This window comes from Trichomycterus rosablanca, chromosome 4, assembly GCF_030014385.1.
Source record: "Trichomycterus rosablanca isolate fTriRos1 chromosome 4, fTriRos1.hap1, whole genome shotgun sequence".
NCBI lineage: Eukaryota > Metazoa > Chordata > Actinopteri > Siluriformes > Trichomycteridae > Trichomycterus > Trichomycterus rosablanca.
In genome coordinates, this window is record NC_085991.1 from 17522697 (window position 1) to 17594785 (window position 72089).

General features: G+C 40.5%; 1 protein-coding gene and 9 non-coding genes across 11 annotated transcripts; 8 read left to right on the forward strand and 2 right to left on the reverse strand.

Moving 5' to 3' along the window:
• Positions 1-7929: 7929 nt before the first annotated feature.
• Positions 7930-8001, forward strand: trnap-cgg (transfer RNA proline (anticodon CGG)). The gene has a single exon. It is a non-coding gene; the product is annotated as a tRNA-Pro (tRNA).
• A 1097-nt stretch (positions 8002-9098) lies between these two features.
• On the forward strand, positions 9099-9171 carry trnap-ugg (transfer RNA proline (anticodon UGG)). Its single transcript has one exon. It is a non-coding gene; the product is annotated as a tRNA-Pro (tRNA).
• A 7112-nt stretch (positions 9172-16283) lies between these two features.
• Positions 16284-16355, forward strand: trnap-ugg (transfer RNA proline (anticodon UGG)). Its single transcript has one exon. It is a non-coding gene; the product is annotated as a tRNA-Pro (tRNA).
• Positions 16356-22152: 5797 nt separating this feature from the next.
• LOC134311429 (uncharacterized) lies at positions 22153-23112 on the reverse strand. 2 transcript variants are annotated; one of them, XM_062993070.1, is made up of 3 exons: positions 22756-23112; positions 22519-22677; positions 22153-22433 (listed from the first exon to the last, which is right to left on the reverse strand). In XM_062993070.1, the coding sequence occupies exons 1-3, from the start codon at positions 22994-22996 to the stop codon at positions 22213-22215; spliced, it is 621 nt and encodes a 206-aa protein (XP_062849140.1). In that variant the 5' UTR covers positions 22997-23112; the 3' UTR covers positions 22153-22212. The 2 variants fall into 2 exon arrangements, with proteins under 2 accessions (XP_062849140.1, XP_062849139.1); XM_062993069.1 differs by having other exon boundaries at positions 22519-22680.
• A 13574-nt stretch (positions 23113-36686) lies between these two features.
• On the forward strand, positions 36687-36759 carry trnar-acg (transfer RNA arginine (anticodon ACG)). The gene has a single exon. It is a non-coding gene; the product is annotated as a tRNA-Arg (tRNA).
• A 134-nt stretch (positions 36760-36893) lies between these two features.
• On the forward strand, positions 36894-36965 carry trnae-uuc (transfer RNA glutamic acid (anticodon UUC)). The gene has a single exon. It is a non-coding gene; the product is annotated as a tRNA-Glu (tRNA).
• Positions 36966-37291: 326 nt separating this feature from the next.
• trnaq-uug (transfer RNA glutamine (anticodon UUG)) lies at positions 37292-37364 on the forward strand. The gene has a single exon. It is a non-coding gene; the product is annotated as a tRNA-Gln (tRNA).
• Positions 37365-38086: 722 nt separating this feature from the next.
• trnae-uuc (transfer RNA glutamic acid (anticodon UUC)) lies at positions 38087-38158 on the forward strand. The gene has a single exon. It is a non-coding gene; the product is annotated as a tRNA-Glu (tRNA).
• A 1175-nt stretch (positions 38159-39333) lies between these two features.
• On the reverse strand, positions 39334-39415 carry trnas-acu (transfer RNA serine (anticodon ACU)). Its single transcript has one exon. It is a non-coding gene; the product is annotated as a tRNA-Ser (tRNA).
• Positions 39416-64686: 25271 nt separating this feature from the next.
• Positions 64687-64758, forward strand: trnap-cgg (transfer RNA proline (anticodon CGG)). The gene has a single exon. It is a non-coding gene; the product is annotated as a tRNA-Pro (tRNA).
• The last annotated feature ends 7331 nt before the right edge of the window (positions 64759-72089 follow it).

A 72089-nucleotide genomic window follows, 5' to 3' on the forward strand; every position in this document is an offset into this window, starting at 1 on the left:
TTATGTGGGGCGTTCGGGTTTAGAAGAGAAGCAATACAAATAGCAAAACACAAATTATTTGAGACATTTGTTGGACAGAAAAGGTTCAATCTGTTCTTTTCAATCACCTGATTGTGTGCTAGGTCACGAACTTTACGACAAACACCATTTTTACACATGGCTATCGAGACAATCAAAACCAAACCATCATCTGTTCTAATACTATTGTTACTCTGCATAACCCTTTCAATAGCATCTGAAAATCTATCTACACTGTAACCATCTCTTGAAGACAACACCGTATTAACATCAGATGTTAAACTACCACCTCTTAGAGTAATGTCAATAACACCACCCTCACCAGCCAACACCCTGGAGAACGACACAATTTCTGATAGCGTATTGTGTATGTATGATGTGTATGACGCCATGTCTGTGGTTGGCGCATCACGTAAACTCAATGACCTGTGTAGTACAACGCTGTTAAACCGCCCCCTAGGCACCACCATATAATCGCCCACAACGCCGCCATCTCGTGCCAACTTTGCGATATCGCCTTCCGCTAAGCCAAAGTTGGGTGCTAATGGATTGAGTGGCGGGTGTCCACAAGCCGGCACACCGCCCCCTGTCTGTTCTATGTTTATGTGCTGTGTGTTATTTTGCAGATTATTTTCTAGTTCGGCTATAGACAAATTATTCTCGTTGTTTAGACAAACAGCCTGCTCATTGTGAAACATTTGTTGGAAAGCCTTAAAAATTGGATCATTACACGTTAAATCTATCGTTTGCTCACAACTACTATCCAATCTACAGCGTTTTGTTCATATTTCTTGCGATGTTTGGCTATTGTTTGTTAACCACGTATCCATTGTAGTTTGTAAAAAACCGGACGTGTCGACACCATTAATATTTACACTGTTTTGTGAATTATTTTGCATAACACTTTTGAGCTCTAACACTGCTGTTGTATACTTGTGGTTTACATTTACATTTACATTTTCAGCATTTAGCAGACGCTCTTATCCAGAGCGAGCTTCTATAGTGAACATTTCATTTCTCAAGTTTAGGTAAACAACAGTCAAAGAACACAAATCTGCTAAAACCTGTTAAAAGGCTTTTTTTTTTTTTAATGGAAAAGAATGGAACAAAATGTTAGTACATAAGTACAAGTCAGCCTAAGTGTTTAGTAAAAAGGTGGGTTTTTAATCGTTTTTTAAAGACAGCAAGAGACTCAGATGTTCGGACAGACAGAGGAAGTTCATTCCACCACTTCGGCGCTAGAACAGAGAACAGCCTTGATGCTTGTCTTCCTTTAGTCCTGGATTGGGGCTCAAGTCGAGCGAGACTAGAGGCTCGGAGGTTGCGTGGTACAGAGCGGGGTTTGATTAGGCCACAAAGGTAGCTTGGGGCTGGTCCATTTTTGGCTTTGTAGGCGAGCGTCAGTGTTTTAAACTGAATGCGTGCAGCTACAGGAAGCCAGTGAAGAGAACGTAGCAGTGGGGTGATGTGGCAGTGTTTGGGTTGGTTAAAAACCAGACGTGCAGCTGCATTTTGAATGAGCTGTAAGGGTTTAATCGTGGACATGGGAGCTCTAGCCAGAAGGGAGTTGCAGTAGTCCAACCGTAAGATTACAAGTGCTTGCACCAGAATCTGGGTAGCTTCCCTGGAGAGAAATGGACGAATCTTCCTGATGTTGTACAGGAGGAACCGACACGCTCTGGTCATGTTGGCTATATGAGGAGAGAATGTCAGCTAGTTATCAAGGACAACACCAAGACTTCTTACCTTATCAGATGGTCTGATCTGGGAGTCATCCAGAGAAATGACTAGGTCCTGGGTTGGAGACTGATCTCCAGGAATGAGCAACATCTCTGTCTTGCTGGGATTAAGTTTTAGATGATGAGCCGACATCCATTGTGAGATATCTTGCAGACATGCTGAGATGCGAGCTGAGACTTGCGTGTCTGAAGGAGGAAATGACAGAACGAGCTGAGTGTCATCTGCATATGAGTGGTAGGAGAAGCCATGGGAGGCTATGACCTTGCCCAGAGAGCGGGTGTAGATAGAGAAAAGAAGTGGGCCAAGTACAGAGCCCTGAGGAACACCAGTTGAGAGAGTGCATGGGGTAGATATGGATCCCCTCCATGACACTTGGTAGGAGCGCCCTTCCAGGTAGGAGGCCATCCATTGCCATGCTGAACCTGTTACTCCAAGGTTGGAGAGAGTGGACAAGAGAATGCTGTGATTCACTGTGTTGAAGGCTGCAGAGAGGTCAAGAAGAATAAGGACAGATGACAGTTTGGCTGCTTTGGCTGCATGAAGCTTCTCAGTAACCGCTACAAGAGCTGTTTCCGTAGAATGTGCTGCCTTGAAGCCAGACTGGTACGGATCGTGGAGGTCATTCTGAGTGAGAAAGGCAGATAGTTGGTTATAGACAGCACGTTTAAGAATTTTGGATAGAAAAGAGAGGAGTGAGACAGGTCTGTAGTTGTTGATGTCTGTAGTGTCTACTGTAGGTTTATTAAGAAGGGGAATGACCTGAGCCTTCTTAAAAGCAGTAGGGACAACACCTGATGTCAGGGAGTTGTTGATGATGGGTGTGATGAAGGGGATTAGGTCCTGTGAGATGTCTTTGAGGATGGTATGTGGTATAGGGTCAAGTGCGCATGTAGTGGGATTGCTGGATGAGAGGAGCTGTGTAACATCATCCATGGTGAGTGGGGTGAAGCTGGTGAGTGTGTTGGTGGGTTGAGGGTCAGTTGAAAGTGGGTCAGTCGGAGAGAAGGATTGATTGATTTTGTCGATCTTGTCCTGAAAGAATGTTGAAAAGTCAGTAGCAGTGAGAGAGGCAGAAGGGGGAGGAGAAGGAGGGTTTAGAAGAGAGGAAAAGATAGCATAAAGCTTACATGGGTCAGCAGCAGATTGTTCAAGCTTGGCTTTGTAAAAAGATGTTTTTGCAGCAGTCATGTCAGATGAGAACCTGGACAGCAGATCGTGGTAGGAGTGGAGATCAACACTGAGCTTAGATTTCCTCCACTTTCTCTCAGCTGCCCTTAATTCTCTTCTGTTGCTGCGCAGTGCATCTGAAAGCCAAGGAGCAGGGTGAGAAGGTTTTCCTCGTTTGAGGGACAGAGCTGATCGAGGGATGTTGAAAGAGAAGAGAGTAGAGTATTAGTTGTGGAGTTGAGTGGAAGGGTAGCAAGCATGTAAGGGTTAGGTAGTGAAGTTAGGATGGTGGAGATCAGCAGGGAGGAAGATAAAGAGTGAAGATTGGGGCATGTTGTAAGGGTGAAAGTGTGGTTGGAGGTAGGAAGAGTTGGGAGACAGAGAGAGAAGGACACAAAGTGATGGTCAGAGAGGTGGAGTGGGGTGACCGTGAGGTCCAGAACAGAAGCTGGACGGCTGAAGAACAGGTCCAGAAGATTGCCTCCTTTGTGTGTCGGAGGGCTGTGGTTAAAGACATGCGTGGTTTAGACATGCGGCTTGTTCATTGTGAGACATTTGTTGGAAAATTTAAAAAATGGGGTCATTGCTTGTGTCGTCTGACCCCCAAAACCTTTTAGATGCCATTTTGTTTATACCAAAATAATAATAATAATACGTAATTGTTTGAGCTTGTACTGATGAGCTGATTTATTTAAAACCTTTAAACAACAACAACAGTTAAAACACATCTACAACAATAACAACAACAATAACAAACAACAACAATCATTTAGATCCAGATGGCCATGCTATGGGAATTAACGATGATAATTTTAGTTGTAAAAATCTGTTTAAATTGTACAGCGTGTTATATACATTACTGTTGTGCGATTCCTGTTCCTTACGTAATTTTTGGTTTTCTACAAATAATTTAGATATACTTTGTTGCATTTTTCCAATTACATGACCTAAATTAGAAATAGTTGATTTTAAGTCTGCATTTTCTTTTCGAAAAGTATTGTCTGTCTTGTGTTTTAGTGCAGCTTGTCTGCGTTGTTCGATTGCTATTTTAGACACCTTCTATACCAGACTTGACTCATCAAACTTCGTAGAATTGATAGCGCTAACCTGGTGTTGTCTCTCGTGTATTTGGTTAGGTTTTAATTAGTCCTCGGATGTGTCTCTTGCTTCATGCTGAACATCAGGAAACACGTTCCGCACGGTAGTTGAATTAAATTCCATAAAACTGTTTTCGTTCCACGTTTTCAACAGTCCATCAGTCCATTCAGTGTTGTTCTGGTCTGTGTCAACGCAGGGGCCGTACAACAACAGAGGTATGTCGTTCAAATCTAAAAACAACATTTTACATATTAACATACTTTACACACAAATATTAAGTTGCAAAACTACGTATAGTAATTCATTTGTATTTTCTTACCATCTAGTTCGCCGCCGCCTTGTAAACTAAGGCGTTTCCTGCTTCAATGTTGTCCATCCTCATCAGCGATAACGAAACAAACGCGTTTTTCACAAGGCTCCGATTCACTGGTGATCCGTTGTGGGTTTTGGTCCCTCTGTGACCCCTCAGGACTGCTAGTCGAACAGGGGTTAAAGTTGTTTGGCGCGTATCCGTGGTTACCGCTCACCGGGGGGTGTTAACAACCCCGTAGGCTCGACCAAACGCGTCAGACCTACTACAGTACATATAATTAGTATTACACATTAAAATACAATCAACTTACAGCAATAGTCATAACTCACCAAGCGGATGTACAGAACTGGATGTGTCAGCCGTTTCTGTAGAAATGTATGAGATATTATGTTGAATAACAAATAAACATCAACAACAATTAAATGTTGCAAATACAAAAAAACATACCTTCAAACAGTTGAGATAATCCTTCAATGCTTCTAATGGCTTGGATTGTTTCAAGCTCAGATGTGCCTATACAACAAAAAACCCTGTTAAGTGAGAAAAACATTATAACCCCGAAATTCTTACAACAGAAATAACAGCAGAAATAAGTAGAAGTCTGTACCAGCCACATACTTACCAAGAATGTCGGAGTCCATTGCAGCTTTCCAAATGGTGTCCTGGTGTCTGGTGTCTTGGTCGGCCTTTTGTACACTAACTAGCATATGCCTGGCTATACATACTGTTTTACCTAAAACACACCTCTTAAAATTTACATATTTAAATATTTTATACCTGATTGATCAGTTTGTGTGACGTAAGGTGTCATAAATCTTGAGAGACGTGTTTGTGACCCCCCCCACCGCTTGTTGGGGGGTGATGTGTGGATACACGTCTGGAAACCCCTTTGTAGTAAAGACGCTCCATACCTGTCTGCCGTCCTAACTATTGTTATAACCCTTAAACATTAACATATAGTCACACTGTTTCTAATTAACATTTTGATGTAGAGACATAGTGGAAGCCTAACCAGATAACCGTGAGGTGTGGGTGTATGTGAGGAAAAACTAAGTTTCTAATTTATTTGTTTTATTATGCATTTATTTTAAAATATAATTTTATATTTAGACAGCATTAATCATTGTTGTTGGCTTTAAGACACTAACTTAAATCGCTATTGTGTCTGAGTAATGGTGGAGTGATGCCGTGGTGTAAGTGAATGTGTTTGATGTTTCTTTTAACAGACAAAATAAGGTATGCTGTGATACTCTTTATTCAACCCTTCAAACATTATAAGCCAGAGAATCAAATTAGGTTTGTTTTAAATCCTTAAAGTATTCGCTATGCCTACTACCAACGCATTGACATATCTTTTTCTCATTGGTGCAAAACCGATTTGGCTTCACGAACACTAGGCCTAACAACGGTGTTGCTGTAAAATATCTAAAAAGTGTCTGATTTACACAAGCACATGTAGACATTTTAAAGCTTTTTGTCTTAGAAAACCAACTGTGTATGAATGCTTAAACACTATATACAGACATTGTCACAGCATTGGGACACCATAATACCTTTTTGGTATTAGAAACCTAGCTAAACAATGAGGTGTGGGGTGCGTGTGAAGAAAAACTAAGTTTCTCGTTTATTTGTTTATTATACATTTTATTTTAAAATATAATTTTATATTTAACCAGCATTAACCAATGATGTTGGCTTTAAGACACTAACTTAAATCGCTTTTGTGTCTGAGTGGTAGTGGTGCGATGCAGAGGTGTGAGAGAATGTGTTTGATGTTTCTTTTAACAGACAAAACAAAAGGTATGCTGTGATACTCTTTATTCAAGCCTACAAACGTCATAAGCCAGAGAATCAAATTAGGTTTGTTTTAACTCCCTAAAGTATTCGCTATGCCTACTACCAACGCATTGACATATCTTTTTCTCATTGGTGCAAAACCGATTTGGCTTCACGAACACTAGGCCTAACAACGGTGTTGCTGTAAAATATCTAAAAAGTGTCTGATTTACACAAGCAGTAGACATTTGAAAGCTTTTTGTCTTAGAAAACCAACTGTGTGTGAATGCTTAAACACTATATACAGACATTGTCATAGCATTGGGACACCATAATACCTTTTGGTGTTAGAAAACCATTGCTAAACCATGAGGTGTGTGGGGTGGGGTGGTGTGTGTGTGTGTGTTTTTGGGGGGGTGTGGGGCTGGATTGTGGTGGGTGGGTAGGATGGGGCGGGATGGGGTGGGAGAGGTGGGACGGGTGGGTGTTCCATACCTGTGTCAGTCAACATGACCTGTGAATCAAACTAGCCTGTCACACACAGAGTGGGGCTCTGTAACATAATTGTGTTATTTACAATAAATAAATAGTGACTAACATCATATTTGGACATGACTAGGTGCATTCATGCCTCTAAATATTCGTGAAGCAGACTTTATAATTTATAAAGTGATTTTTATTGTGTTTAAACAGTGTTTTTTATATGTGGCAGTAGTAGATGATTTTTAAAAATGCTAACAGTTTAGGTAGATCAGTGTGTTTTAATTTCTGAATGGCTGTTGCCGATGAGTTGTAGATCAATGGCACATGTTAATGATGTCGTCAAGAGTGAGTGGCAATAAACGGCACTGTGTTGGAACTTTGCTTTACACACAAACAATGGCCTTATTTAAACTTAGAACCTGGAGCCTCTTTTTTATATTCAGCAACCAGAATAATGAACTCTGGTCTGAATGTGGAGAACTGACGATACCACAGCAGCTCATCAACTCCAGCTCCACTGTAATTACAGGATAAAGTAACAGAGTTTCCCTCCAAGACATTTTCAGTGGTAGAAACTGGTGTAATAGTCTGTGCAGAAGTATAAACTTAAAAAAAAAAAAAAAAAATTTTATTAAAAAACATTAGATTATTAACAATACATTATATGTAATAGTATTTCTCACCTAAAATAATGGAAAGAAGGCAAACAAAACCAAGCAATGCCATGACTGAACTGCAGACTAGTGCAGCTTAAAGCCTGTTATCATTCTTACACATGTTTGAATCACTTCCTTTCTTCAGCTTCTCTTTCCAACAGTGCAGCTCTGTTACAGTGTTTAGTAAAATGTAGATGGAGTCTGTCATCATGTGTTTACTTTCCTTCCTACATCTGTGTGCAGAAAAAAACAATTTTCGATCCCTTCTTTAATCCCCTGCTCTTTCACCAAAGAATGTTGACTTATCAAAATGTCTCTTCAAAATGTATCACAGTGTGCAATTAGAAATCAAAGGTGGCATTAAATTGGTAAACATGTAAAGCCTGTCTAATTGCATGGGGTTACAAAGGTACTTTATGAAAACAGCACAAAGCTTTCAAATGCTTCCTAGTCCTGACAGTCGACTAATTAAAAGAAATGTTTACTATTTGGAGCCTTTAAATATTTTTCATGTTGTAACTCTTTAAAAAGAGGTTATAACCAGTCTATGTACTGATACTGGAGGTTTTGATAGTTTTGTAATGCAAGCACTGACCACACTTACCAGCTCAACCAGACAACATAGTTCTGAAGGTCAGTCACGCAGATCAAAGTAACACAAAGACTCTTGTTCCCGCTGGCTCGTTGGTCTAGGGGTATGATTCTCGCTTCGGGTGCGAGAGGTCCCGGGTTCAAATCCCGGACGAGCCCTTGCTTAGTAAAGAAGCATAAAGTCAGTGGGACTGCACACAGCTCCTGTCAAATGCTTTTAAAAGTCTTTTAATTTGACAAAGAGAGCCTTTAATGACACCTCATGCTTAAACTGTTTTGTCATGAATACACTTCCCAGTGCAACCAGTCAACATGGTTTTGATGCTAAGCCACAGAGGTCAAAGAAATGCCCTGGCGTCCATCCACGCTGGCTTGTTGTTCTAGGGGTATGATTCTCGCTTAGGGTGCGAGCGGTCCTGGGTTCAAATCCTGGACGAGCCCTTGTTTACCCATGTTTAATTTATCAACTGCCTCTTCAGGTTCTAATCCCAGTGTGCAAATGGAAATGAAACGGGGTGATTAAATGGGAAGACTTGTACAGCTTTCTACATGGATGCCAGACCACATTATATAAATTCTAACCTTTAGCTTAAAATTTGTCCTCATACAATTAAAACAAACAAAAAACCTTTATAAAATCATGCTGCCAGAGTTATTTTAAAAGCCATCGAGAGGTTTTGTGAATCCATGTTTAAATGTAAAGCACTGTCATTGTGAAGGAAAGTCAAACAGTGCAGAGTATGAAGCCAACACGTCAAGGAAAATCTCATGTCAACGTCAATTTATTTCAATCTTTAGTATTAATAACCGATAACACAAAACATCATAACGTTTGTTTTAGGTAGAAAAAGAAATAAATATTACTAACTTTATTATTAGAATATTAAATGTGGATTTTTTTGCCACTGAACTAAATTGTTAGACAAGATCTGTTTTATTTTTCGATTTGTATTTAAAAAAGAAAAAAAAAAAACACAAATTGAACCAACTGATCAATGACATGTAAATTAAAGTTGATTTAATTAGTTTAAAATGTTGAGCTAAAGAATTGTAACTTTAGTTATTTGGTTACTGTAATATTTGGGTAAATGTAAAGGACTTTTAGTCATAGTAAGATGGTTTGTCCAGGATTTGTGATTCTTTGGTAAATTTTGGGAGGTGTATTGTTAAAATCCGAGTCTTTACAGTTGACTAATTAAAACCAGTTTGCCAAACTGTTGGCTTTAAATATGATCAAAATAACACAATGTTCCACTGGCTCGTTGGTCTAGGGGTATGATTCTCGCTTTGGGTGCGAGAGGTCCCGGGGTTCAAATCCTGGACGAGCCCTTGTTTAGTTGAATGTTTCGTTGAACTATGCAAAAAACTTATTGAGTGTCCCGTTAAAATCTAATGATCAATCAAAAATGACACATGCTGATGTAACAGTGTTAAAAGATGCTCATGTTTATGTGTAGAGTTTGTAAAATTCCCTCAAATGAGTTCAGTGTCATCTTTTGGTCATATGCTGCCAGCATATTTTTCTATTAAGCTAATTGAATGCTGGGAGATCCACAGCAGATAGAGTTAGCACTGCTGTGGGTAAGTTCGTCTAAGCAAATACTCTTAAATATAAACTTTTATTAAGCTAGTAACTATTCAGCTCTGTTGTATTTTGTTCATTAACAATATGTAGATGAACATTCATGAGCTGGTTGTGAATACAGGCTATTTTACACTCTTTTAATCGAAGTTTGTAAATCACACATGCTCAGTTACTGGTTGCTGAACTTGTTGCAGATAAAAAAAAAAAAAAACTTCATCCACCAACCAGTGTCTGTGATTGAGGACGGGACGAGACACAAAAGATCAGACAAGCACCACCAAGCATTAACTACATTTTAAATAAATACATCACATTACCACTCAACGTTAATAAGAATTAGCTGGGTTAAAAAGATTTGGGACCTTATATTATAAATGTGTAGGCTATGTTCTTTAGAGACTATGTGGTATTTTAGCTAACAAGCTAGCCACGCTAATTACTAACTATTAGCATTAGCCTGTCGTGTGCAAAAAAGCAGTTGTGACTTATGAAACCATATCTAAAATGTAATTAACTTAAATAACTTACCTCAGAAAAAGTTCTGATTCCAACAGCTAATCCAGAGTCTGGAAAGTTCTCCCGCTATGCTTTGTTGCACATGCACGCTGCAAAGCACAGACTGGAACCTGTGTACTTTAAGTGTACTTTACTCAAGCATATCTAGTTTGAACCTTTTCATACAAAACAAGTATGTTACTTAACCCTAGAACGCTAACGCCAGGTGTTGCTGCTGTCTGAGTTGCATGGGACTTTGGGTAGCTTCAGGGCACTCATTGATGTCATTAATGGTATGGTTGATTCCCTCCTCCCATCTATGGTTTTTTTTAAGAGGCATGCGTTCGGGTGATTTTCACCCGACGTTAGTGATAGAGAGTAACATATTTTATGGGTGGAATTTACCCGATGTTAGTGTTTGTGTGTTTAAATCAGGCGCTCTTTGCACTTTTCAAGGGAAACAACATTCAGGCCTGCCACATTCTCTGCCCCATTTCATCCACAGCTGTCATCCTGTTACAGGCATTTTTACTATGGCATGCTAACAAGTGAGTAACATGTAGCTAATGAAGAGGAGGCAGTATATGCAGGCTTTGGCAATGGCACTCATCAAGCCATGGGCAGAGCAGAGGCTCCCCTCTTCAAGCCTGTCCCGTCAGCTCAGAATCCTCATCTGCAGTGTTTGCAACATCCCTACACCTGGCACTACTGCTAGCGAGGTTGGACCAGTGGCAGCAGAAAGCGAAGGTCCCTTAGTGAGGTGTGCTGACTGCCCCACAGGCTCGGACAAGAAGACACGACACAGGTGTCATGTCTGCCTTCGACCAGTGTGCCCTCGCCATTACTACCCTGCCTGTACTGACTGCATGTAAGGCATAAGGTAAGTTAGAGTTGTCCCAGAATTTGCATATAATCCTTAATTAGTATAATGGCAATGAATAAATATCACTTAATGGTAATTTCCAAGAAAATTCATATAACCAAAAGAATTTGGTAATTTTTCCCCTTCTCAAAAAATGCAATTTTTTGTCTATCTCTCCCACAGTTATCAGTGATGCAGGAAGACTGTGCCTTTACCAGACAGGGCTCACATGTCCCAGGAATAAGTGGACCAAAGACCAAGTTCACAGCAGCATTATTTTTTTTGTTAGGACATTACCTGTTAAGGATTACCTGATTTTCCAATAATTTTTCTGCTTTTTTATAGGGTCATCCATGGTACCTTTTTTTATTTTATGTGATGTTGTATGTTGTAAAATTAAAGAAGGGTTCCAAAACTTGTTATACAGTGTTGTACTTTTAAAATAAATTGATGAAAACTATATTTTATCTGGAATTTTATACCGGGTAAAATATACCCAACGTTAGTGATGGTGTTACTAATTTTAACGTTAGTGTTCTAGGGTTGTTACTTACATGAGTAAAATCACTAGTATAGTATGAAATAAGTAAACTACACTAATGTTATTTAAGAAAGTAATAGTGCTACCTTTTACAGTCAGTGCATGTGTAATTAATTCAGTATATTACAATACAGAAAAAAAGGAACACAACTGTTTTTGAATGTAGAAGGAGAAAGAACAACAAAAGAAAATAAGAAAAAATAGGGTATGTAGTTTAAGCATATGTGCATATTATTTTACCACAGGGCACCATGGTGGCACAGCTGATAGGCTGGGAGTTACTTCCCAAAATTTTGCAGGTGGACTGGCTGCTATAAATTGGATTTAACATTGTTATTAATTTAAAAAAGTGGATGTTGCTCCGCTTTTAAATGTTATTGGTAAAAACACAGAAGATTTCTGTGCCAGACACAAACAGAAACATCTAGACTGTTCACAGCAAAGGTGCAAAAGTCAACATCTGTCATGTTATGGGGTGCATCCGTACCCACAGCATTAAGCTTTCATACCACCCATTGTGTGGTGTACCACTGATGCAGAGATGTTTATTGAGATTTTAGAGAAAGACGTGCTGCCATCTAGGTGACATAATTTCCCAGCAGGTTCATGGTTATTTCAGCAAGATATTCCAGACCTCATTCTGTATGTGCTATAACAGAGTAGCTTTAGTATATTCAGTTTCCAAATTATTGTAAAGTGTAATAGAGTGTATAAAATGTATAAAGTGTGTCCCATTTTTTTAAATGCTGAATTTTATTATTTTTGTACTTAGAAAATGTTACAAAGCTGGTCAGTGAAAAACCTCTTTGTATTTAATATAAATAATATGACTTTATAAGTCTGTCGTGAATCTAAAAAAATAAAGCATGTGATACTTAGTCTTCTATCTGTATACACTGGTTTTTGTACAGCATCGTAGAGTTTCCTGTTACTGTGGGCTCCATGGCACAGTAGTACAGAGCAGAATCTGATACTGCAGCAGATGAGATCTTCAGATTCACAAGGTTTTTAGTTCCATCAACTGTAGCTGATAAACCAGAGATGCTAGAATTCTGCTGTGATCCAAATGCACCGATAAGAACAATAAACTCTGGTGTACATCCAGGATACTGACGATACCACTGCAGATTATTTGCACTCTGATATTCACAAGAGAGAACAATGCTGTGACCCACTGCTGCATTTAATGTATCATTCAGTGATGTTATTGACTGTGCCAAACTCCTCCCTGCAAATCAGATAAATATGTTATGTGATGTAATAAATGTTGTAAAATAAAGAACAAATAGCTGTTGTTATTCAGTTGTACAGTAAAACTAAAACACATTGTGTACTGTGACTGTATTAAATATAATGAGATGTACTTACAGTGTATAGCTGAGAAGAGAAGAAGAGAACACAGGAACATCATGTTTGTATTGTGAGAAGTGAAGGAAGGACGGGGTGATTGTACTACTTCTAGTTCTATACAAACTCCTCCTATTCTTAATTGATATGTGTGGGGAATGAAATCAGAGCTCTACATTAATCACTCACAGCCATACTAAATATTTAACTGAATACACTGTATTTTTTCACATAGATAAAAACATTCTATCTTATTACATTATATACATTTTTGTTTGCAACATAATTCCACAATGTAGATTAGTTAATTAACTTTTGACTGGTAGTGTATACATACACACATCTGTTTAGCATTAGCATTTTTTATAAGAGAAGATCAGAAGTGTAAGTGGAAGAATCTGTTCCAAAATCATATGTGGAAAAATACTGAAATTATATATGATTGTACAATTACTTTACCATTATGTTAATGTAACCCAAGTTCAGTGCAGGGTGTCATGCTGCCCCCTATCGGTGGTATCTTTCCTCTGAGTTGTGTTATTTTTTCATGTAGAAACAGAAATAAGTATTTTTGTTCAATTCTGTTCTAATTACAAATTGTGAATTGCTTCTAAACTTTCTCTGCTGTGTTTTGATCCATGACTATGTAACTCATTTCTATGGTTAGTAAATGCACATGTACCCATCATCCTGGGATCACAAAGCCCTTCCATGGGGGCACCAAGGAATCTGTTTGTGAGGCTCAGCAGCAGGATCCTGATGTTGGTAGTGTCCCTTTGAAACTATATTCATGGCCACTACAGTGTATTGGGTTCATGTGTCCCCTGTTGTGAGACACCAAGCCAGTTAATGATGGATAAACTTTTGCTGTTAAAAATGTAAAAAGCGCTCAGTGGTGTTAATGACTGTGCCAAACTCTTCCCTGCAAATCAGATAAACAGGATGTTTTATGTAAGATAAATAAAAAGAAGTTATGCTCACACTCTTACACAAAATGAACACATGCACATTGTGTTCTGTGATTGCATGAAGTATAATGAGATGAACTTACATTGTATAGCTGAGAGGAGTAGAAGAGAATACAGGAGCATTATTACAAAAATCACAATCACTTTTTACAAGGGTAATATGGGTGTTAAATATCATGTTTTGTTAAATAATACAAGATACTAACAATCAATCAGAGAGAGTAGGTGCTATTTATATTGTACTGTGTGTGTGTGTGTGTGTGTGTGTGTGTGTGTGTGTGTGTGTGGTTAACTAATAACAAGCTGTGGGAATAAATAACTTTGATCTTCTGAACTTCATATATGTGAGTTTTTGTACAGCATCTCAATAACTTTGTATCACTGGGCGTCTCTAAGAGCACAGTGATAGAGAGCAGAATCTGTCAGCTTTAGATTGCTGATGGTGAGTTCAGTAGATGTACTGGTTGTTTCAGATGTGAATCGAGGATCATCAGGAGTGCTCTGATCTGTACTGCCTTTTGCACCTTTGTACAGTAAAAACTGTGGTGCGCTGTTAGGATTTTGTTTGTACCAGTAAAGATAAACACTGCTGCTTGACTGATATGAACATTTTAGAGTAACAGTCTCTGTTTCTTTTCTGATAATGTTGGTATCTGTTGGCTCAATATCATCTGCAAAACCACCTGTTGTGAAGAAAAAAGAAAATGTGTCATTTATTACAGAAATTGTCAGTGAAACAAACTGTTTTAACTCCTAATAATATGAGCATAAATTAGCATGTTTTTTGCCAAATATAAATAAATATTGTATTATTACCTGATGTTACAGTGAGAATCAGTGTTATGTATCTCCCGATATGGAGTAAGTTACATAGTTGAGCCATTTCTGAACACAGTCTACTGAGGACTGTATAATAGTTCAGTATAAAACGCATGACGTCTCGAAGAAACCACATACAGGATGTGCAGATGTTACAACATCACTACACACATCAATTTACAGTAATAAAAAAGTGTCTCTATTGTGCTGTATGAACTGGAGCATGATACAGCAAGTTTGGGGAATTTTACCTGAACGTTTGGCAGGTGGCACCAGCAGTAGAGTAAGAGGTTGGTACAGACTTAAGTTCCTCTTGTTATCCACGTTTCCTGTGAGTTTTTAAGCCAGCCAAGTTTATTGTTGTATACTCAAGAAATATAATCCGATCACACAAAGGTTGAACATGTGCTAGATTAAATATTCAGGATTAACATCGGTGCTGGTAGATTTACATACTACCCATGTTCATTTAGTTTCTTGTTATTCTGGTAGGACAATAAAATCGATACACTACTTTTTATTCTATTCATTTAACTACATAGTGTACAACATTACATGTGTACTTAATACTTTGGTGTTTTAATACTTGCATACTTTAATACTTGCATAATTTAATACTATGTTTTAATATATATTGAGCTGCTGTAATAACTGAAGAACTTCAAGCAAAAATACAAAGTAAGCTTCTTCAAAGTAAGATCTTCAGTAAAATATCAGTAAAGATTTGTAATAGAACTTAAGGTCCTTGTACTGTGTTTATGAATCTTGTAGGAACTTAAATGTTCACCTACTGGGGTGAGTACAGAGAGTGGTGAAGCAACAGCAGCATCCTGGAAATGGTATGCTGATATGGATGAGGCAATAGGTGGGAGGCCATCGATTAGCCCACTGACCCTTATTTCCTCATCTGGCCAGCATGCTGCTGAAGCTTCACCATCCTCGAGAAGCATGGAAACCCCAGCCAGAAAGAGACGAGTGGAGAAAGATTTAATTGTGTATCTGAGGGAGATAGAAGAAAGGGAAAATGAGAGAAAGAGGAGAGAATTTTTACATTATTTTATTCATCAATATATCAGAAATACAACAAATTCCTCACAAAAGAGTGAAAACCCCTACACCACCCCATCCCCTGCCCCCCTTTCGTTCAGTTCTTACCAACCTAGATCATAAATAGAGAGAAATTATACATTAACCACAAGCTCCTCTTCATACACAGAACACAGTGCTTCATCAACCTACCAAATGTCTTCAAACCTTATGAAATCATTCATTCATTTATAATATGCATACTCCACTTTTACCGTGTCCTCTTACTTTATTCCTTCGTGTCAGCCATGTAGCCAGTTTGGCCTGACTGAACATAAAGTTCATTAGACAACATTTAAATCTCTGTTCATAGGTATACCTAGGCCCCAATATATATAGTCCAAAAGTGAAAGTCACTCCAAACATCAAACAAAGTCTGTGTAAAACACCAAACAGCATATGCAGTGTGCAATTAGAAATCAAAGGTGGCATTAAATTGGTAAACATATAAAGCCTGTCTAATTACACGGGGTTACAAAGGTACTTTATGAAAACAGCACAAAGCTTTCAAATGCTTCCTAGTCCTGACAGTTGACTAATTTAAAGTTTTTACTATTTGATGCCTTTAAATATTTTTCATGTTTTAACTCTTTAAAAAGAGGTTATAACCAGTCTATGTACTGATACTGGAGGTTTTGATAGTTTTGTAATGCAAGCACAGACCACACTTACCAGCTCAACCAGACAACATAGTTTTGAAGGTCAGTCATGCAGATCAAAGTAACCATTGTTCTGGCTGGCTCGTTGGTCTAGGGGTATGATTCTCGCTTTGGGTGCAGGAGGGCCTGGGTTCAAATCCCGGACGAGCCCTTGTTTAGTCGAATGCTTCGTTGAACTATACAAAAAACGTATCAAGTGTCCCGTTAAAATCTAATGATCGAACAAAAATGACACATGCTGATACACTGGTAGAAGTTGGTAAGCTTATGTGGATGTAAATACCTTTCATAACAATTCTTCCAGTCAGATTTTAGAATCTTTGGGCAAATTCAAAGCATTGAAAATGTTACGAAATCCAAACAGCAAGGAGTATGAAGTCAACACGACAAGATAAAATATCATGGTAATGTAAATGTTACAAAATCTCTTGTATAACTAACTGATTAAAGACAGCGTCACAACGTTTGTATTTTACAGTTTGGGTGGATAAACATGATACATAACGTAAACAGTGTGAAGCATAAAGTCAGTGGGACTGCACACAGCTCCTGTCAAATGCTTCCAAGTCTTTTAATTTGACAAAGCGAGCCTTTAATGACACCTCATGCTTAAACTGTTAGAAATGCTTTAATGAAGCTCTGCACTGAATTTTGTTTTGTCATGAATACCCTTTCCAGTGCAACCAGTCAACATGGTTTTAACACTAAGCCACAGAGGTCAAAGAAATGTTCTGGAATTCATCCAGGTTGGTCTAGGGGTATGATTCTCGCTTAGGATGCGAGAGGTCCCGGGTTCAAATCCTGGACGAGCCCTTGTTTACCCACATTTAATTTATCACCTGCCTCTTCAGGTTCTAATCCCAGTGTGCAAATGGAGATTAAATGGCAAAACTCAAACAGTTTTCTACGTGGATGCCAGACCACATTATTAAAATTCTAACATTTAGCTTAAACTTTGTCCTCGTACAATTAAAACAAACAAAAAACCCTTTATAAAATCATGCTGTCAGAGTTATTCTAAAAGCCATCGAGAGGTTTTGTGAATCCATGTTTAAATGTAAAGCACTGTCATTGTGAAGGAAAGTCAAACAGTGCAGAGTATGAAGTCAACACGACAAGGAAAATCTCATGTCAACATAAATTTCATTCAATCTTTAGTATTAATAACCAATAACACAAAACATCATAACGTTTGTTTTATGTAGAAAAATAAATAAATATTACTAACTTTATTATTAGAATATTAAATGCTGATTTCTTTGCCTTTTTATTTGAAAATAAAAAAAACAACACAAATTGATCAATGACATGTAAATTAAAGTTGATTTAATTATTTTAAAAATGTTGACCTAAAGTATTTTAACTTTAGTTATTTGGTTACTGTAATATTTGGGTAAATTTAAAGGACTTTTAGTCGTAGTAGGATGGTTTGTTCAGGATTTGCGATTCTTGCGTAGGTTTCACAGGTTTCTTGTTAAAATCAAGTGTCTTTACAGTTGACTAATTAAAACCAGACCTCAGAAACAGGATTGTGTCAGGGCATAGATCTGGAGAAGGGTACAGTAGAAAGGTCCCAAAGAGCACAGTGGCCATCATTATTCGTAAATGGAAGCAGTTTAGAACCACCAAAAATCTTCCTAGACCTGGACACCCAGCCAAACTGAGTGATTGAAGAAGACAGACCTTGGCCACGGAGGTGAACAGGAACCCGAGGGTCACTCTGACAGAGCTCCGTTTCCTTTTGGAGATGGGAGAACTTATCAGAAGATCAACCATCCAGGCTGCACTCCAAAAAATCATGCCTTTATGGTAAAGTGGCCAGACAGAAGCCACTCCTTAGTAAAAGGCACATGACAGCCCACTTGGAGTTTGCCAAAAGGCACCTAGAGGACTCTCAAACCATGAGAAACAAGATTCTCTGGTCTTATGAAACCAAAATTGAACTTTTTGGTCTGAATACCAAGCGTCACGTCTGGAGGAAACCAGGCACCGCTCATCACCGGACTAATGCCATCCCTACAGTGAAGCATGGCGGTGGCAGCATCATGATGTGTGGATGTTTTTCAGCAGCTGGACCGGGGCGACTAGTCCTGATAGAGGGAAAGATGAATGCAGCTAATTACACCTAGAGCACCTCAGACTGGGGCGAACGTTTACCTTCCAACATGATGATGACCCAAAGCACACAGCTAAGAGAACAAAGGAGTGGCTTCAGAGAAAGTCTGTGAATGTTCTTGAGTGGCCCAGCCAGAGTCCAGACCTGAATCCAATCAAACATCTGTGGAAGGAGCTGAAAATGGCTGTGTACCGACACTCCTCATCCAACCTGTCGGAGCTTGCAAGGATATGCCAAGAGGAATGAGCAGAAATGTCCATAAACAAGTGTGCCAAGCTCATAGCTTCTTTCCCAAGATGCCTTGAAGCTGTAAATGCTGCCAGAGGTGCAACAACCAAGTATTAGGTTAAGGGTGTGTACAGATATCAGATACAGATGTTTTTATTTCATAATTATTGGTGATTGTGTTTAGATGTTTGAGGCAACAAAAGAACTCAATCTAATATAGAATAAGTCTGCAACGTAATACAACCCCAAATCAGAAAAAGATGGGACAATCCAAAAGCCAGGATCTGTCGTGATATGGTGTTGTGCTAGTACCATATCATTTACACTTCTCTGATGGCAGCGATAATGCAGGAAAGTACATTGAGATTTTAGAGTAACATCTGCTGCCTTTAAGAGGACATCTTTTACAGGGACGTCCATGCAGCCTGTCTGTAGTCCTAACCTTTCCCCAATATCAAATGTGTAGAGAATGAACAACATCCTGTGCTTTTGTACACCTTCAGAAGTGTCTGCAGGAAGAATGAGACAAAATCATTTAAGAACCACTGAGCTAAAACACTGACTGTTATTAGATAAACAGACTTTTGATACAAGAAGCAGCAAGTGATAAAATGTAAACATGCTAATAGCTCACTCCTCTGATAACAGGTTTTTGTACAGTATAGCTGTATTTCCTGTCACTGTGGGCTGCAGGGCACAGTAGTACAGTGCAGAATCAGATACTGCAGCAGAGATGATCTCCAGATCCATTGTTCTTTTTGTTTTTGTTTTGTAGCGTTTCATTGAGATTCTTGGATCAGACGCTTGAGCTGTTTCATCATCTTCACCATCTCCAATAATCAGCACTAAATACTCTGGTTTTGATCCAAGTTTTTGTTGATACCAGTGAAGACTCTGAAGTGATCCATCATATGTACAGGACAGTGTGATGTTGCTTCCTTCAGTTGAAGATGAGCTGTTTTGATCTGGTCTAATGCTCTCAGCAGCTTCTGATATAAAACATTATAACAATTTATAACATTTAGTTAATACTATAATAAACACATTTTATTTTTAAATATAGAATTTATACTTCTAATAGTGGAAAATTAATACAAACATTTAAATAAGATGACTATTGTATCACTTACCATTATCATCATCAATAATGAAAATGAAGAAGAGGAGTAACATCATTGTGCTGAGTGTCTGATTCAGATCTGGCATCCAGAGTTGAAAGTGTCTCTGCTGTATGTAACCACATCTGGCTCCCCACCCCCAATCCAGTTACATCCATGTCAACTCATGTCAACCTTTATCTGATATTGTGAAGATAGACTAACAAACCATTGTATATAACCTTTATGTAGATAATAAAGTATAGCTGCAGTTTATGATGTGTTTGTTGCTACACTTCAACAGCATACAGATGTTACTAACATTTCTATTGGCGCATTACTGAAACACTATATACATTAACTGCACTTTACACATATCACTATCCATCCATCTATCTATATTATTGATTCTGAATCTCTAGATGACTGTTTTAAGGTGTATGTTTACAGTTAAGTTTAATGGTAATTTATTATATATATTAAAAAGGTAATGTGGTTAATACAGTGGTTTAGCAAAATGCTGATGATTAATTGAATCTTCTGTTTATTTTCTACCTTCCCAGGATATAGACCTTAACTAACTCAGGTAAAATGGCAATCAACGCAAATAGGGGCAGTGGTACATTAGTTGTTAGGATGCTGGACTAGTAATTTACAGTAATTGAAGGGGTTTAAACCCCACTGCTGTCAGGTTGCCACTGTTGGGCCCTTAAACAAAGCCCTTAACCATCAATCGCTTGCATTGTATAATGTATATGGTCACACTAGTAAGTTCCTTTAGATAAGTGTCTGCTAAATGCTGTAAATGTTAATAATCATTTTTATCTCTATTTATTATTGTATTGTACTGTATATTTGGACAACTGGTGTTACAAAAACTTGGGACTTTAACAGCTTGTTATCTAGGTGGATTCGAGGTGAACTATAAACAGACAAATAGCTCCCTCTTTTGAGAACAGCAGGTGCTGTGAAATTTGTTTTTGTACAGTGTGGCACTGTGAGCTGCAGGGTGCAGTAGTACAATGCAGAGTCAGATACTGCAGCAGAAAAGATACTAATGAAACGCCTTCATATGTCATATTTACATATACCGGGAACAGTACACATTCTTCTTTTGCATATCACAACTGCTTTGGAACTCAGGGTCAGAGTGCAGGGTCAGCCATTGTACAGCACCCTGGAGCTGAGAAGGTTAAGGCCCTTGTGACCAGTAACAATAACAATAATACAAACATTCAATATAATACAATAAGAAATAAAAGCATCAAGCAGTGGAAATGTATTTTGTCGACTAACAAGGCAAAGAGTAAAGTGTAAAAGAAAAGTAATTAACCCTTTGAAAAAATTTTTTTTTTTAAAGTAAATTAAAATAAAAAAAAAACTATTATTATTGGCGATGCTCTATGTTAATATACCAATACTTATTAATATAAGGACTTCAAATTTGCCCCTCAGGGTCCAGGACCTCCTTTTTGTTTTTAGTTGGTTTGTTGGGGCAGGCCTGGGGCTGAAGGCTACTGTCACATATCCAGCCTGTCTATGAATTTGTTTATGTGCCACGCCCCTCTTTCCAGGAGCACATGTTTAGAGTGTTCTCAGTCTTTAGCCAACTCCCCTTTTGTGATTGGTCCCCTGCTAATTAGCCACAGCTGCACCTTATCTGAGGTAACAAGCACATGACATGATATAAGGGTGCAGCTGTGATTCAGACGGCGGAGACTGTTTTGATTTTTGGTTTGCTCCTGTCTGTTAAGCTCCTGTCTGTTAAGCTCCTGTCTGTTAAGCTCCTGTCTGTTAAGCTCCTGTCTGTTAAGCTCCTGTCTGTTTGCTACTGTCTGTTTGCTACTGTCTGTTTGCTACTGTCTGTTTGCTACTGTCTGTTTTGATTCATGCCTTGTTTAGTCGTGTTTCTGTTTGTCTTAGTCTAGTTCTTGTTTAGTTTTGTTCAGGTGTGTTTAGTGTAGCATTTAGCTTAGCTTAGGGTTTAGGTTTAGTTAGGTTCATGTTTCATGTGTTTAAATCAGCGTTAGCATTCAGCATTTAGATTAGCATTTAGCATAGGTCTTGTTTTAGTGTGTCTTGTCTGGTTTAAACTTGTCTTGTGTATTTTATTATTATTAAACTCTTTGTTGAAACATCTCTGCGTGTGTGTCCCCCTCTTGTCCCGTCTATCCCAAAATCGTTACAAGCACGACTTTGAACCCTCCTAAATCAGGGAAATAAAGAAGGACCCAGCGGTCCCTCTAAAAAAAGTTCTGAAGGTCCTGAGATGTTGAACCTGTTGGTATTTCTGCAGCCTCCACAGATCAGAGCTTCATATAGAGTGGCGAGATGGAAGCACCACTGAGAAAAATGCAGAAGAACATCTGAAGATGACAGTACAGTTTGGTTCCTCCATGTTCTTCAGATGTTTCTACCTTGTTTATGATCCCAGGAGCCAGTAAACATTCATCAGTTCACCTTTAATAAGCAACTAAACTTAAACCAGCAGTTTATTTTTTAATGCTTTTTATTTTTATTTGATGAGGGAAAAGTTTCTGGTGCTCATCGTGTCGTTTGGAGGTTCTTCATTCCATCTTCTCCAGGTTCTCTAGATGATCAGGAGGAACGATCCCTGTGGAGTGAGGACGTTCTGAAGGACACCACAGCGCTGCAGAACACAGCAGAGCTGATGAGATGTATTTTGAGGATGGCAGCACCAGTACAGGGCGCACGGTCCAGCGGCTCGTTCTCTTCAGCTTCAACATGTAGACCGGGGGCACGGGAGCACCAGTGGGCACGGACACGCCTACACAACACACACACACGTTTCAGGAACACTCCAGCGTTCATCTGCTTACTAGGATGACGATCTAGATCTGAAAATAATCCACCTTGATTCTCCACCGTGGTCTCCATCAGCCTCTCACACTCTTCAGGTTGGATTATGAATGTGGGAGCAATCAGAACGTGCTCGTCCTGGACGTTCTGCTGCTGCATCACATCATCAGAGGACTTGAAGACGTTCTCCAGAATGACAGCCTGAAGTGGATCTGCTGTAGAAATGAAACCTGATTCAGCACCATGATGGATTAAACACCACACAGCTCAAACCACACTTCAAGATGTACCTTCAATCCCTTCTATAACCAGGTTTTGCTCTTCTGGGTTCTTCTCCTCCATGTTCTTCTCCTCTATGCTCTGCTCCACCTGGTTCTTCACTTCCATCTTTATCACCTGTATCTCTGGTTCCTGCCCTTGGTCCTGCAGAACCTGGGTACTCATCCCTGCATTCTCCTCATTTCCTATCATCTGATTCTCCTCTACATTCATCTCCTCCTGCCTCTCCTTTTTTTGAGTCTCTACCACCATTTCTTCTTCTTCTCCTTCTTCTCAGGTTTGGGTCTGAGACTGTGCGGGTCCTCAGACGGGGCGCTACAACACCACAACTTCTTGAACCAGAACATTTTAGCTGCTGCTGCTTCGAAGCTCCGTCTCAAAGTGAAGCAGCACCAGCACAGGAGCTCAGTCAAGAGCTTGTAGATTGTTGTGACATCATCATGATGTCACAGTGTGTGCTGGAGCTGAGAGCAGAGCTGATGATCACAGCACCACTCAGTGTCTTTAACATTCACTTCAGATGTGGACACACCCAGTGTAGATCGGTATAGCCAAAAGTATGTGGACACCCCCAGAGATCACACACAATGGAAGAAGGTGGCCTGGTCTGATGAATCACGTTTGAATCCACGGCACATCCAAGGATTGATTAAGGATAGTCTGGGCCCCTGGGCAACTCTTTGTCTGGGCCCCCCACCCCGCCCCCTCCTAAAACATAAATAAATTAATACATTAAACAACCTGTCAATAACTAACCCTAACACAATAATCTATTTTATATAAGTTTCTTTCTACTCTTCTTTCTTGCAAAGTCATCCACTAATTCATCAAAATTAAGCTGTCTGGCCAAATCTGATTCAATGGCCAGAAGTGACAGTGAGTTCAGGCGGTTTTGGCGCATCCTAATCCTGAGTTCATTCTTAATACGAGCCAGTTTGGAGAATAAACGCTCCCCTTCACAATTTGTGATAGGCACAGTCAAAAAAAGTCTAAGTGCTATGTAGACATTTGGAAAGGTTGACTGTAAATTCAAATTTATCATGGTTTTGAGCATTTTACTAGGACATTTTTCTTTTTCTGTTATGAATGATTTGTATTGTATCAATTCATCTGCCAAGCTCATGTTCAGATCTGAAGGATATGCTGCAGCGAGTGAGTTAGCCTTTAAAGTGAGCTCACTGTTGGACATATTGTCAGGCATGAAAAGAACATCAAATAGCTCAGTTAAGTGTGTGTATGCATTCAAACGGTGGTTGAGACAGGACACAAGTTTGTCAATGACAACATTGAAAGTTTCGATCCGAAACTTGTCCTTTCCGTTAAATGCTACACCTGGCTCTGCACTATCATCAGACATAATTTTGCGCTTCTTTGTACGCTTGAGGTCATGTTTGTACTCTTGGGAGACAGCAGTGGTGACATTTAAAGCTGCCCCTTCAAACACCTCAAAGTTATCTATCTGTGCTGCCACAAAGTCTCGTAAAGACAAGAGAAGTTGTGTAGCTGTACATATGTCAATATCATGCTTCTGCAGCTGCAGGCTTGTGGCTTGGAACCTATTGTATTGTGTCCCAGAAGTATGCCATGAAGGCCATCTCCAATGTGTCCAATTTGTCACAGAGTGCAGAGGCTTCACCTCGAGTTACACATTTCTCCTCCAAATCTTTAGACATATCATTTAATGCCTCTCTCAGTTGTGCATAATATTTCCAAAGAGCCTTAGTTGACTCAGCTCGTGCGCTCCATCGAGTACCTGACAGTGATTTCAGTGTGAGTTTGATATAAGTATCACGGAAAACCTTTCCCCACCTGTGTAGATGATGCACAAAATGTGTACATTGCCTGTACAAAGTCAAAAAAACGTCCAGCTTCTGGGCTACTGTCAACAGCATTGACACCAACTAAATTCAGTGAATGTGCTGCACAGGGGACATAACAAATCGAAGGGTTTCTTTGTTTAAGATGAGCTGGGACTCCATTGTACTTTCCCGACATGTTACTTGCATTATCATATGACTGGCCCCTACAGTTGGATAAGTCTAGGCCCAGATTCTCCACCATAGCAACGACACACTCTGCCAAACTGTCCCCACTATGGTTTTTAATAGGCTCAAAAGCTAGAAAACGCTGAACTACATGTCCGTCATTATTAACAAACCTGAAAATAAAAGTAAGTTGGTCCACATGAGCAAGGTCTGGAGTGGAGTCAACTATAACAGAGAAGTATTTTGATTCTTTGATCTCATTAACAATTGCCTGCTTTGTTCACTGTCCCATCAAATGGAGAAATTCTTCACACACTGTCGATGATAAGTAGGACACAGAACCTTTTCCCTTACCTCCAAACCTTTGGAGGTGCTCAGCTAGGAATGGGTCAAATTTGGCTAAGAGTTCTATGATGCCCAAAAAATTACCATTGTGGGCTGATCCTAATAGCTCATCATCTCCCCTGAAAGCAAGTCCCCTCTCCCCCAAAAACTGGATGACTGCAACAACTCTTTTCAAAACTTCCCGCCAGTATTGTCTTTCTGCATCAATTTGTTTGATAATATCTGAATCAATTGTTGCTGTGCCTCTGAAGCGATTATATAATGCTAGCATGCAAGCCCTATGCTCCACACTCCCCTCATGCTCAGCAATCCGCTCTGAATGTTTCCAGCCAGAAAATCCATGAACAAAAGTATTGTGCTTACTGGAAAACAGTTTGCAAGCAAAACAATACACACAGCCAGTTGAAGGAGAGTAAAGTAGCCACTGCCTAGTCACAGTTTGCCCATTGGGTAGAGAGCAATTGAGTAGAGCATTTGTAAAGCTCCTACTGGTACCCCCAATGCCTCTATCCCTGACTGAGGCTGGGTACTTAGCACTTCTGTTTTGAAATGCAGCTTCTCCTCTACTAACAAGAATCGACTTGGCTTGGTCGGTAATGGTACTGGGCCATGAAGCAGGGTCGTTGACCGTTTCACATCAGGAGTTGGGGTCCTTGCCCTCCTCATTTGAAAAACGACACTCACCCGATGCAGCTGGCTGGTCTGATTGTGGGTCTGATACACAACTTTCCTTTCATGGTCTTTCTGCTGCTGGTCTGTGGTAGCCTGGCAGGGCTGGCATTCCTGCTCTGCACCTGACTGGGTCTGCAAAGGTACATAGTCACTGACAGGTGACACTAAGCCAGTGGTGATGATATCTTCATTGCTAGAACTCTGATCACTGCTAACATTAGCAATACTTGTCTCACTCATATCCAGCAGTTTCTCAAAGAAGTTTGAGATCAAAGGAACGCTTTTCAGGAAATCTGCCTGATTTGCTTCCTTAATCTTTTTTGCTTTTCTTTTTGAGGCACCACTTTTTTGTTTGGGATCCATGTTATTAATGGCAAGTGTTTCTTAAGATGCAAATATAGAAGCTTGTTCTGCAAATTCCTATTCCTATGCAATACTTACTATGTTGTTTCTATGTTGTATGTTCAGGAAAAAAAATACAATCACAAAATTGTAGAACCAGATACAATATGTAATAAAAAAAGGCTGACCTATAACTATTTAGCTATAAATTGTTATTGTAAATGTATTGTATGTATGTACTAATATTATAAAGCTTACACTTCTACTATTATCAATAATGTAATATGCAAATAACAATAAGCTTTTAAAAAAGCTGAGTTGCTAGTTAGCAACGTTACACTAGCCTTGAAAAAGGCTGTGAACCTTTCAAAGTTTAATATATTATATATAGTAATATAATATTATATCATGTAATATAATATAATATATAAGCCTTTGAAAAGACTATGAAAAGAATGTAACAGAATATATGCAATATAGTATAGTATAATATAATATAAAAATTAGGGCTGTCAAACGATTAAAAATTTTAATTGCGATTAATCTCAGAATTTTATATAGTTAATCGCGATTAATCGCATTTTTTAAAAAAAAGAAGAAAACAAGGATTTTTAAGTGAAATGTTACCATTAAAATGGTGAACACATTTTATGCTAAATGTACTTATGTTAAAAACTGCTGGGACAAGAGAAAACTGTAAGGGAGTTTTATTCACTCACATACTAGGCAGTAATACAGGGGTGGGCAATTAAATTTTCCAAGGGGCCACATAAGAAACTGGGACTGTTGTGGAGGGCCGGACCAATAAGGTGAACTTAATTCTGCTCAATATTAATTTCATCTCTTTATTTACATTTATCTCTTTATTTACATTACATTTTCAGCATTTAGCAGACGGCTTTATCCACAGCAATTTACATTACAGTTACAGTTTACAGTCTGAGCAATTGAGGGTTAAGGGCCTTGCTCAAGGGCCCAACAGCAGCAACCTGGCAGTGGTGGGGCTTGAACCAGCGACATTCTAATTACTAGTCCAGTACCTTAAGCACTAGGCTACAACTGCCCACTCTTTATGAAAAGCAGTAAATTGTACAGTTCTAATAAGCTGTTTATGTTTAGATGTTACAATCAGAAAATTAGAAGTAGGCAGAGTAAAAACATCAACATTATTTCACTATTTAAACAAACAAATGCAAAAAAAACAAAAACAAATGTGAACAAAATGTGCAGGTTTTTAAACTTTACACTATTTTGTTTTGAGTCTAATCACCTCATTTGTTTTTCAGTCCTTTGTTATTGTTGAATATTCTTTTTAAAATCACAAATCTGGTCCTGACTGCTTCAGTTCTGGATGTGTTAAACTTTATAAACAATCCTTGTTGCTTTTGCAGTTTAGTTAGTGAAGCTTCAGGTGTGACGCTCTGCATCGTTCATGTTCTTGTATTTCTCTGTTTAGTACCATAACAGCGATTTAGAGCCTAAATTGTGATCGTTAAACAGCTTTACACCTGACTTCAGTAAATAAATACTTCAGAAGTTCACGTCTTGTTAAAAACTCGACCGTCAGTCACACTCAGTTCTGTTCGCATTACAGTGAAGCCGGATACACTCGCACACACGTCAATCCAAACTTGCGGATATTTAAAGACATAGCGCTCCCGTCAAAACAGTCCTGTTATATTGCATGTATGATGTACATTTATTCACATCAAATTTTTAATTGCCATGAATCTCATGCGGGCCGCGGGCCGTACAATGCCCAGGTCTGCTCAACATGAACTACGGATGACTCGCAGGGTCAAATAGAATTTGCGTTAACGGCACTATTTTTTAAAATCGCGTTAAATTGAGATTGCGTTAATGCGTTATTATCGCGTTAACTTCGACAGCCCTAATAAAAATATTTATATATATTATAAAATAATATAATGCAGTATAAAGGGCAATGAGCCTTTAAAAAGGCTGTTGGTTGCTGATCTGGTAATAGCAAGGTAAAAGTTGTAGTAAAAGCACAGAGCAAGTTTGCAAGCTGAACTGTCTGAATGTGAGGAGTTTTGATACTGGCAGGGGGTTTTATATAGATCTTGCATATTCACTTGGAAGTTCTCGCAACACCTGATTGGCTCAGCCCCCGTGGGAATTTAGGGCAATGTAACAATTTTTCACCACTGAGTGAGAGAGTGGGGGAGGGGCAGCCACTATCTACTACAAAAAATGCTGTTTTGTGTGTGTGTGTGTGTGTGTGAGAGAGAGAGAGGCATGGAGAGGGAGACAGGGGGAAGGTTTTGAGTATATTAAAAATGCTGTGTTAATGATATTAAATCAAGTTTAATTATTGTCGAGACCCCTTCACACTGCCTTGAAACATGTCAAGTCATGTTAAACTGTCATTGAATAGTCATTGAATAACAAGCTGAATAAAATATGTTTTCCAATAAATAATCCTCAAACAAAATATCAGGGTTACACACATACGCAGCCACAGCTACTACAACAAAACCACTTGCTGTTTCATCATCCGTCACCAAACCAAAATTGTGCTACTCAGTAAAATTAGCTTGCAGTTCTGTTGTATGAAAAGGCACTTTTCCTTTCATGCATTCCTTTAGAGCTAGAGTGACCACTGGTCTCTTTACTGTTGTTTATTAAAGGGGAAACATGAAACTAGTCAAATGGCTTGTTGTTTTCACATAAGTGAAATCACACCCTTGTAGTGATGGGTCGGTCGCGAACGATCCGGCTCTAAGAGCCGGCTCTTTAAAGTGAACGACGGGATCCGGCTCCTGACTGGGAGCCGATTCGTTTTTTTCGTTTTTTTTTTTTTTTGTCAAAACCACACGTGATTGGTCAAGATACGTGGTGGCGTTTGTGTAATTACACTGAGAGAGAGAGAGGTGAGGAAAACGAGTGAGAGGAAACATAGTAAAGTTTGGACACGAGGAGCCCCTTTTACAGAGAAGTTCAGACCCACTGAACCAAGTGTTCACTTGGAGACCAAGTGATCAGTCTACCCACATCTTATACATGTGATGGCACATAGACTGTGTATCTGTCCCCTCAGAGAGAATCTTTTTTAACAGGGCAGATCATAACAGAAAGGAGAAACAGGATCAACCCATCAAAGATGAGCTCCTTGGTTTTTCTCAATGCCAATCTTCACTAAATACTTACAAATACTGTCACCTGGATGCTTTCACCTGGATTTTCTTTTTGTTTTGCACATTTATATTTTGTTGAGTGTGAATGATGCTTCGTTGATGTGTTGTTTCACTCTAGATGCTTCTTTATTTTGTTTTGTTTATTAGGATTTTAACGTCACGTTTTACACTTTGGTTACATTCATGACAGGAACATTCACCTCACTTGCATGTCTTTGGACTGTGGGAGGAAACCGGAGCACCCGGAGGAAACCCACGCGGACACGAGAAAGACATGCAAATCACGCAGAAAGGACCCGGGCTCTTCACCTGGGGATCGAACCCAGGACCTTCTTGCCGTAGGGCGACAGTGCCAACCACTAAGCCACCATGCCGTCCCACTCTAGATGCAAACGTACAAATAATATACACAATCAGATCTTTTGGTCTAATTGAGATGGGTCTTTGTTTTTGTATTTTATAATTTATTGTTGGAGCACTCTGTTCCATGTTGAGTATATAAATAAAGCAATTTAAATAATAAACATTTAATACAATGTTTTTTTACATTAGTAATTCATTTTACATGTAATTTGGTAATAAATTAATTTAAGCAACAAAAAAATCTAAGGAGCCACTTGGGAGCCGAAAGAGCCGGCTCTTTTTAGTGAGCCGAGCCAAAAGAACCGGCTCTCTAAAAGGAGCCGAAATTCCCATCACTACACCCTTGGCCAAATTCACTCAATTTAATCGGTGTCAAAGATAGCATTCATCAGACAAATTGCTTGTCTTAAATTTAAATAATTGCTAAATTGCTAAATTAATTTGTGTCTCTGCGCTTAGGAGAAATTGAACATAATAATTTTGAAACAATACAAATTCAGAAACATTAAGTAAGGGCCTGAATCGCATATTTGCAACAAAACGTCTGTTATGAAATATGGTAGCTTGCCTGGCAATTTGTAGGTCCCTAGAAAGTCAAGGAGCCATGGTAAACGACTTCTATGGAAGTCAAGGGCCCCATAGCAGGGGCCCTCGTGATCAAGGGCCCTCTAATGGTATGTCCTGCTCTTCTCTAGGGCCCCCTGGTAGGGGCTCTCATAACCAGGGCCCTCTAAAAATATGCCCCCCTCTTTCCTAGGACCCCTAATAGCCAGAAGTCGAAGTCAAAGCAGTGCCACAACGCCTCATCCATTTTCATAAGGGGCCCAAAAGCATGGCTAGGGCCCCCAAAAGCATGGCTAGGGCCCAAAAGCATGGCTAGGGCCCCCAAAAGCATGGCTAGGGCCCAAAAGCATGGCTAGGGGCCCCAAAAGCATGGCTAGGGCCCCCAAGAGGCCCTGGGGTCAAAGTCCCTAATAGTCAGAGGATCCTTAAAATGGAGGGCCCTCGGAAATAAAAATATATTGTATCATAAATGTTGATAGGCATCGCAAAATGTTTTGGGCCAGGGCCCCCCCGGGGCCCCCTGACCTCAAGGGCCCCTGGGCGCTGGCCCCACTGGCCCGGTCAGTAATCCAGCCATGGGCACATCACATGGATGGCCGTGTGTTTGGCTTACCTGGGGAACACATGGCACCAGGATTCACTATGGGAAGAAGGCAAGCCGGCGGAGGCAGACTGATGCTTTGAACAATGTTCTGCTGGGAAACCTTGGGTCCTGCCACCCATGTGGATGCTACTTTGACACAGACCATGCTACCGGGGAACCGTTGAGAGTGTGCTCTCCAGCTGTATCACAGCGTGGTATGGAGGCTGTACTGCAACACATAGTGAACACAGCCAGCAAGATCATGAACAGTTTCATCCATCAAGGTTATAAAAATGCAGTTCATTGTGTGTAATTAGGTAAAAAGAGTTAGTTCTTTAGTATGAAGAGTCAGTTTTCTCAGTATAATAAGCGGTTCATTCAGTATAGAGCAAGAGCTTTTCCAGATCGTCCAGCCCCTAAGCCCAAAGAACGTCCTAGGAGGAGAAGGTTGTCGGCATCGGAAGCCGCCCGTCAGGAGGGGGGTTATGTCATGCCGGCTGTCTATGCTCGCCAGAGTTCTGAATTGCCACTATCTCCTGTTTAGCAGCCATTTTGTAGAGTATAAATACCTTGTATAGTCTTGTTTGTTCTGTGTTATGTGGAGAGAAAGGACTCAAGTGCGGAGATGGGATAAATCATAAATTTTATTTTTAAATGAAAAATAACACAAAACAGAAAACAGAACCAAAAACAAAACAGGAACCCCGATGGACGGCGCTGGGCACTGCAGAAAACAAAAAAGGGAAAAATAAAAGGAGTGGGATTCGAACCGGGTAATGGCGTTATAGCCGAGCGCTTAACGGCATCGCCATCAGGCAGTTCCTGAACCCACTGGCGCTGAAAAACAAAGGAGTTGGATTCGAACCGGGTAATGGCGTTATAGCCGAGCGCTTAACGGCATCGCCATCAGGCAGTTCCTGAACCCACTAGCGCAGAAAGGCCCGCCGAAATCGCCTATGGCGCAGTTCGGGGGAACAGAAGGCTACCGCATCAGCCGTAGCTGGAAAGAAGCCAGTCTGTTAAAAACCGGGAGGGAGTTGGATTCGAACCGGGTTATGGCATCACAGCCGAACTCTTAACGGCATGGCCATCCCGCGGTTCCTGAACCCACTAGCGTTAAAATTAATCGGCGCGTACTTCGTCTACGGTCGCGGTAGCGGAAGCACACCGATCTGAAATAAGAGAAAAAGATGCAAGTTCAGTAAGCTCACACATGCAGATTCGAACCGGGGTTGCTGGCAGACCAACCGAGCGCTTTACGGAGTCGCCACCCAGCGGTTATGGAATCCAATGACTAAATTCAATAAGAGTACTATAGCGGTGAGAGAACCAGCGCCGTATCACGGGGCTGAATACAACCGCTAATGCTACATGCTAAGCGAGTAAACAAACGACAGTTCGAGGACTGCACGGCGTCGCACCACGCTACTTCTAAAAAAGGTAAAAGCAAAGCTAACTACCTCAACCTTGCGGTCTACACACCCTTATGGCCTTATGCCACCAGGGGTACCACCTAAGGCTAAAAAAGAGCGTGGACAAGCTGCCACTGAGAAAGCGAAAACAAACAAAGCAAAGGAAAGCAGACAAAAGGTGTGACGCCTGCAGCCTGGCGGCGTCCCCTTCAATAAGGGAACCGCAGCTGCAGGTCGTTCGCCCTAACGAGCTGGCCAACTACTTAATGCCATGCTCGTTACTGCTCTGTAAGGCCTGTGACGTCAGGGAACCTTACATTCTGAACTGCAATTCTGGGTGTTTTCTTGTGTATTCTGGATTCTCGTGTATGACCCTGATTATTCTAATTGTGGACTGTGAGTTTTGCTTGTACCTTTGGATTGGTTTGCTTGATTGTTTGGATCTCCGGTTTTTGACTTTGTTCTGCCTTATTGACTACGACTCTGTGTTTGTCCAATAAACCTGTACCTGATTCCTAATCTGTTTCATGAGTGCTGCGTTTTATATATACTATATACTGTATATATACAGGGGTTGGACAAAATAACTGAAACACCTGTCATTTTAGTGTGGGAGGTTTCATGGCTAAATTGGACCAGTCTGGTGGCCAATCTTCATTAATTGCACATTGCACCAGTAAGAGCAGAGTGTGAAGGTTCAATTAGCAGGGTAAGAGCACAGTTTTGCTCAAAATATTGCAATGCACACAACATTATGGGTGACATACCAGAGTTCAAAAGAGGACAAATTGTTGGTGCACGTCTTGCTGGCGCATCTGTGACCAAGACAGCAAGTTTTTGTGATGTATCAAGAGCCACGGTATCCAGGGTAATGTCAGCATACCACCAAGAAGGACAAACCACATCCAACAGGATTAACTGTGGACGCAAGAGGAAGCTGTCTGAAAGGGATGTTCGGGTGCTAACCTGGATTGTATCCCAAAAACATAAAATCACGGCTGCCCAAATCACGGCAGAATTAAATGTGCACCTCAACTCTCCTGTTTCCACCAGAACTGTCCGTCGGGAGCTCCACAGGGTCAATATACACGGCCGGGCTGCTATAGCCAAACCTTTGGTCACTCGTGCCAATGCCAAACGTCGGTTTCAATGGTGCAAGGAGCGCAAATCTTGGGCTGTGGACAATGTGAAACATGTATTGTTCTCTGATGAGTCCACCTTTACTGTTTTCCCCACATCCGGGAGAGTTACGGTGTGGAGAAGCCCCAAAGAAGCGTACCACCCAGACTGTTGCATGCCCAGAGTGAAGCATGGGGGTGGATCAGTGATGGTTTGGGCTGCCATATCATGGCATTCCCTTGGCCCAATACTTGTGCTAGATGGGCGCGTCACTGCCAAGGACTACCGAACCATTCTGGAGGACCATGTGCATCCAATGGCGGTGCCGTGTATCAGGATGACAATGCACCAATACACACAGCAAGACTGGTGAAAGATTGGTTTGATGAACATGAAAGTGAAGTTGAACATCTCCCATGGCCTGCACAGTCACCAGATCTAAATATTATTGAGCCACTTTGGGGTGTTTTGGAGAAGCGAGTCAGGAAACGTTTTCCTCCACCAGCATCACGTAGTGACCTGGCCACTATCCTGCAAGAAGAATGGCTTAAAATCCCTCTGACCACTGTGCAGGACTTGTATATGTCATTTCCAAGACGAATTGACGCTGTATTGGCCGCAAAAGGAGGTCCTACACCATACTAATAAATTATTGTGGTCTAAAACCAGGTGTTTCAGTTATTTTGTCCAACCCCTGTATATATATATATATATATATATATATATATATATATATATATATATATATATATATATCAGCCATAACATTAAAACCACCTCCTTGTTTCTACACACACTGTCCATTTTATCAGCTCCACTTTCCATATAAAAGCACTTTTTAGTTCTACAATTACTGACTGTAGTCCCCTTTCATGCTGTTCTTCAATGGTCAGGACCCCCACAGGACCACTACAGAGCAGGTATTATTTGGGTGGTGGATCATTCTCAGCACTGCAGTGACACTGACATGGTGGTGGTGTGTTAGTGTGTGTTGTGCTGGTATGAGTGGATAAGACACAGCAATGCTGATTGAGTTTTTAAACACCTCACTGTCACTGCTGGACTGAGAATAGTCCACCAACCAAAAATATCCAGCCAACAGCGCCTCATGGGCAGTGTCCTGTGACCACTGATGAAGGTCTAGAAGATGACCAACTCAAACAGCAGCAATAGATGACCGATCGTCTCTGACTTTATGTCTACAAAGTGGAACAACTAGGTAGGAGTGTCTAATAGAGTGGACAGTGAGTGGACACAGTATTTAAAAACTCCAGCAGTGCTGCTGTGTCTGATCCACTCATACCAGCACAACACACACTAACACACCACCATGTCAGTGTCACTGCAGTGCTGAGAATGATCCACCACCTAAATAATACCTGCTCTGTGGGGGTCCTGACCATTGAAGAACAGGGTGAAAGCAGGCTAAAAACGTATGCAGAGAAACAGACGGACTACAGTCAGTAATTGTAGAACTACAAAGTGCTTCTATGTGGTAAGTGGAGCTGATAAAATGGACAGTAAGTGTAGAAACAAGGAGGTGGTTTTAATGGTATGGCTTATCGGTGTATATAAAAGTGACAGATAGGAAACTGACATTTAATTTCTGAGTAAATATGATTTGTTGCTTTAATATTAGCATATCATTACTTAGTTATTATCTGTAATATGAAGTGCTTCTGAAATGTACATATTTTATCTAAAGGAACTAAAATATGTAACTTAATGTTTGGTTTTTGTAAAGTATAGAATGATTTCCTGTCACTGTGGGCCTCAGAGCACAGTAGTAGAGAGCAGAATCTGATACTGCAGCAGAGGAGATGTTCAGATCCACTCGATTTTTATCGTCATTTATTTTTACAGAAAACCCAGAAACTGCAGCTTCTTTCTTATACTCATTAACCAGAATAATGAGCTCTGGTCTGAATGTGGAGAACTGACGATACCACAGCAGGTCATTATTTGTACCAGATCCTTTGTAATTGCAGGATAAAGTAATAGAGTCTCTCTCCAAGACAGTTTTATTGGTTGAAATTGAATTAATTTCCTGTGCGCTGTTATAACCTGTGGACAGAGAAAGAACAATGTTTATTTATTGAAAGATATGAGTGTAAGAAAAAAAAAACTGAGCAGCAGATACATTGTAACCTTTATTTAAGGTTTGGATAAAGGTTCTCATGTGTTATGTGATGTTATTTCTCACCTAAAACAATGGAAAGAAGACACAGAAATCCAAACAATGCCATGACTGATCTGCAGAATAATGTAGCTCAACACCTGCTATCATATCTTATGCATAATTAAACCATTTCCTCTCTTTAACTTCCTTTTCCAGCAGTACAGCCCTGTTACAGAGTTTAGTAACATGTAGATGGATCCTGCCATCATGTGCACACTTACACTCACTACATCTGTGTGGAACAAAACCTACCATCTACAGTATTTGTACTGTATAACTGATCATTTATGCAAATATTATATTTAATATGTTTATTCTTACAGAACTGCTGTATTTTTATATTTGATGTAAACATTAACTTAAACTCTTGATTTATGTATTATTATGTATTTAATGTATTGCACTACTGACACATAACTGTTAGTACATTTGGTTTATAATAAGTGAAGTATTTATCATGGTAAGCAATAAGCCAAAGAACCTCGCAAAAAGTGCACTGAAAGACACGTCAAAAATCTGCACACAAGCATTTAGAAGGAAAAAAGAAGGCTTACCATATAATCACAACAGCACTGTACTTACTGTAAAATATGTACAGGGTGAGTCAAAAGTCTCAGGACACTCTTTTATTTCAGAAACGAAAGGGAAAATGACATATCTAAATACCCCAGCAAGTAATGGGTGAGGGGGCCTATCTTTTAGGCTATGTCCTTAACATGGCCGCCACCTTGAAAGCTGCCATATTGGATCAAGGGCAAGTTTTTCCAATGGGAAGGTGGTCATGTAGCATATCAAAGAAGACCAGAATTTTCTCAGAAATCGATTGCCGCAAGATATCTCTTGTGTATGGTTCTCGGTACCTCAGATCCAACAATGCAGGTCTTGTCAAAGTGGAAAGAAGTCACTGATGCCGGTGTCCCATATGGTCTAGCGGTCAGGATTCCATGCCATGTTGCTGTAGCTCAAGAAGCTTGTTCTATTGGAACTATGACTTCAGTCTATCAGGGACCAGTGGACATTAGCTGGTTGTGGCTGACCATTGGAATGCCGTGATCGTATAGTGTTTAGTACTCTGCGTTGTGGCCGCAGCAACCCTGGTTCGAATCCGGGTCACGGCAGCGCATTTTTGTATGCCGTGCTTCAAAGATTTCCATTATCTCCTTGGTCAAAAGACAGAAATGAGGCCGGAGCTTCATGGAAGTCACAAGTATAGTCCTTCAGGGCCAGTGGTGCAATGGATAACGCGTCTGACTACGGCTCAGAAGATTCTAGGTTCGACTCCTGGCTGGCTCGTTTAGCTCGTGCCTCTTTTGTCTTTCTAACTCCTTGTGTTTGGTTCTCGGTACCTCAGATCCAACAATGCAAGTCTTGTCAAAGTGGGAAGAAGTGACTGATGCTGGCGTCAGCCGAAGGCGAGTTCTTCAGTTTCCCATATGGTCTAGCGGTCAGGATTCCTGGTTTTCACCCAGGCAGCCTGGGTTCGACTCCCGGTATGGGAATTTGCCTTCATGATAAGACTTGAGCAAAACTTTGCCTATTAGTTCCTCTGTGCCATGTTGCTGTAGCTCAAGAAGCTTCTTCTGTTGGAACTATGACTGCAGTCTATCAGGGAACACTCAACACGAGTTGGGAGTGTCTAACCGTTGGAATGCCATGACCATATAGTGGTTATTACTCTATGTTGTAGCAGCAGCAACCCCGGTTCGAATCTGGGTCACGGCAGGGTTTTTTTGTATGCTGTGCCAGAATATTTTCTATTCTCTCCTTGGTCACAAGACAGAAATGAGGCCGGAGCTTTAGGGAAGTCACAAGAGCTGTCCCACAGGGGCCAGTGGTGCAATGGATAACGCGTCTGACTTTGGATCAGGAGATTCTAGGTTCGACTCCTGGCTGGCTCGTTTACCTTGTGTCTTTTTTGTCTTTCTAACTCCTTGTGTATGGTTCTCGGTACCTCAGATCCAACAATGCAGGTCTTTTCAAAGTGGAAAGAAGTGACTGATGCTGGTGTCAATCAATGGTAAGCTCTTCATGTTCCCATATGGGCTAGCGGTCCCCCAGGTGGTCCGTTTCGACTCCCTGTATGGGAATTCTTCTTTATGATAGGACTCAAGCAAAACTTTGCCAATTAGTTCCTCTGTGCCATGTTGCTGTAGCTCAAGAAGCTTGTTCTGTTGGAACTATGACTGCAGTCTATCAGGGAGCAGTGGACATGAACTGGTCTTGGCTGACCGTTGAAATGCCGTGATCGTATAGTGGTTAGTACTCTGCGTTGTGGCCGCAGCAACCCCGGTTTGAATCCGAGTCACGGCAGTGTGTTTTTGTATGCCGTGCTTCAAAGATTTCCATTCTCTCCTTGGTCAAAAGACAGAAATGAGGCCGGAGCTTCAGGAAAGTCACGAGCGCTGTCTCTTAGGGGCCAGTGGTGCAATGGATAATGTGTCTGACTACGGATAAGAAGATTCTATGTTCGACTCCTGGCTGGCTCGGTTACCTTGTGCCTTTTTTGTCTTTCTAACTCTTTGTGTATGGTTCTTGGTTCCTCAGATCCAACAATGTGAGTCTTGTCAATGTGGAAAGAAGTGACTGTTGCTGGCGTCAGCTGATGACAAGTCCTTCAGTTTCCCATATGGTCTAGCGGTCAGGATTCCTGGTTTTCACCCAGGCGGCCCGGGTTCGACTCCCGGTATGGGAATTCGTCTTTATGATAAGACTCGAGCAAAACTTTGCAGATTAGTTCCTCTGCGCCATGTTGCTGTAGCTCAAGAGGCTTGTTCTGTTGGAACTATGACTGCAGTCTATCAGGAAGCAGTGGACGTAAGCCGGACGTGGCTGACCGTTGGAATGCCGTGATCGTATAGTGGTTAGTACCAGCAGCAACCCTGGTTCAAATCCGGGTCGAGGCAGTGTGGTTTTGTATGCCGTGCTTCAAGGTTTTCCATTCTCTCCTTGCTCAAAAGACAGAAATGAGGCCGGAGCTTTAGAGAAGTCACAAGCGCTGTCCCTCAGGGCCAGTGGTGCAATGGATAATGTGTCTGACTATGAATCAGGAGGTTCTAAGTTCGACTCCTGGCTGGCTCGGTTACCTTATGCCCTTTTTGTCTTTCTAACTCCACAAAGTGGAGACCTTTAAACAACGTGTGGTTACTAATCTGTACGTCATTAACATTATATTAAAAGAATGGCTGTATAAGATGAACTACTTCTATTTGGTGTTACAGTTGTGATTTTTTTGTGAGCAGCACCAGATCTGAAAGCAAGAGTTTCAGGGGTTTTGTTCAGTGGTCTGGTATTCGTACCCACGTGTGCAGAGAACAATAGAGTAGCCATCCATCACCTTAACCACTTGGCCACCTCGTCTTGATTTACCTGTCTGTTTCTGGTCCGATTGGTCTGATTGATCAATGCAGATTTTGTAGATTTGTAAAAGACTGAAGAGCAGAAAGCTCATTTTATTTTAGTTCTCTTTAAAACTGACTGTTAACAAATAATGCACTTATGCAGTGTGTGTGCACATTCTGGTAAACACCCAGATATTTCTTAAAAGGCAATGTAGCTGTTCAAGCCGTCTGGGTTGATCAATCCGACCAATCGGCCCAGAAACACATTTCAAACACATACAACCCCTGAAATTCTTGCTTTCAGCTCTGATAATTAAGCTCTCACCTTTACAACATATATACAACATATTGGCACAAAAATCACAACTGTAACACCAAATAGAAACTGTTCATCTTATACAGCCGTTCTTTTAATATAATGTTAATGACATACAGATTAGTAACCTCACATTGTTTAACGGTCTCCACTTTGTGGATTTGTGGAGCTGGATTATTGAGCATGCATTAAGAGTTTAAAAGATAATGTTTTCGACGAGGATGGGACTCAAACCCACGCGTGCAGAGCACAATGGATTAGTAGTCCATCGCCTTAACCACTCGGCCACCTCGTCAGGTCAAGCTATGAGGTGTTACCAGGAGTGCTATTGCAGGTGTGTCATTTATAATCAAGTGTGGCAGGAGGAGCTTCAGAAGGCTGGATTGGCCTGAAAACGGGTGGAAAGAGGCAACACAGACGATTTAAACTACTACTCTTATGTCCGTTTGCTTTTCCACATAGGCTGCAATGTTTTCAAAGCAGACTGAGGTCATTTGAGAGAGTTTTTAAAAGTACTTTCACCTCCACGAGGGTGGGATTTGCCTGCACTTTTAAAAGCTCTCTTGAATTACTTTGGTCTGCTTTGAAAACATTGCCGCCTATTGACCATATAAGGAAGAACAAACAGACGTAGGAGTAGCAATTCAGTACGCCAGTGTTACCTATTTCCAATGTTTTCAAAGCAGACTGAGGTTATTTAAGAGGGCTTTTAAAAGTGTGTTTATTTCGACGAGGATGGGATTCGAACCCACGTGTGCAGAGCACAATGAATTGTCAATCCTTTGCCTTGTTCATTCAGTTGCAGACTTTCCAATTTTTTGTAGTTCATAGCCAAATTTATCAGCCACGCACTGATCTCTGTTACTTAAATTGTAACCATTAACGAGTGAGGGTCAAAACTTTTATGTTTTGAGGTAGTTTGGAGACCTTTAGCAGATGCAAGATTCAAACACACAAGTTTGACATGTCAGTTGATACGTCTTAGCATGTTTTACTGCTGCGCCACCGAAGCACCATAACCACACGTAATAACACCTACCCTATGGAGATTATATTTGTACAGTTACAGTATAATTAGCAGTCTTTAAGTGTATTGATCACTAGTGTGACAATAATACACTTTAGTGCACTGTAGCATATTGAAGATTAGTACACTTAAGTCTACTTTATAGCTTTATGAAAAATACACTTAAGTAAACCTTTGTATATGGTATTTGAAGTGTGCTAAACATACTTACATACTGCAAAAATATACTAAACATGAATTTGATTAGTATATTAAATTCAAAAAAGTGAGCTGAGGTGCAGTTTGTTTTCACTGATACTGCTTGAGATGTTTCTACAATTTATTTGGAGTTCACCTGTGCTAAATTCTATTGATTGGACATGATTGGGGATTACCAACACCTGCCTATATAAGGTTCCACAGTTGACAGTGCATATCAGAGCAAACTCCAAGCCATGGGGTCAAAGAAATAATCTGCAGACCTCAAAAACAGGATTGTGTCAGGGCATAGATCTGGAGAAGGGTACAGAAAAATTGCTGCAGCTTTACAGGTCCAGAAGAGCACAGTGGCCACCATCATTCAAAAATGGAAGGAGTTTGGAACAACCAAACATCTTTTTAGACCTGGCTGCGGGGCTCAACTGAGCAATCGGGGAAGATGGGCCTTGGCCAGGGAGGTGAGCAGGAACCCTAAGGTTTGTGGAGATGCGAGAACCTATCAGACGATCAACCATCCAGGCAGCACTCCACAAATCATGACTTTATGGTAGAGCGGCCAGACGGAAGCCACTTCTTAGTAAAAGGCACAAGACAGCCCGCTTGGAGTTTGCCAAAAGGCACCTAGAGGACTCTCAAACCATGAGAAACAAGATTCTCTAGTCTGGTAAAACCAAAATTGAACTTTTTGGCCTGAATACCAAGTGTCACATCTGGAGAAAACCAGGCACCGCTCATCACCTGGCTAATGCCATCCCTACAGTGAAGCATGGTGGTGGTAGCATCATGATGTGCGGATGTTTTTCAGCAGCTGGACCGGGGCGACTAGTCCTTATAGAGGGAAAGATGAATGCAGCTAATTACACCTCGAGCACTCTGGACCGCAGACTGGGGTGAACGTTTACCTTCCAACATGACAATGACTCGAAGTACACAGCCAAGAGAACAAAGGAGTGGCTTCAGAGAAAGTATGTGAATGTCCTTGAGTGGCCCAGCCAGAGCCCAGACCTGAATCTAATCAAACATCTGTGGAAGGAGCTGAAAATGACTGTGTACCAACGTTCCTCATCCAACCTGATGGAGCTTGCAAGGATATGCCAAGAGGAATGGGCAAAAAATTCCAGAAACTCAAGCTCGTAGCTTCTTTCCCAAGACGCCTTGAAGCTGTAATTGCTGCTAAAGGTGCATCAACCAAGTATTAGGCTAAGGGTGTGTACAGATATCAGATACATATGTTTTTATTTAGTAATTATTGGTGATTGTGTTTAGATGTTTGAGGCAAAAACGAACTCAATCTAGGGTGGGCCATTTATATGGATACACCTAAATAAAATGGGAATGGTTGGTGATATTAACCTTCTGTTTGTGGCACATTAGTATATGGGAGGGGGAAAACTTTTCAAGATGGGTGGTGACCATGGCGGCCATTTTGAAGTCGGCCATTTTGGATCCAACTTTAGTTTTTTCAATGGGAATAGGGTCATGTGACACATCAAACTTATTGAGAATTTCACAAGAAAAACAATGGTGTGCTTGGTTTTAACGTAACTTTATTCTTTCATGAGTTATTTACAAGTTTCTGACCACTTATAAAATGTGTTCAAAGTGCTGCCCATTGTGTTGGATTGTCAATGCAACCCTCTTCTCCCACTCTTCACACACTGATAGCAACACCGCAGAAGAAATGCTAGCACAGGCTTCCAGTATCCATAGTTTCAGGTGCTGCATATCTCGTATCTTCACAGCATAGACAATTGCCTTCAGATGACCCCAAACATAAAAGTCTAAGGGGGTCAGATCGGGAGACCTTGGGGGCCATTCAACTGGCCCACGACGACCAATCCACTTTCCAGTAAACTGTTCATCTAGGAATGCTCGGACCTGACACCCATAATGTGGTGGTGCACCATCTTGCTGGAAAAACTCAGGGAACGTGCCAGCTTCAGTGCATAAAGAGGGAAACATCATCATGTAGCAATTTCAAATATCCAGTGGCCTTGAGGTTTCCATTGATGAAGAATGGCCCCACTATCTTTGTACCCCATACACCACACCATACCATAAATTTTTGTGTTCCAACAGTCTTGGAGGGATCTATCCATGGGTTGTCTATGTGGGTTGGTGTCAGACCAATAGCGGTGGTTTTGTTTGTTAACTTCACCATTCACATAAAAGTTTGCCTCATCACTGAACAAAATGTTCTGTGTAAACTGAGGATCCTGTTCCAATTTTTGTTTTGCCCATTCTGCAAATTCAGCCGATCTGGGTCATCCTCGTTGAGATGCTGCAGCAGCTGGAGTTTGTAAGGGTGCCATTTGTGAGTAGCTAATATCCGCCGAAGGGATGTTCGACTGATGCCACTCTCCAGTGACATGCGGCGAGTGCTACGCTGTGGGCTCTTGCTGAATGAAGCTAGGACAGCCACTGATGTTTCTTCATTAGTGACAGTTTTCATGCGTCCACATTTTGGCAAATCCAACACTGAACCAGTTTCACGAAACTTGGCAAGCAGTTTGCTAACTGTAGCATGGGAGATAGGTGGTCTCGTAGGGCGTCTTGCATTGAAATGCTGCAATGACCCGGGTACTGCGTTCACCAGACATCAACACAATTTCTATCCGCTCCTCATGTGTTAACCTCTGCGACATGTCAATGGCTGTAAACAAAGAGAAGCTTGTAAATAACTCATGAAAGAATAAAGTTACGTTAAAACCAAGCACACCATTGTTTTTCTTGTGAAATTCTCAATAAGTTTGATGTGTCACATGACCCTATTCCCATTGAAAAAACTAAAGTTGGATCCAAAATGGCCGACTTCAAAATGGCCGCCATGGTCACCACCCATCTTGAAAAGTTTTCCCCCTCCCATATACTAATGTGCCACAAACAGGAAGTTAATATCACCAACCATTCCCATTTTATTTAGGTGTATCCATATAAATGGCCCACCCTGATGGGACAATCCAAAAGCCAGGATCTGTCATGATATGGTGTTGTTTCAGTACCATGTTATTTACGCTTCTCTGATGGCAGCATTAATGCAGGAAAGTACATTGAGATTTTAGAGCAGAGATTTTTTTCATCTGCTGCCTTTAAGAGGACATCTTTTGCAGGGATGTCCATGCAGCCTGCCTGCAGTCCTAACCTTTCCCCAATATCAAATGTGCAGAAAATGAACAACATCCTGTGCTGTTGTACACCTACAGAAGTGTTTGCAGGAAGAATGAGACAAAATAATTTAAGAACCACTGAGCTAAAACACTGTTTATTAGATAAACAGACTTGAGATACAAGAAGCAGCAAGTGATAAAATGTAAACATGACAATAGCTCCCTCCTCTGATAACAGGTTTTTGTACAGTATAGCTGTATTTCCTGTCACTGTGGGCTGCAGGGCACAGTAGTACAGTGCAGAATCAGATACTGCAGCAGAGATGATCTCCAGTTCTATTGTTTTTTTTTGTTTTTGTTTTGTAGCGTTTCATTGAGATTCTTGGGTCAGACGCTTGAGCTGTTTCATCATCTTCACCATCTCCAATAATCAGCACTAAATACTCTGGTTTTGATCCAAGTTTTTGTTGATACCAGTGAAGACTCTGAAGTGATCCATCATATGTACAGGACAGTGTGATGTTGCTTCCTTCAGTTGAAGAATAGCTGGTTTGATCTGGTATAATGCTCTCAGCAGCTTCTGATATAAAACATTATAACAATTTATTTAGTTTAGTTGATACCATATTAAACATATTTTATTTCTAAATATAGAATTTATGCTTCTAATAGTAGAAAATTAATACAAACATATTTAAATATGATGCCTATTGTATATCACTTACCATTATAATCAACAATAATGAAAATGAAGAAGAGGAGTAACATCATTGTGCTGAGTGTCTGATTCAGATCTGGCATCCAGAGTTGAAAGTGTCTCTGCTGTATGTAACCACATCTGGCTCCCCACCCCCAATCCAGTTACATCCATGTCAACTTATATCAACCTTTATCTGATATTGTGAAGATAGACTAAAAAACCATTGTATATAAATAAAAACAAAACTTTATGTAGATAATAAAGTATAGCTGCAGATTATGTGTTGCTACACTTCAACAGCATACAGATGATACTAATATTTCTACTGGCACATTACTGAAACACTATATACATTAATTGCACTTTACACATATCACTATACATCCATCTGTTAGTTTTATTGATTTTGAATCTTTGGATGACTGTTTTAAGGTGCATGTTTACAGGTGAGTTTAATGGTATATTGTGTTACAGATTTATTCATAACAATGCTGATGATTAATTGATTTTGAATCTTTGGATGACTGTTTTAAGGTGCATGTTTACAGGTGAGTTTAATGGTATATTGTGATGATGCTATTATTGTGTTAATAGCATCATCATTTAATTTACCTACCCCAGTTTAAAGACCATAACTAACTCAAATAAAATGTCAATAGATATTAATAGGGGCAGAGGTACTTTAGTTGTTAAGATGCTGGACTAGTAATTTGAGGTAATTGAAGGGGATTAAACCCCACTGCTGCGAGGTTGCCACTGTTGGGCCCTTAAATGAAGCCATTAACCATCAATCGCTTGCATTGTAAAATGTATATGGTCACAATTGAAATTTACTCTACTTTTCTCAAAACATTAAACACAAAACCCAAAATGTAAGCTACACCTGACTTGTCTTGCAATATCAAACAATCAACTATTTTATCTTTGCTCAAAATAAAACGCTGCTTGTCAATACATGAACACTACACAACAGTCATTACACTACATAAAACAATACAAAACGCTGAGCCTTTATTATAGCAAAACCAAACATCTTTATTCAGGAATTTTTTTCGTATACATGAAAACATATTTACCGATGTGTTTATATATTTATATACTAGAGAACTAACAAAGAAATACAGTATATGAACTGTAGTATTTTTATTCATTGTATATACAGTTTGCAAAATCATTCGTTTATTCTGCCTCAGGATCATGCCTCTGGGCTGGGTCAAGGCACAGGACTTCATCTACATCACAGGCACTATTCTCCCTATCTAGACAGCGGGAAAAAAATAGTCATGCAGAATCCAGGCTTGAAAAGAATTCACTCTAATGTCATCACATGCTGCATCCATGCTGCATTGACTGGAGTAGATATGGGTATGCTGAGAAGAATTTTGCATTAAAGTGCACTATCATGCAGAATGTGTGTTTGTCAGTGAGAATGTGTTTAGAGTTTTGCAAAAAGGTTGAATCAGATATGAAAACTGTCTAGGATAAAATAGTTTAAGGTTTTGTGAAAAGAGTAATTAATTCAATAGACAAGTTTTGGCAGTTGACAGATGTGTTTCAAGAATGGGGTTTAGTGTTTTAGCGATTGAGAAAAACTGTAAAAGAAAGGCAAATAGCTCCCTCTTCTGAGAAAAGCAGAGTGAGTCTTAGTGGCTTTTTGTACAGTGTAGTTCCTGTTTAAACTGTGCAGATGTTACAGTGGTTTGTAAGATGTAGATGGATTTTGCCATCTTGTGTATAATTTCTCTTGTGACAACACTGTAAAAACTATAAAAACACTGGAAAACACTTTACTTCACTACTACTTGTAGTTTGTGTTGGCATGCAAGTCCTTACGTTTATTTTTAACGCACAACCTCTGTTTTAACAATAGTTTAACTGGTGCAGTTTAGCAAATGGAATTTTTGCCCAATGAGCTTGGGTCCAAAGATTGTTACTGCATAAAATTGATGTGAGTTTAATTCATTATTTCTTAATGCAGTGGTTGGCTGTGTTAAGTGGCACAATACCCCGATCAGGCATAACATAAGTGTTGCTCCACTATTAAATGTTATAGATAAACATGTGATGTTATGGGGGTGCATCTGTACCCATAGCATTGTGCTTTCATACCACACATTGAGTGGTGTACCACTGATGCATAAGTGTATGTTTAGGTTTTAGAGAGACACGTGCTGCCATCAAGGTAATATAATTTCCCAGCAGGTTCATGGTTATTTCACTAAGACAATCCCAGGCCTCATTCTGTATGTGCTACAACAGTGTAGCTTTGTAGACTCTGAGTGCTTGTGTTTGACTGGCCGGCTTTTATTCCAGATGAAGCTTTTATATCAAGCAAGAATGGACAAAAATTAATTTGCAAAACTGCAACAATTAGTATTTTCAGTTTCCAAATTATTATAATGTGTAATGAAGTGTATAAAATGTATAAAGTGTCCCATTTTTTGATGCAGAATTTTATTATTTTTATACTTTATGCTATAAAGTTTGTCAGTATCTTTGTATTTAATATAAATAATATGACTTTATAAGTCTGTCGTGAATCTAAAAAACAAAACCATGTGATTCTCAGTCTGTGATCTGTATACACTGGTTTTTGTACAGTGTAGAGGAGTTTCCTGTTACTGTGGGCTGCATGGCACAGTAGTACAGAGCAGAATCTGATACTGCAGCAGAGGAGATCTCCAGATTCACATGGTTTTTTGTTCCATCAACTGTAGCTGATAAACCAGAGATGCTAGAATTCTGCTGTGATCCAAATGCACCGATAAGAACAATAAACTCTGGTGTAGATCCAGGATACTGACGATACCACTGCAGATTATTTGCACTCTGATATTTACAAGACAGAACAATGCTGTGACCCACTGCTGCATTTAATGTATCATTCAGTGATGTTATTGACTGTGCCAAATTCTTCCCTGCAAATCAGATAAATATGTTTTATGTGATAGCTGTTGTTATTCAGTCGTACAGTAAAACACATTGTGTACTGTGACTGCATAAAATATAATGAGATGTACTTACATTGCATAGATAAGAAGAGAAGAAGAGAACACAGGAACATCATGTTTGTATTGTGAGAAGTGAAGGAAGGACGGGGTGATATTCCAAAATCATATGTGGAATAATACTGAAATGAATACTGAAATACTTTACCATTATCTTACTGTAACCCAAGTTCAGTGCAGGGTGTCATGCTGCCCCCTATCGGTGGTATCTTTCCTCTGTGTTGTGTTATTTTTTCATGTAGAAACAGAAAGTATTTTTGTTCAATTTTGTACTAATTACTAATTGTGTATTGCTTCTAAACTTTATTTGCTGTTTTCATCCTGGGATCACAAAGCCCTTCCATGGGGGCACCAAGGAATCTGTTTGTGAGACTCAGCAGCAGGATCCTGATGTCGGTAGTGTCCCCTTTGAAACTATATTCATGCCCACTACAGTGTATTGGGTTCATGTGTTCCCTGTTTTGAGACACCCAGCCAGTTAATGATGGATAAACTTTTGCTGTTTAAAATTGTATTTTAGCCGCTCAGGTGGCGCTCAGTGGTGTTACTGACTGTGCCAAACTCTTCCCTGCAAATCAGATAAACAGGGTGTTTTATGTAAGATAAATAAAAAGAAGTTATGCACACACTCTTACACAACATGAACACATGTTCTGTGATTGCATGAAATATAATGAGATGGACTTACATTGTATAGCTGAGAGGAGTAGAAGAGAATACAGGAGCATGATTACAAAAAAAAAAGATACTAAAAATCACTCAGAGAGAGCAGGTGCTATTTATATTGTACTGTGTGTGTGCACTGGTATTCATCACATTAAGGGGACATTAATCTGTTTATACAGTCACGTCGTGGGGACCTCTTGCAGTGTGGGGACCTAAAGTCTAGTCCCCATAAAGGAAACCTATTTTAAATGGATACAGGAGGCCTACTAATGGTGCCTGTGTGGTTTTTAGCATGGGCTCAAAACGCATGTTTTTCGGTGAATGTGTGAGTGTGTGGGTTGTGCTCAGTTGCGCCCCCTTTTTATTATAGCCGGAATCACACACACACACGGATTCCAAATGAGGTTGGGAACCACCCACTTCCTGGTCCCCATTAAGAATGATTTCAGACATTGTCAGTGTTAAAGATGGATATTCACACAGTGGGAAAAAAAGAAGATTATATGCAGGAGAAACCAACTAAGGAGCTAAGAACATATGTAGAGGACCAAAAATGAAACACAAGGTAAGCATATTTGCATGTCAAACCAGTATAACAATTGTTCAACTCTCAAATTATGTTAATTAGCTCTGTTAGTGAATAATTATTTGTTCTTTAATACCAGTTCTTCTCTTTCGCCAGCAATAAAATTAAAACCACCTCCTTGTTTCTACACTCACTGTCCATTTAATCAGCTCCACTTATCATATAGAAGCACTTTGTAGTTCTACAATTACTGACTGTAGTCCCATCTGATTCTCTACATGCTTTATTAGCCCACCTTCATGCTGTTCTTCAGTGGTCAGGACCCCCACAGGACCTGAATCAGACACAGCAGTGCTGCTGGAATTTTTAAACACCTCACTGTCACTACTGGACTGAGAATTGTCCACCAACCAAAAATATCCAGCCAACAGTGCCCCGTGGGCAGCGTCCTGTGACCACTGTTCAAGGTCTAGAAGATGAACAACTCAAACAGCAGCAATAGATGAGCGATCGTCTCTGACTTTACATCTACAAGGTGGACCAACTAGGTAGGAGTGTCTAATAGAGTGGACAGTGAGTGGAAACGGTATTTAAAAACTCCAGCAGCGCTGCTGTGTCTGATCCACTCATACCAGCACAACACACACTAACACACCACCACCATGTCAGTGTCACTGCAGTGCTGACAACGATCCACCACCTAAATAATACCTGCTCTGTGGGGGTCCTGACCAACAGCATGAAAGGGGGTAACAAAGCATGCAGAGAAACAGATGGAGTACAGTCAGTAATTGTAGAACTACAAAGTGCTTCTATATGGTAAGTGGAGCTGATAAAATGGACAGTGAGTGTAGAAACCAGGAGGTGGTTTTAATGTTATGACTGCTTAGTGTATATGGTAATGCAAATAAAGCTTCTTGTTTTTAATTGGGCTGTGACAGTGCAGTGGTTAGATAACAATGGTTACGTGTTTTAGATATATTTAGGGTTTTTCCATTAAAGGGATTAAAAAATGACTACAAATTTTTGGTAACTTAAAAAGACAGAAAACTGTTAGTTTGAAATGTCTGTGTTTGGCTGCAGTCTCAATTGGGGCCTTTTAATTTGAAACACACGTGTAGCATTACTTTACTAATTAACCTGGTTTTCAGTCTATGTAGAACTCGGAGCTTTAACTGTAAGGCAAGTTTGTTGACCAATGACATTAAATACATTAAAAAATTAAACGATAAATGTTTGGACAAGAAAAGTGAAAGCAGGCATTATTACGCGTTTTACTGCCAAGCAGAGAAAAAACTTCAGTGTGTCGTTTTAACGAGGAAATTATAAATTATTTCGTTTTGATGACAAAATGTGTTCTACAGTGAGTGGTAGTACATTATGTTTATTTGTACAAAACTAATCTGTGTGTATTGTGTTGGTTTCGAGCGCGTTTTAGTGTGTTTAGGTGTAGTTTACAGAACAGGTTGTTTGGTGTGCATCTGCAGACGCGTCACTGAGTCCAGTGTGATGCGCTTATAATTAAAGATGAATTTTATACCCACAAACCTAATAAACAACATGAACATGATCGAATGGACTTTAAGATAACATTTAAACTTTTTAAGCAGACTCTGAAAAAGAGTGCATCTGCAGATACAAACAGATTTGTACTGTACGGTATAATTAATGCAAAACCCTAATAAATAACTAATTAATTATAATAAATAAAATTATAATATAATCTAATTATAATAAATAATATCTTATAATTCTTGACGTATTATAATACTTAAAAAACTGCATAAGGCATATAATAATAACTTTAAAGACCTTTAATTAATCCAGTGCAATATTTTCCTGCAGTACAATAATTTCCTGCAGTTTGATATGGCACCACGGATCAGCCCACTTAAGGATGCAAATCATCATGTTGTTTCAAAGACTGACAAAACATGCAAATTAGAGGTGAAGTATATCAACGCAACAAAAGGTAAGGTGATGCCTAATGTGATACTACATACTGATTACTAACTTATAAAATCATTATGTAATCAGCATCTAATGCAGAACCTGTTTTGGTAATATTAGCTATTATTGATAATGGTGGAATGGATAAGTTTTCTTGTTTAGTTAAAAATGTTTGTTGTCTTTTACAGGGCGTGGTATATTTGCAAAGGGTTCAATATGCAAAGGCGATTTTGTTGTAGAATATAGGGGAGATCTGATAAATGGTACAGAATCCCAGAACAGAAGAAGAATTTACCATTCAAACTGTGCTGCGTTTATGTTTGAGTTTAAGTGGAGAGGAAAGGCATGGTGGTAAGACTTCCAGTTGCCTATTGTTTATTCTGTATTGTACTATGCAAAACTCTCTCTCACTCTTATTTTCTGGTAATACTTTCTAATATTTGTATTTTTATGTTTCTGTCTTCATAAGTATTGATGCGTCTACAGAGGATGGATAATTTGGGCGGCTAGTTAATGATGAGCACAGACATCCAAACTGCAGGGTGAAAAAAATTGCCGTGAATGAAAAACCACACCTTTGCTTGTTTGCCCTTAATGACATTAAAAGAAGGAGAAGAAATTACATATGACTATGGAGGGGAAGACTGCCCATGGAGAACACAAGTATGTTGCACAGTACATGGTGTACAGACCAAGCTTAAAGAACCAATATACCAAATGCATTAAAGTCTAGTTATCTATGAAAATATGTTTACAGGTTGCTACAAAAGCATCTAGTGATATAAGTGTAGAAGATATCAGCAAGTCCCGCCATTTAAAAGCTCAGATGCAGGAGCACAACGGAAAAACTGACCAACAGGTACATTGACCAGTCAGGCAGTTTGTGAAGTTCTCATGAAGTGTTTAATTTGTGTGATTACTTACTTAAATATTTAAACATTTGTCATAAAATTTGTACAGACGCCCAGAATTGCAGCTAGAGCCGTGGTGGAGGACAACTCCCAATTCTCTATCCTGTCCAGGACTTCAAAATCCAAGGTGGATGATGCTTCTGTTTCAAACAGCACTCCTCAACAGGTACATGCAGGTCCACATCTTAACTTTGAGTTCTACAGCCTCTCTTTTGTCATATATTTTAGTATTTTGTATTAAGTTAATTGTGATAATAATCTAGTAAGAATAATTGTTCATTGTGATGTATCTACTAGGTAAGTTCTAGTGGAACCTTTAGGGCAGATTTTAACTCTTACAGAGATTTTTGTCTTGGATAATTATCACTTTATTCTGAACACTCACAGGTGTCACAAGGGGGACTTACATAATATTAGGCAGGTTTTTCATTTCATAGCTGATCTGTATATTTATAACTATTAGGAGAATTTGATCCTAATAATCTTTGTCTATGGCAGAATGGTGTAAGTATACTTTTTTTTTTTTTTTTTTTTTTTAACCACTTTAAGGTAAAGCTGCCCATAAGAAGAAAACACCTTAGCTGCAGACAGAGGCGCAGGCGGTGGAAAGGCACATTGATCGCTTCATCACATCTTGTATTGTACCAGCAAAGCGAGACTGTGAGAAGTGTTTAAGGGCTGAACCAGAAGCTCTTAAGAACCGTGACTGGCAGAATCTAAAATTCTATGTTTATAATCGCATTACGGCCTACAAAAGAAAATTGCAATACAGATAGTTTAAAGATCATCGAGTCTGTGGTATGCCAGTTTCTGTTTACATTCACATGTTCTGATATTGCAGTTTTTGTTTACAATCACATGTCTCAGCAAGACACATATGCATACGTCATAACACCTTGGCTGCATACGTCATAAAGGTCTACTGAACAGAAATAGAATTATTTACTATTTTTCAAAAAGCATTTGAACATTTTGCAATATATTGATTTTCTTTAAACTGTCAGTAATGCACTATATTGCCACAAGTATTTGCTCGTCTGCCTTCACACGCACATGAACTTGAGTTTATCCTAAAAAAGCTTACCATATAGAAGCACTTTTTAGTTCTACAATTACTGACTGCAATCCATCTGTTTCTCGACATGCTTTTTAACCTGCTTTCACCCTGTTCTTCAATGGTCAGGACCTCCACAGGACCACCACAGAGTAGGTATTATTTAGGTGGTGGATCATTCTCAGCACTGCAGTGACACTGACATGGTGGTGGTGTTTTAGTGTGTGTTGTGCTGGTATGAGTGGATCAGACACAGTTTGGAGTTTTTGAACACCTCACTGTCACCGCTGGACTGAGAATAGTCCACCAACCGAAAAAACATCCAGCCAACAGTCCTGTGTCCACTGATGGAGGTCTAGAAGATGACCGACTCAAACAGCAGCGATAGATAAGCGATCGTCTCTGACTTTACATCTACAAGGTGGACCAACTAGGTACGAGTGTCTAGTGAGTGGATAGAGATAGAGTGGACAGTGAGTGGACACGGTGTTTAAAAACTCCAGCAGCACTGCTGTGTCTGATCCACTCATACCAGCACCATGTCAGTGTCACTGCAGTGCTGAGAATGATCCACCACCTTAATTATACCTGCTCTGTGGTGGTCCTGACCATTGAAGAACAGGGTGAAAGCAGGCTAAAATGGTAAGTTTTTCAGGATAAACCCAAGTTTATATGCGTGTGAAGGCAGGCGAGTGAATACTTTTGGCAATATAGTGTAGGTAAATTGGCAGTTCTATAAAAGGAAGCATATGTGATTATTGTTTTTTTTGTTTTTTTTTTAAATGAGGAATCCCTTTGTTAAACTCAGGCAACAGGAGAATGTTTTGAAGTTTGTACAATTTTATATGTGAGTTCGTTTGTGAAGTTGAACTCATTAAATCTTGAGTTTTGCAATTTAAATGTGTGTTTAATGCCTGTATAGTTTTATAAGTAATAGTAGTAGTAATAGTGGTAATAATAATCCAGTGATTGGATAGTAGCTGATTCTGGGTGATTTATTGTGGTACAAAACAATGCATGACAAAGCATTAAAGAAAGAATCACTTAAACAGTGAAAAATAAAATAGTTTGATTTGATATCAAGGTTTAAGTTAAAAGTATCCAGACAATAATTCACTACTCTTCCAATCCACTGTACATGAGTAGAGATGGATTTTAACTCATTCATCTATTAATATTTATTTTATATTCGCTGTAAATCTAGAAATGTGAAACATAAATCTTGCTATGTTGTCGAGATTATTACATGCACATCACTAGATGTTCTATGCAAAGACTACATAATATATGAACAAGTAAGCTAAGCTAAATTTAAACATTTTAAATGTGATGTACTGTTACTGCATCTTTTGATTTTACATACAGTAGAAGTAGATTAAACCTTTTTGTTTAAAAGTAAGATAATCTGTAGATTAGCTTGAAATAATGACATGCCCTTTAATGGTAATATAAATTAATTGTAATGCACTCAGTGTTGTTGCAAGGTCCCCACTAATCACATTGGCATTTGTGTGTTTTATGCTAATATTATGCAAATGAGGTCCCCATTAGTCGTATTTATAAGATTTTTCTAAGTCCCCATTAAACACGGTCCTGACATGACTTCTTCAATTCTAATGTTTAAACGCGTGTATGAGCTTAGAAAAATCTGTTTATTATGCCTGATTTTTTTCAGCCCTCTAGAGGCTGTAGAAAGGGTGGTCCCCGCAAGTGACGTTCAGAACCTTGGTCCCCGTCTGACATGGAAACGCGTATGTGTGTGTGTGTGTGTGTGTGTAGTTAACTGATAACAAGCTGTGGGAATTAATAACTTTGATCTTCTAAGCTTTCATATATGTGAGTTTTTGTACAGCATCTCAATAGTTTTGTATCACTGGGTGTCTCTAAGAGCACAGTGATAGAGAGCAGAATCTGTCAGCTTTATATTGTTGATGGTCAGTACAGTTGAGTCCCCGGTTGTTTCTATGTTAAATCGAGGGTCATCAGGAGTGCTCTCAGCTGAACCACCTTTTGCAGTTTTATACAGTAAAAACTGTGGTGCGCTGTTAGGATTTTGTTTGTACCAGTAAAGCCGAATGTAGCTGCTGCTTGACTCATATGAACATTTTAGTGTAACAGTCTCTGTTTTTTTTTGCAATAACGTTGGAACTTATTGGCCAGATTTTATCTGCAAAACCACCTGTAAAAATAACAGAGAAAATAATTTAAAAAATGGTGTAATATTAAACTAAGATTTTACATCTTAATAACACAGACTTTATTTAGAATGATAATAAATTACCTGATGCTACAGTAAGAATCAGTGCTGTGTATCTCACAATGTGCAGTAAGTTACATAGTAAAGCCATTTCTGATCACAGCTTTGTGAGGACTCTGTATAATAGTGCTGAACTCATCACATGAGGAAACAAGTCTCTAGGAAGTCACACACAGGAAGTGCAGGTGTTACAGCAACTTTATACACATCATTATTGTAAAGTATCTATTCTTTATCAAAACTCTGCTGGGACCTTAAATGTTGTTACTGTGCTTTTATTAGTCAATACTTAAATAATTGTACATGACAAAATATTTCTTTGGGTCGTTCAGTAGATGTACCATAATAAACAACACAGTGAATATTGGTTTTATGTTTATTAAGAAAAAAATGTTGCTAATTAGATTAGTAAAGATCTGTGAGATCAAGTGCTGAAACTCAATCTAAACTCAATCAGCACTGAAACTCACACATAAAGAAGAAATGGTCTGTAAATTCTGTCTGCCTCTAAGCAACACCAGTATGAAATTAAAGAGGTTGTGAAATTGCAGGAATGCCAATATTATTGGATCAAGATCAATTACCTGTCTTTTGTAATTAATTACCACACAGTGGAGGAATGTTGGTGCACTGGGGTTTTTGAGGTCTTACCACAACATCTTGATGAAGTCAAATCAGGATTCAAAAACACCCTAATTTTGTTTATTTTAATACACTCAGGTCTACATGCAGACATGTTTGAGTATGTCTGGGGGTAGGACAAGGCCCTGTGTTGGATTGTCATATTTTTACATAATTTTACTGTAAAGACTGTCCCAGTAATAACACAGTCATTAACTGTCACTGTAACTGGTGAATAATAAAAACTCTTTATCAAACATCATCAAAAATCTAAAAAAGCAGGGTATTATTATATCAAGCTTTATTGAGAATATTGTACATGTAATGTAGGTGTTTGGTTTTTGTGCAGTATCATTCGATTTCCTGTCACTGTGGGCTGCAGAGCACAGTAGTAGAGAGCAGAATCTGATACTGCAGCATAAAAGATGTTCAGATCCACTCGATTTTTATCTTTATTTATCTTTATCAAAAAGAAGCTCCAGGGTCTAAGTTTTCTGCAGTCAGCAACCAGAATAATGAACTCTTGTCTGAATGTGGAGAACTGACGATACCACTGCAGGTAATCACCTCTATCTCCCTTGTAATTACAGGATAAAGTAACAGAGTTTCCCTCCAAGACATTTTCAGTGGTAGAAACTGATGTAATTGTCTGTGCAGAGGTATAAACTTTAAAAAAAAGGAAAAGAAATGTTCATTTAATTAAAAACAATAAAAAACATTACATTATTTAAAATACATCATATGTAATATCATTTCTCACCTAAAATGACTGAAAGAAGGCAAACAAAACCAAGCAATGCCATGACTGAACTGCAGACTAGTGCAGCTTAATGCCTGTTATCATTCTTATACATGTTTGAATCACTTCCTTTCTTCAGCTTCTCTTTCCAACAGTGCAGCTCTGTTACAGTGTTTAGTTAAATCTAGAGTGAGTCTGCCATCATGTGTTTACTTTCCTTCCTACTGTCACGCGGGGGTCAAGACAAACACAAGACAAAGACAAGGGGCGGACACACACGCAGAGATGTACATGAATCTAAAGGTTTATTAATAACAAAAGACGGGACAAACACAAACAGGCTAAACTAGGCTTAAAGCTAAACTAACTAAACCAAGACTAAACACAGCTAAACAAGGTCTAAACATAACTAAACACAGCTTAACAAGGTTTAAACGTAACTAAACACAGCCAAACAAGGTTTAAACAGCTATCCATAACTAAACAAGGCAAAACAAGACTAACATAACTAAACAAGAATAAACAAGAATAATACCACTGAACAAGACTAAACTATAACAAGAACTAGGAACATAAGCTACACACAGACTAGGAACATGAACTAAACACAAACTAAGAACATAAACTAACAAAGCTACTAAGGCTAATAAGATTAACAAACTAAACAAGGCGAAGGTACAAGAACAGGAACAAGAATAAGAACCAGAACCATCAGAGTCAAACAAGCCAAGTCAAAACAGACAAAATGTCCAAACAATTCCAAACCAAAATAACCTCCGTCAGCTTGTTCCTCAGCTCTCCTTTTCAATGGTCCCTGATTAGGATCAGCTGGGGCTGATTGCTCAGGGGGACCAATCAGGAGTGAGGCATGGCAGGAGTGTGAGTGTGTGGTGCTCACGGAGAGGGGGGCGTGGAACACAGGAGCTCAGTGTTGCAGATGCCCCCCCCAAAGGCACTACCCCTGGAGTGCCTTTACCAAAAAAAAAATAAACACACACAAGGAGGTCCTGGGCCCTGCGGGGCAAATTTGAAGTCATTTAGAAAGTTCTGTGGCAGGCATGACAAAAGTGCTGGAACGCAGGCCGCAGACGGAAAACCAGAAGCACCAACGGGGGGTGCCGACGAGATAACAAAAGCTCCATCAGAGAGCACCAACGAGAGTCCTGAAGCGCTGTAGAGGGGCTCCAACAAGAGACCTGAAGTACCTTCTTGGGGTGCCAACGAGGGTTCAAAAATGCCCTCTGGGAGCTCAGACTTGAGACCAAAAGCGCCATCGGGGGGCGCAGACTTAAGACCAAAAGCGCCATCGGGGGGCGCCGACTTGAGAACTAAAGCGCCATCGGGGGGCGCCGACTTGAGACCAAAAGCGCCATCGTGGGGCGCCGACATGAGACCAAAAGCGCCATCGGGGGTGCCGACTTGAGACCAAAAGCGCCATCGGGGGGCGCCGACTTGAGAACTAAAGCGCCATTGGGGGGCGCCGACATGAGACCAAAAACCAGCTGCGTGGAGCCTGGCGAAGAGGCTTCAGGAGTCAGCTGCGTGGAGCCTGGCGAAGAGGCTTTGGGAGTCAGCTGCGTGGAGCCTGGCGAAGAAACTTCGGGAGTCAGCTGCGTGGAGCCTGGCGAAGAGGCGTCCGGAGTCAGCTGCGAGGACCCTTGAGAAGAGGCTTCCGGAGTCAGCTGCGTGGAGCCTGGCGAAGAGGCGTCCAGAGTCAGCTGCGTGGAGCCTGGCGAAGAGGCGTCCAGAGTCAGCTGCGTGGAGCCTGGCGAAGAGGCGTCCGGGATCAGCTGCGAGGACCCTTGAGAAGAGGCGTCAGCTGCGTCAGCTGCGAGGACCCTTGAGAAGAGGCGTCCGGAGTCAGCTGCGAGGACCCTTGTGAAGAGGCTTCCGGAGTCAGCTGCGAAAACACTGGAGAAACATCATTAATCAGCTGCGAAAATCCTTGAGAAACTCCTTGAATCAGCTGCGAGGACCCTGGAGAGGCGTCCAAAGTCAGCTGCGAAAATCCTTGAGAAACTCCTTGAAACAGCTGTAAGGACCCTGGAGAGGCGTCCGAAGTCAACTGCGAAAACACTGGAGAACCATCACTCAGCTGCTAGGAGCCTGGAGAGGCGTCCGAAGTCAACTGCAAAAACACTGGAGAACCATCACTCAGCTGCGAGGACCCTGGAGAGGCGTCCGCAGTCAGCTGCAAAAACACTGGAGAAACATCATGAATAAGCTGCTTGAACCCTGGAGGGACAGCTTGAATCAGCTGCTTAAACCCTGGAGGGATGTCGTGAATCAGCTGCTTAAACCCTGAAGAATCGTCTTGAATCAGCTGCTTGGAACCTGAAGAGACTTCGTGAATCAGCTGCTGGGAACCTGAAGATTCGTCTTGAATCAGTTGCTTGGAACCTGAAGATTCGTCTTGAATCAGCTGCTTGGAACCTGAAGATTCGTCTTGAATCAGCTGCTTGGAACCTGAAGAGGCTTCGTGAATCAGCTGCTGGGAACCTGAAGAATCATCTTGAATCAGCTGCTTGGAACCTGAAGAGACTTCGTGAATCAGCTGCTGGGAACCTGAAGATTCGTCTTGAATCAGTTGCTTGGAACCTGAAGATTCGTCTTGAATCAGCTGCTGGGAACCTGAAGAGGCTTCGTGAATCAGCTGCTGGGAACCTGAAGATTCATCTTGAATCAGTTGCTTGGAACCTGAAGATTCGTCGTGAATCAGCTGCTTGAAATCTGCACACTGGAACATAAAGCTTGAAACTTTAACAGGAAACAAAACTGGAGAGGACTTGGAACTGTTCGACTCTGTCTGGGTGGCAGGAGGGCCCGAACGTACAAACAGATCATTTTTGAAACCCTGACCTGCTGACTGACACCTAGAACTGACAGAGACCGATGAACACGGAACAGGACTAGAGAAACTAGAACTCATGGAACCTGACTTGGAGACAGGACGGACCTGGACAGACGGACAGGGCATGACAGGCTGACTGACTGCGCAAGCATGACCAGACAAACTTGAACTTACTGAACCTGACTTAGACACAGGACAGACTTGGACAGACTGACTTGGACAAGACTGGACAGACTGTAAAGACGAACTAGGAACAGGCAAGATCAACGAACTAGCAGAATTAAGTAGACTAGGCACAGTGGCTGGACGAGTTAGAACTAACGAACCTGACCTGGACTGCACTGAACTCGACACTGGCGAACATAAACCTAACCGAACTGGCAGGATACAGTCATAAACTTTCCTAGACAAAGACTTAGACTGACTATGAGTCAAGGAAACAGACGGAACCGGCAGAGAACTCACCCGAACCTGAGTACCTGAAACTGGAGGCGGCAAACAAACAAAAGGACCCCTGGAGCCCTTGGGGTCACAAGAAGCATTACTAAACAAACGATCCTAAGTGTCTCCTAACAAGAACTTGGGACGATCACGAGCAATATGAGCAGGCACTGGCACCCGGACCACATCTGCAGTGGGCACTGGGGAAAATTGAGGTTCCCCAGCAGGCACTGGATGCCGGGCATAAGCTGCAGTGGGCCATCGGGGGGCGCCGACTTGAGACCAAAAGCGCCATCGGGGGGCGCCGACATGAGACCAACAGCGTCATCGGGGGTGCCGACTTGAGACCAAAAGCGCCATCGGGGGGCGCCGACATGAGACCAAAAACCAGCTGCGTGGAGCCTGGCGAAGAGGCTTCGGGAGTCAGCTGCGTGGAGCCTGGCGAAGAGGCTTTGGGAGTCAGCTGCGTGGAGCCTGGCGAAGAAACTTCGGGAGTCAGCTGCGTGGAGCCTGGCGAAGAGGCGTCCGGAGTCAGCTGCGAGGACCCTTGAGAAGAGGCTTCCGGAGTCAGCTGCGTGGAGCCTGGCGAAGAGGCGTCCAGAGTCAGCTGCGTGGAGCCTGGCGAAGAGGCGTCCAGAGTCAGCTGCGTGGAGCCTGGCGAAGAGGCATCCGGGATCAGCTGCGAGGACCCTTGAGAAGAGGCGTCCGGAGTCAGCTGCGAGGACCCTTGAGAAGAGGCGTCCGGAGTCAGCTGCGAGGACCCTTGTGAAGAGGCTTCCGGAGTCAGCTGCGAAAACACTGGAGAAACATCATTAATCAGCTGCGAAAATCCTTGAGAAACTCCTTGAATCAGCTGCGAGGACCCTGGAGAGGCGTCCAAAGTCAGCTGCGAAAATCCTTGAGAAACTCCTTGAAACAGCTGTGAGGACCCTGGAGAGACGTCCGAAGTCAACTGCGAAAACACTGGAGAACCATCACTCAGCTGCTAGGAGCCTGGAGAGGCGTCCGAAGTCAACTGCAAAAACACTGGAGAACCATCACTCAGCTGCGAGGACCCTGGAGAGGCGTCCGCAGTCAGCTGCAAAAACACTGGAGAAACATCATGAATAAGCTGCTTGAACCCTGGAGGGACAGCTTGAATCAGCTGCTTAAACCCTGGAGGGATGTCGTGAATCAGCTGCTTAAACCCTGAAGAATCGTCTTGAATCAGCTGCTTGGAACCTGAAGAGACTTCGTGAATCAGCTGCTGGGAACCTGAAGATTCGTCTTGAATCAGTTGCTTGGAACCTGAAGATTCGTCTTGAATCAGCTGCTTGGAACCTGAAGATTCGTCTTGAATCAGCTGCTTGGAACCTGAAGAGGCTTCGTGAATCAGCTGCTGGGAACCTGAAGAATCATCTTGAATCAGCTGCTTGGAACCTGAAGAGACTTCATGAATCAGCTGCTTGGAACCTGAAGATTCATCTTGAATCAGCTGCTTGGAACCTGAAGAGACTTCGTGAATCAGCTGCTGGGAACCTGAAGATTCGTCTTGAATCAGTTGCTTGGAACCTGAAGATTCGTCTTGAATCAGCTGCTTGGAACCTGAAGAGGCTTCGTGAATCAGCTGCTGGGAACCTGAAGATTCATCTTGAATCAGTTGCTTGGAACCTGAAGATTCGTCGTGAATCAGCTGCTTGAAATCTGCACACTGGAACATAAAGCTTGAAACTTTAACAGGAAACAAAACTGGAGAGGACTTGGAACTGTTCGACTCTGTCTGGGTGGCAGGAGGGCCCGAACGTACAAACAGATCATTTTTGAAACCCTGACCTGCTGACTGACACCTAGAACTGACAGAGACCGATGAACACGGAACAGGACTAGAGAAACTAGAACTCATGGAACCTGACTTGGAGACAGGACGGACCTGGACAGACGGACAGGGCATGACAGGCTGACTGACTGCGCAAGCATGACCAGACAAACTTGAACTTACTGAACCTGACTTAGACACAGGACAGACTTGGACAGACTGACTTGGACAAGACTGGACAGACTGTAAAGACGAACTAGGAACAGGCAAGATCAACGAACTAGCAGAATTAAGTAGACTAGGCACAGTGGCTGGACGAGTTAGAACTAACGAACCTGACCTGGACTGCACTGAACTCGACACTGGCGAACATAAACCTAACCGAACTGGCAGGATACAGTCATAAACTTTCCTAGACAAAGACTTAGACTGACTATGAGTCAAGGAAACAGACGGAACCGGCAGAGAACTCACCCGAACCTGAGTACCTGAAACTGGAGGCGGCAAACAAACAAAAGGACCCCTGGAGCCCTTGGGGTCACAAGAAGCATTACTAAACAAACGATCCTAAGTGTCTCCTAACAAGAACTTGGGACGATCACGAGCAATATGAGCAGGCACTGGCACCCGGACCACATCTGCAGTGGGCACTGGGGAAAATTGAGGTTCCCCAGCAGGCACTGGATGCCGGGCATAAGCTGCAGTGGGCACTCTGCTGTGTGGAGCGTCTCCAATGGGCACGGGAGGTCTCGCGAACTTGCCTCTACCCAACCCATAGGGGTTTTTACCTGAAAATTGGGCTCTTATGAGGTCCTCAAACTCCTTCACCGAATTCAGCTCAGCTCCCCTGTCAGACCAAAGTCTCCTAGCCCACTCACGAGCTTTACCCCTCAGACATCATGAACAACACTTGAAGTGTTTCAGTAGGCTGAGGGTCACTGAGGTACTGCAGGTAGAGCTTGCTCTGCAGAAGGAAACTTTCAACCATGTTGTCGCTTCCATCATAAGGAGCTGGCCGACCGAGAGTGAAGGTCTGAGGTAACCGAATAGAGTCAAATTCAGGGAATGACTGGACAAAAGACATCTTGCTGTGTCCTAAGAAAGGGAGGTTATTATGTCACGCGGGGGTCAAGACAAATACAAGACAAAGACAAGGGGCGGACACACACGCAGAGATGTACATGAAACTAAAGGTTTATTAATAACAAAAGACGGGACAAACACAAACAGGCTAAACTAGGCTTAAAGCTAAACTAACTAAACCAAGACTAAACACAGCTAAACAAGGTCTAAACATAACTAAACACAGCTAAACAAGGTTTAAACGTAACTAAACACAGCCAAACAAGGTTTAAACAGCTATCCATAACTAAACAAGGCAAAACAAGACTAACATAACTAAACAAGAATAAACAAGAATAATACCACTGAACAAGACTAAACAAGACTAAACTATAACAAGAACTAGGAACATAAGCTACACACGGACTAGGAACATGAACTAAACACAAACTAAGAACATAAACTAAACAAAGCTACTAAGGCTAATAAGATTAACAAACTAAACAAGGTGAAGGTACAAGAACAGGAACAAGAATAAGAACCAGAACCATCAGAGTCAAACAAGGCAATTCAAAACAGACAAAATGTCCAAACAATTCCAAATCAAAACAACCTCCATCAGCTTGTTCCTCAGCTCTCCTTTTAAATGGTCCCTGATTAGGATCAGCTGGGGCTGATTGCTCAGGGGGACCAATCAGGAATCAGGAGTGAGGCATGGCAGGAGTGTGAGTGTGTGGTGCTCACGGAGAGGGGGGCGTGGCACACAGGAGCTCAGCGTTACACCTACAGTGCTGAGCATAAATGAGTACACCCGCTTTGAAAAGTAAGATTTTCATCAATATCTCACTGAACACAGGAACAATTTTCTAAATTTTGACAAGACTGAGTTTCATAGAACATTTCTTTAACCCATAACATAAAAGTAAGGTTAATAATATAACTTAGATTACAAAATATTCAGTTTTGACCCTGGCAAATTCTAGGCGGGCTTTTTTGTGCATGGGCTTCAGGAGAGGCTTCCTTCGTGGATGATACCCATGCATGCCATTCTTCTGCAGTGTACGCTGTACTGTGTCACGGGAAAAAGTCACCCCAGTTTGGCGTTTTACCTCTTTAGCTAACTGCAGTGAACTTGCATGCCGATTTTCTTCAACACTTCTCATCAGAAGACGCTCCTGTTTGGGTGTTAACATCCGTGGATGGCCTGGACGTCTCTGTAAGATGGTTGCAGTTCCATCTTTGTTAAATTTTTGTATCACTTTTGCTACAGTATTCTGACTGATCAGTAAAGCTTTGCCGATCTTCTTGTAGCCTTCACCTTTCTTGTGTAAAGAAACAATTTTCTTTCTCAGGTCTTGTGACATTTCTCTTCCATGTGGTGCCACTGCTGACAGCATGAAATGGGATGGGGTTTTCTTTGTTAAGTAATGCCCTTTTAACTGTCAACTGTCTGCTGGACACCTGTTTAATGAATAATTAGACTCACATGTGGTTAAATTCATGTTAATTAGAATTTTGTAGTCTAAACTCCTAAGACTTTCATTGGGGTGTACTCATTTTTGCAACATGGTCTTGAATGAATTTGTTGAGAAAATAACTTTTTTGTGTGTACAAATGAACAAATCTTGTTTGCAATCAATGGCCCACATTTGTAGGAGTATTCTGTAGTATAGTACCCCATAGAAAATGTTGATTCTGTAAAGAAACTAAAGGTTTTCTGACAAATCTGTTGGGGTGTACTCATTTATGCTGAGCACTGTACATCTGTGTGCAAAAAAAAAAAAAAAACATTCAGCTGTTCTGCAACTGAGTTTGGTTACTGTAATATTCAGGTCAATTTACGTTAAATCTGGGATAATGTTGCAACGCAAAGCAATAAAAAAAAAAAAAAAAAAAAAAACAGGCTTCAAGGAATTCCTACTAGTAATTGATTGTCATGGTCATTTTTACCGTCCCATATTTATTAGGATTAGAATAAAATGTGTCCATGCCTGATTTTTTCTCAGAAATCACTCATTCTTGGGTGATTTTCCCCGGCGTCTATTAGCAAACGTGCAAGTTTTGGGTTGCCAAATGTTTGTAAACAAGTTAAAGCGAGACGCATCTCCCCAACAGAAACGTAAAAATACTGATTTATGGACAGGGTGTTGTGTAACGATTTACTAATGAGTCATTAAAAACGTTTATCCTGCAAAAGTTAAGGCTGTGTAGGTTTCCTGATCAAATCCGGGTGGATCCCTTCTTTAATCCCCTGCTCTTTCACTAAAGAATGTTGACTTATGAAAATGTCTCTTCCAAATGTATCACAGTGTGCAATTAGAAATCAAAGGTGGCATTAAATTGGTAAACATGTAAAGCCTGTCTAATTACACGGGGTTACAAAGGTACTTTATGAAAACAGCACAAAGCTTTCAAATGCTTCCTAGTCCTGACAGTTGACTAATTAAAATAAGTTTTTACTATTTGGAGCCTTTAAATATTTTTCATGTTTTAACTCTTTAAGAAGAGGTTATAACCAGTCTATGTACTGATACTGGAGGTTTTGATAGTTTTGTAATGCAAGCACCGACCACACTTACCAGCTCAAGCAGACAACATAGTTTTGAAGGTCAGTCACGCAGATCAAAGTAACACAAAGACTCTCGTTCCCACTGGCTCGTTGGTCTAGGGGTATGATTCTCGCTTCGGGTGTGAGAGGTCCCGGGTTCAAATCCCGGACGAGCCCTCTTTTAGTCGAATGCTTTGTTGAACTATACAAAAAACGTATCAAGTGTCCCGTTAAAATCTAATGATCAAACAAGAATGACACATGCTGATACACTGGTAGAAGTTGGTAAGCTTATGTGGATGCAAATACCTTTCATGCCTTTAATGACACCTCATGCTTAAACTGTTAGAAATGCTTTAATGAAGGTCTGCATTGAATTTTGTTTTGTCATGAAAACACTTCCCAGTGCAACCAGTCAACATGGTTTTGACGTTAAGCCACAGAGGTCAGAGAAATGCCCTGCCATTCGTCCAGACTGGCTTGTTGGTCTAGGGGTATGATTCACGCTTAGGGTGCAAGAGGTCTCGGATTCAAATCCCTGACGAGCCCTTGTTTACCCACATTTAATTCATCAACTGCCTCTTCAGGTTCTAATCCCAGTGTGCAAATGGAAATGAAACAGGGTGATTAAATGGCAAAACTTGAAAAGCTTTCTACGTGGATGCCAGACCACATTATTACAATTCTAACCTTTAGCTTAAACTTTGTCCTCGTACAATTAAAACAAACAAAAAACCTTTATAAAATCATGCTGCCAGAGTTATTCTAAAAGCCATCGAGAGTTTTCGTGAATTCATGTTTAAATGTAAAGCACTGTAATTGTGAAGGAAAGTCAAACAGTGCAGAGTATGAAGTCAACACGACAAGGAAAATCTCATGTCCACGTACATTTATTTCAATCTTTAGTATTAATAACCGATAACACAAAACATCATAACGTTTGTTTTATGTAGAAAAATAAATAAATATTACTATTATTATTATTAGAATATTAAATGCTGACTTTTAGTTGTAGTAGGATGCTTTGTCCAGGATTTGTGATTCTTGTGTAAATTTCGTGAGGTGTTTTGTGAGTCTTTACAGTTGACTAATTAAAACCAGTTTTTACTATTTTGAGCCTTTAAATACTGTATGTTTCATGTTTTAACTCTTTAAAGAGTTTTAGTCATTCTATGCCTTAAGTTTTGTCATGAAAGCACTGAATTCACTTCCTAGCTCAACCAAACAACAGAGTTTTAACGGTCAGTCACGCAGTGTTGGTCTAGGCGTATGATTCTCGCTTTGGGTGTGAGAGTCGGCGTTGTAAAAAACATATCAGCAGAGGTGGCAGAAGTACACAAATTCAAAGCAAAAGTACTAGTAATCTGGTAGAATAATTACTCACGTAAAAGTTCAAGTATGCATAAAATTTTTTACTCAAGTAAAAGTATAAAAGTAAAAAAGTAAAAGTTATCAGAATATTTTTTTTAAGTAGGAGGTACACAAGCACCATCACACAAAAGCAGCTTAGGTTTTACACTTTAGGTTTTACACTTTTTACACTAGCTGGTTCTCAAAGTTCTGTGAATCCAAGCATGCTTTTAAAATAAATAAATAAATAAATCAAATTAAAAATAAATTTGTGGTTCACTTTTGTAAATTGTAAGCGGTTCTTGCTTTTGATGAAGATGAGAGCAGAAAACGTTACTTCACAGAGCCAAGCACAGGCAAAAGTACATCAATTACTAAGTTCGTTAGTTTAGGATAATCTGCTTTGACTGACAGAAAACTTTTAGCTCCACAGGCAGAATGAGTCTGACTCGGCTACCGCTCTGTGGTAATAGCAGTTTAATTAAGCCTGAGCTTTTTAATGTAAGCGAGTCACACAAAATGTTCCAGTAGCTGGTATTTATTTAAAACTTCAAAATTCATTAATAAAAGTAAACACTGAGAGACGTCTTACGATTCACTTCACTTATATCGATACTGTGAACAGAGCTTCTCCCACTATACACCTCACTTAAAGACTTACACACACATCCTATAACAACAGTCACTGGTTTATCTTCACTGTTAGCCCTTTTTTTCAGACTGAACTGGATAACACGCCCCCCTGGACATGCACTCATTCACCCGCTTTACATTCAGTAGGATTCCGATTTGCACTTCATTGGGTGCCTGAACAGAACCGCCTGATTAAAAAATACGTAAATAAATAAATTAAGAGATAAAATAAACCAATAAAAACTTTTATTTAGTTACAACTAAAGTAACGAGCCTGTTTTGAAAATGTAGTGAGTAAAAAGTACAGATTTTTCTTTTGAAATGTAGTGAGTAAAAATAAAAATTAAGTGACAGAAATTCTCAAGTAAAATGCAGATACCTAAAAAAACTACTTAAATACAGTAACTAAGTACTTGTACTTCATTACTTACCACTGCTGATTCGTGTTCTTTTACCCAGGAAAAAAGGGCATATACAGATTAGTTAAGAGAAGTGATTTATTAAGAATTATACAACAGGTAGTTCCGACCTTACAATCTGATTGGTTGAGAAGCCTTCTAACTGTGCTGATATTTCGTGATAACAGCACGGCCTTTTCACACAATAACTGTATTACTCCGCTCACGCGTTGCCATAACGACAAGCTTCACGCACTCAAGCCGCCGGTTGTTTTGTAGGTCTATTAGTGCTCATACGCATCCAGAAATTGATACAATGGATGACTTTCAGATTACATTCGACCTGCAGCCCGTTTGGTCAGACTCTGAAGAAGAGTGTGAAAGCAAACGCACATCAAATTCTGTTTCGGTAAACGCTGTTAGGTCGGCTGCAGTGACGGAAGAACAGCTGATTACGCTGGAATTGACGAGAAACGAACCAAATACAATTCGGCAAACAAGATGGGCTACTAAGTGCTTTACAGACTGGCTGTTACAAAATGTTTGTAATGTTAAACTATATGCCTTTTTTTAGCCTTCTGTACAGGTAGAGAATGTTTACTGTTGCATAGCAACTCATTCGCTGTGGAACTACTTTTTGGCGGAAGGTATTGTTAATATTAAAGCATAATTAATATGAAATTCAGGGCTTCGTTGATTTATTTTCTTTCTTTATTTTGTAAAAACTGTTGTATAAAAGCAATAGAACACTTGAGGTCGTGTGTTATCGCGAATAACATCACGGCTGTGATGGTCTACGGCACTCGCCTTCGGCTCGTGCCTGCGACCGAATCACAGCCGTGATGTTATTTCGCGATAACACACTCCCTCTCGTGTTCTATTGCTTAATTCAAACACAAATTGGTAAAAGTAATTTCTGAGCTCAGGACACTTCTCACAAACACACAGGCAGCTGCATGCAGAAGTGTGTTTCTCTGTAGGGCGCGATTCCTATTTATAAAACTGACTCCTCCTTCTCTAGCCTTTGTCGACCAAGCTTTCCCACGATTTAACTGAGTAAGAGTATTGTCCTTGCACACTCAGCAAAAGTGCAAGTCTTCTGGTGTTTTCCTGTTCAGTCGGCTCTCACACTCTCTGCGTAGCTAGAACAGGAAACATCTGGATGTACATCCTTATACTTCAACCCATTTCATCAAGAGATAAGGCTGCTTTACGTTCATCTTCCATCGGTATAGAGCGTACAGAACAATAGGCTATTGTATTTCAGTTTCCTCTTTAAAACACATACAGTGTATCACAAAAGTGAGTACACCCCTCACATTTCTGCAGATATTTAAGTATATCTTTTCATGGGACAACACTGACAAAATGACACTTTGACACAATGAAAAGTAGTCTGTGTGCAGCTTATATAACAGTGTAAATTTATTCTTCCCTCAAAATAACTCAATATACAGCCATTAATGTCTAAACCACCGGCAACAAAAGTGAGTACACCCCTAAGAGACTACACCCCTAAATGTCCAAATTGAGCACTGCTTGTCATTTTCCCTCCAAAATGTCATGTGATTTGTTAGTGTTACTAGGTCTCAGGTGTGCATAGGGAGCAGGTGTGTTCAATTTAGTAGTACAGCTCTCACACTCTCTCATACTGGTCACTGAAAATTCCAACATGGCACCTCATGGCAAAGAACTCTCTGAGGATCTTAAAAGACGAATTGTTGCACTACATGAAGATGGCCAAGGCTACAAGAAGATTGCCAACACCCTGAAACTGAGCTGCAGCACAGTGGCCAAGATCATCCAGCGTTTTAAAAGAGCAGGGTCCACTCAGAACAGACCGTTGGTCGTCCAAAGAAGCTGAGTGCACGTGCTCAGCGTCACATCCTGACAAACTGCTGTCTTTGAAAGATAGGCGCAGGAGTGCTGTCAGCATTGCTGCAGAGATTGAAAAGGTGGGGGGTCAGCCTGTCAGTGCTCAGACCATACGCCGCACACTACATCAAATTGGTCTGCATGGCTGTCACCCCAGAAGGAAGCCTCTTCTGAAGTCTCTACACAAGAAAGCCCACAAACAGTTTGCTGAAGACATGTCAACAAAGGACATGGATTACTGGAACCATGTCCTATGGTCTGATGAGATCAAGATTAATTTGTTTGGTTCAGATGGTCTCAAGCATGTGTGGCGGCAATCAGGTGAGGAGTACAAAGATAAGTGTGTCATGCCTACAGTCAAGCATGGTGGTGGGAATGCCATGGTCTGGGGCTGCATGAGTGCAGCAGGTGTTGGGGAGTTACATTTCATTGAGGGACACATGAACTCCAATATGTACTGTGAAATACTGAAGCAGAGCATGATCCCCTCCCTCCGGAAACTGGGTCGCAGGGCAGTGTTCCAGCATGATAATGACCCCAAACACACCTCTAAGACGACCACTGCTTTATTGAAGAGGCTGAGGGTAAAGGTGATGGACTGGCCAAGCATGTCTCCAGACCTAAACCCAATAGAACATCTTTGGGGCATCCTCAAGCGGAAGGTGGAGGAGCGCAAAGTCTCGAATATCCGCCAGCTCCGTGATGTCGTCATGGAGGAGTGGAAAAGCATTCCAGTGGCAACCTGTGAAGCTCTGGTAAACTCCATGCCCAGGAGAGTTAAGGCAGTTCTGGGAAATAATGGTGGCCACACAAAATATTGACACTTCATGAACTTTCACTAAGGGGTGTACTCACTTTTGTTGCCGGTGGTTTAGACATTAATGGCTGTATATTGAGTTATTTTGAGGGAAGAATAAATTTACACTGTTATATAAGCTGCACACAGACTACTTTTCATTGTGTCAAAGTGTCATTTTGTCAGTGTTGTCCCATGAAAAGATATACTTAAATATCTGCAGAAATGTGAGGGGTGTACTCACTTTTGTGATACACTGTACATACACATTTTAAATGGAAACTCAGCATTTACAGGGCCTCTAACAAAACAGAGAAAACATTTATATTCTAGTATAATTAATACAGAACTTTAATACTCAATAATAACCAACACCACCTCTGCCCGTTTCACCTTTTTTACATTTTATTACAATACAGACTCATTCTATAATAATATAAACATGTTTATAGCTCCTCCTTTGAGAGAAGGTTTCTGTACAGCATAGTTGAATTTCCTGTTACTGTGGGCTGCAGAGCACAATAGTACAGAGCAGAATCAGATACTGCAGCAGAGTCGATCTCCGGTTCTACTTTCTTATTCTATTTAGTTTTGATGGACATTCTTGGGTCAGGTGATGAAGCCTTGGTGACAATACCATCATAAATCAGCAGTAGAAACTCTGGTGTTGATCCAGGTTTTTGACGATACCAGTGGAGTCTATTATATGCTGATTCATATGTGCAGGATAGTGTGATGTTGCTGCCTTCATCTGATGTTAAGCTGGGTTCATCTGCTGTAATACTCTCAGCAGCTTCTGCTATAAAACATGTTAACAATATATAACATTTATTTCATTCTAAATTAAAAACATTGTAAGTAAAAAATGCTTGAATGCTTGTTAAAAATGAAAAATGAATACAAACACAATGAAATATGATACTTATTGTAAAACACTTACCATTTTCATCTGTAATGAGTAAAATGAAGAAGAGGAGTAACATCATTGTGCTGAGTGTCAGATTCACATCTGGCATACCACAAGTTGTATATAGGCCTACTGTATGAAAGAACATAACCCCGCCCCACCCCCATATAACCCTGCCTTCATATGTCATGCATCTAGATGAACCTTTGGAAACCAATGGAGATCCTTCACACTATTAGCATAGTGTTCCCAAAAAGTGTTAAGTGATTAGATACAGTTAATAAAAATAAATAATTAATCATTAGTGTAATCATTTTTTAGCTTTATTCACATCACAACCTAATGCAGAAACAAGTATGTTGACTCCTGACAAATGACTGTCATGCTGTTAATACTTCACATAACTGTTATTTACAATAAATAAATAGTGACTAACATCATATTTGGACATGACTAGGTGCATTCATGCCTCTAAATATTGGTGAAGCTGACTATGGATGCACATATTATATATAAAGTTTGAAGTTATCAGTTTTTTTTTTACTGTTAAGCATCAACTGTTAACTGTTCAGCTACAGCTGTGCATTTGATTCTTTCTTGCCTTCTCTCGCTACAAGATTTTTTGGTTTTAGGGGATTCATTAACGGGCAACTCACACATTAAATTTATGTTTTCGGCATCCATTTGCCTTGTTCGACCTCTAGTTATCACAAAAGCATCGGCAGTTTTGTGCTTAACTGTTAGTAGATCTATCATAATTGGCATATCTCTACCCAGGATTACTGCGTATGGTGTTTTCTTTCATTCAACAGGTAAGTTTGGCCCAAAATTTCAATGTTAATGTCTGCTGTTTGCAGACTCCTGGCAGCTACCCTCCCCCTTTCTACAACATGGCCGTGGGCTCTCTCGGCCAGTATAAAGGAAGCCCTGGAAGGTGCCGGCTCTTTCCCTAAGGAGCTGTATAGTAAACAATCAGAGGTAAGTAACTGTGCACACTTATATACATATATACATAACCTAGGTTTATTCACAGTGTTCCTTCAGAATCTTGGGGATGAGGCAGGCTATCTGACCTCATCACCCCCCCCCCCCCCCCCCCCTTAAGCTAGTCACTCCCCAGAGTGACATGAGAGGAAGTCCGCGATCGAACGCAGCATTTAACCAATCACAGCGCTGCCTTACCTGCGTTCATGTCTGTGGAGGAGAAATGAATCCCAATGAGGAAAGTGCATCCAAAGTTCTTCAGATCCACACAGTCAGCTAATTATTTATAGTTCTGGTAAATACTCAACGTGCTTTACGGCAAGTTTTATATTTTGCGTTATGTAACGCTGGTGGTGTGATAACGCGCGGGGTAAGGTTAGTTAGTGTTAGCTAGCTTGTTGGTAGTGGTTAGCTAAGAGTTTTGCTTGGCATAAGCTGGTCTGAGTTTAAGAAAGCATGGATATTCCGTTGCTTGCACATATTAAAACGGGGAGTTCAGAAATGTTGTGAAACTTCTTTCCTGGTGTGCCGTATAGCACTTCAGAGTTCAGTCTTTACCTCATTT

Bases quoted from the DNA above. Each gene is read 5' to 3' on its own strand.
- LOC134311429 (XM_062993069.1), bottom strand. From the start codon at position 22,996: ATGGTGGTAGAGACTCAAAAAAAGGAGAGGCAGGAGGAGATGAATGTA. The intron at 22,681-22,755 runs GTACATCTTGAA...TCATTTCTACAG, and splicing joins GGTTATAGAAGGGATTGAAG to CAGATCCACTTCAGGCTGTC. The intron at 22,434-22,518 runs GTGGATTATTTT...TGTGTTGTGTAG, and splicing joins GACCACGGTGGAGAATCAAG to GCGTGTCCGTGCCCACTGGT.